The sequence below is a fragment of the Glycine soja genome, chromosome 2 (genome assembly GCF_004193775.1).
Source record: "Glycine soja cultivar W05 chromosome 2, ASM419377v2, whole genome shotgun sequence".
NCBI classification, from domain to species: Eukaryota; Viridiplantae; Streptophyta; class Magnoliopsida; order Fabales; family Fabaceae; genus Glycine; species Glycine soja.
In genome coordinates, this window is record NC_041003.1 from 3,223,526 (window position 1) to 3,295,098 (window position 71,573).

Here is a 71,573-nt window from a genome sequence, read left to right on the forward strand (position 1 = left end):
CATGGACTAGAGGGAGAGCAATCTTCACTATTTTACGAATATTTTAGGATTGTTGAGGCAGTAATGGAAATACAGAGAGATGAGCTTCTGTGAAACAAAAAAAAGTACATCAGTGGATTTTGTTAATTCCCATTTTTGTATGGAACAACTAAAAATTATGTACACATAATAGGAGGAGGAGAATCCAATAGATCCAAGAAATGTAACAAAACATTTGTAATTTCGAATTTATCTTATATTGGTAATGTTTTTATGTTCTTTTTGTCACACCTGGTTTTGCTTATATCCATGTGAACAAGAATTAACTTTTTTTTTTTTTAAGAAAAGGCAAAGGCTTCTTAAACCGAGTGTTCTTATATGCTAACTGATGCGCACACAGGCAGTACCTCATAACAAGGTCAATGAAAAAAATTGCTTAAAAATAAATGTTACAGAACAGAGGCAACCTGGTCATAATTGTGATTAGACTCTTTGATAATCTAAAATAATATTCCTAATACCCTTTTATAGCACTTTATTCGATTACAATAAAGTGAAGTTAGAGCCATGTAATATGTTCTTATTGTTTAAGCCGCAAAGAATGCAATGGCGTAAGGGAGCACAATAGCTAATTTGGAGAAAATCAGGTTAATGGTCATACAATTAGGTAGGAGATAGTTCATCCGAAACAATACAAATTCCATTTCATACTTCTCATTATATTCCCCAATTTCTCTATTTCATCATGATAGTAATAATATGAATGTCATCATCAATAATCAGGTAAAAGTCACTGAGAAAGAGGACATAATAATATCCTTAGATATAGTCGATTTTTGTTATAGAGACAAATTACTTTGAGCTGAACATTAAGAAATTAGGCAGATAAATCACAAAGAAAACAGTGACTTATATCCCGTTCTTTGTAAGTTAAGACAGATGCACCTCAACACTTGCAGTTTTTATCAATTGGCATATAGGACAAACATTGATAAATCCCTCACAATCCTTACACAAGCACAGGTGCCTACAAGGCATCAACAACATCGAAACTGTCTTCACCTTGCATGCTCTACAAGTCAGATTCTCCATATCTTGGTAGCTCTTGTGAGTAGAGTTTATAGGCGCAGCCAGAATGTTCAGGAAGTTATTAGGATCTATATATGAGGCATCATCATCAACTTCACTGTCTCCAAACCCTTCCTTCCCCTGTTCAGCTCCTTGTGAGATTGCCTGCTGAAGGTTGTTCCTTAAAGTATTGACAATTGACTCATTATACTTTGCTCTGTAATGCCAGCTTTGCACTTCAACAGCCACCTGCTTTATTCTTTCAGCCAGCTCCCTATTTTTTCGGTTCATGTTTTCTATCTCCACGTCTTTTTCCTTTAGCTTCGTGCTAATACCTTTCTCAATGGAGGTAAGGAGAGCAGCCATGTGCTTTTGCTTCATGTCTCTCACTCCCTTTGACAGTTGTTCCTTCTATGTAAGAAAATAATTGTAATAACATTTCAGAGAAGTGTGAATCAAGAATTACAAAAATTGATAACTCCGTAATTAAAGTATAAACTTCTAGTTCTTATAGCTTTGTGCAATAGAAAAAACAATCATTTAAAAACTTTTCCATTACAATACCACCATCACCCTTGCTAAATGATTTGAACATTTCAGATGAATTCAAAAGAGCAACTCCTAATGAATTAGGTAATGACTGGACAAACATAACCAGAAAATTCTACCCAGAATGACTGCAGTAATATATTTGAAAAAGCAAGATACTAGGAGCAAATTGATAAAGAAAAACCTAAAAACATCTTACCATAAAAGGAAATAATATTAGTATTTTCCCCCTTTTCCCATTGGATTAAGCCACAGGCCAGTCCTTTATACCTTTCTAATGAACAGAAATATTTTGAACATAAATCATTTGTACCCAGAAGACCTCCCACAAACATCACCACAAAATGAAAAAAACAGATAGCAATCTTCATATATTACCTGAAGTTTAACATACTGGTCCAACTCTTCTTGCTGCCTATCAAGCTCAGTTCTGATATTGTCACCAAGAGACAATATGATAGACGGTGTGGCAGCCATGCTTCCACTTGCAGAAGTAACAGATGAGTTACGCTCATCATCATCATATGAAAGCCTCAATCCTGTTGACACGGGGTTAGGATTTGGAATACTTGCTAATCGTTCAGCATCATCTTGATGAACATTGTAGTTTAAGGAAATCTGAAGCCTTTGTTTTGATATATCTTCCATTTCCTTGCTTCGTTTATTAGGCTGAATCATGGAGCTGATATGCTCATTTCCAAAGTAATTAACTGGGTCAACACTACATCCAGCTTGTACTGCAAGAGATATTGCATGTCTATCATTCAGTGATAAGGTAAAAACTATGGATGAAAATACTAAAGCTATTAAAGGACATACAAATTACTTTATCTGGTTATTTATGGAACTGCATAAAATGATAATTTGAAACAAATATGTAATAACTTCTAAATTTAATAAGAATTTCAGCACTAGCAACAGCAAGTATACACAATCAGTAACTTGTTGCTCAGACACACTACAAGATTCAAGTAAAGAAAATCACCCCTAGTTACAATCAAAACAAATGCCATGTCAAGGACCATTACCACTCTTGTATTTCAAAATCAAAACATGTGAGATACAATGCAGGATAAGTAGGTACACATAAACAATTAGGTGGCACAACAAGCAATGCACACTAACAAAACATGCATACATGCAATAATCAAGACAAGTTCATAACCCATTACTATCATCCCTATTCAAAAAAGGAAAGGAGATGTCATAATCATCCCTATAGCAGTAGGGACTAGAGAATAAAATTGTTGAAAGTACAGCATGGAGGAAAGTAGCTATTGAGTACAAATCTTAAAACAGAAAAAATCCACGTCAAAAGCATAAGTTCAACAAAACAGAGATACCCTGTTTAACAACCACATTCAAATGATACAGTGAAAAGATTGATTGTTACATGAGAAAAGGAAGGAGTAAACTCACAATTTCCAAACAACTGCAATTGATTTGACACATTAGTTTGATGCTGAAATTGAGTTTCGTCCAAGAAAACAGGAAGCAAGCAATTTCCGTTGTTGCCTCCCAACATTATCCCAAGAAATGTGATTGCCTAGCTAAAGTATGTAGTCTTAAAAGATATTAGTGAAGCTGCCAATAATTATCTGCACAAAAAAAGGGAAAAGGAAAAACTCAGCATCAACTTTGAATAATGAAAAGCTAACATCAAACATTACAGCACCAAAAACCACATCTGTACAATACTTTGAACTATTTGGCTTGTAAGGGTTGGGGGGTTGATGGTCTAATGAAGTATACTTATAAGTGAGCTTTGGAAGTGGACTGTGATGGTTCTTGGTAAATATTTCTTTGTCTCCTAGTTGCCAAGTAGTTTAGTTTAAAAAAATAAAAATCAATATACCAATGCATCTGCATGTTCAAACAAAAAGATGAAAATAGACAAATTCCATCTCAAGGTTGAGTTGCAAATATTTATAAACTAATGTTTGGGTAGAAACAAAGGCTAATTGTGCAGCATTTTGTGATAATGAGGTAAAATCAAATATTTGAAGATGAAAAAATTAATATTAACTTTCAGTAATATCTAGATAAAGTATTCTGATAAATACAAAGGAAATTCAGGTAGCACATGGGAGGAAGCATTTTTAAAAACTAACCATATAGTTCTTAAGATTAGAAACTAAAGTTCCAAAGCAATTATTTACAAGTTCAGTAATACCAAAAGACATGATTGATATTAAAGATAAGTATAGTTAACCATATCCTTCTCAAGCTTTTCTTGGGGTTTTCTTCTCCTTGGAGGGAGAAATTTGGCCAAACACAATTTTAAAGTAGCTCAATAAAGTTAGCTTGTTTAATGAAGAAAAGGCCAAACTGAGAAATAAAAGAGCTTCTGCTCTTAAGAAGTTAAAAAAAGCAAGCCAAAACACTCCCCTAGGGAAGTCTTGAGAAGCAATATCGAGGTTAAATGCTGATTATGTATATCTTCACTTATATATGTTTAGTATACATGCTCTCATAAGAATGCAAACAATCCTAGGAAGCAAATGCTGAGTTTCAAATAATAATAAGTTTTAGAGTTAAATAAAATGATAAATTGACTATCAGTATCAACAACAACAATAATAGCCTTATCCCACTAAGTGAGGCCGGCTACATGGATCACATAATATCATTGGGCTTAGTTAAAAACCAAATTATTAAGTATATTATTCACCATGAAATCCCTTTCAATAATTTTGTCCAATGTCCTTTTAGATCTCTCTTTACCACTTCACAAAAGGCTAAAAACCGTGTCATCTACTCTCCTCCCCAATGCCTCGAGTGGACTTCTTTGCACGTGTCCAAATCACATTAATTGAGTTGCGATCTTCTTTTCCTCAATAACTGTCATGTGAATATCTCCTTGATACTATCATTTCGTATCTTATCCTTTCTTTTGTGGACACACATTCATCTTCACTCCACCTACAGTCTCATAGCTAGTCTCAAACCCAAATAAAGGAGAACAGTTATGTTAAGCCCTTGACAGCCAGCATAAAATTTGTTTTAACCCCAAACATGGATCGCTCACAGAGCAGATACATTGAGCTCCAACAACAATATCTCTGAACTGTTTCCTAATATTCACTTTAAACAATCACATAAAGTATCTAGGAAAGTCATTCTTATGCAGAACCATATTTGGGCAAGTGCAGCACAAGTTATATAACTAGTTTTAACAAAGATAAAATAAAACAAAAAAATAGAAGTAATAAAATGGTATAATGATTTCCCCAGAAAAAAAATGATTGAGTTTTGCCTAAATCAGTCGAATAATTTGAAAAGTGACAAAGAAAATGTATAGAATCTCCATAAATGGGTATATATGTTATTTTTTTCCCATTTTTAATTTTTTTTTTGGTAAGCAGTGATGCATGGAAATGGAAATAGAAGCCATAGACTTCCCAAATAAATCTGACGACTGTTCATTAAAATTTTGATCGCATCTGACGAATTACCAAGACAAGATGAGTAATCAAAACTAACATGTATGCAAAATAACAAGATGAATATCTCAATTCTTAAGAGATATATAATATAAATTTATAAATATGAAAGCACTAAAAAAATTTCACTCAGATTAATAAAACTAATTAAATGCTGAGATACAGAACAGAACATGACAACAAAAAAGCTATCTTGATGTTCAGGGACATGCGTTTTGATGGTCGGAAGAGGAGGAAATGGAAAACTGCAACGCAAATCAGACACTACAATCTAAAAATTCAAATACTTTGTGGCATGAAAAGATGGAAGAACAATTCAAACAAGAACCCAGTACATACCTTGCAGATTGAAATGTTTTTACAACAAGGAAAAAAACAAAAAGATCAAGCTGATACAGACACAAAAAACAATCATGGAACAAAAGGGTGGCACAGAGGAAGAAGAAGAAGGTGAGAGATCTGGAATGGAAGATTGAGGAAAGTGGATGGATGATGGAAGATGAATGACGAATGAATGAATGAATGATGAGAGTTATGAATAGAATATAGGAAGAAGGAGTGGGTGTTGCATAAGAAATGGAGAGAGACAGAGAGAGGGACAACTATTATTAATTTGTGGGATTTCCATGGTGGTCAGACTCAACATAAAAATATTTTTCTATTGAAAATACTTTTTTTGACTGTTTTACTAGAAATTATTATTTAAAGAATATAAAAAGCATTTAGTGCTGAAATTTTGAAAGAAATTAAAATATTTATATTTAATATTTTTAAGGTATATTTATGAATATACAATAAAATAAATCTTTATTGTATTACTTTTTATGTTTTCTATTATTATTTATTTATAAATAACACCCATAAATTAAATAATATAATTAATGTTTTTATATTAAAATCAATTTTTAGCTTTTTAACTTTTAGGGCATGTTGACTTCTATTTTTATTTCTTGTTTTTATAGTTATAGTTAGTACTTAGCCATTAAATATTAAACTCTGATATTTATTTCTTTTCTATTTTTATATATAATACTTTATTATTTCATTGTAAAAATAATTAATGACATGCAATTTTTAGACAAAATGTTTGAGTATTATATTTTGACAATACTTTTCTATAATAGTTTATTCAATTCTAAAGACTATAAATTGGGATTTATTTAGTGTAGATAAAAATGTGCAGATAAGACCTCTCAGAACTATTGCACATGATTTTTTTGGGTGGGATTCCATTCCTAGTTTTATCGTAATAAAAAAATATATGATAATAAAAGAATACCATAATTATATAATTAAGATCCATATAATATTTAATTGATTAATTTAATCAAAACATATCTATTAGTTATAAGTGTTTTGTTATTATAACTAAATAAAACATTATATTTTATGAATTAAAAAAGAAAGAAAAAATTGATAAATTTTAGGTGGGAAAAGAATGAATACAATGATGCAACTGTAAAAAATATGTTCCTAGCATTATTCATGGCATGTGTGAAGTACGCTTATATTTGTATTCGCGACAAATTTTATAAAATTGTCACACTCTACTAACGGGCAAAAAATCTAATGCTTATAACTGATGGACTAAATTTTGTGGCTTTTTGAATAAAATAAATTAAACTTGTAACATTTAAGAATTGTTCGCAATCTCTTAATAAAAACAAGAATTGTTTGCAACACATGGTAACAAAAGGACCATGTTAACTAAAGTGATTATTAAATTATTTATATAACAAAAAATTAAACTATCTAATGCATTCCCTAATACACATGCATACACACATAGACACATATATATGTATATAGTGGTTCATAATTCATATATTTAGAATGTGAGCATAATGATTTTTCTTTAAACAATTATACATGCATGATTTAAAAATTAGTTAAGATTGCATAACTACTTAAAACATGTATATTTATATTTACAATTTAACCATTCAGATAAAATATAGAATTTATATATAAATATATTACACTTCTGGCAATAAAATGTTTTGTTTTAAATTTTGTTGGATGGATTTTAAACGTGAGTCTCACTCTCACAAGAACACTACTTTGGATTTTAAACATAAGTCTTACATACTCATAAACAGAAACAAAAAACAAGTCTTACAAAAACAATAGTTAAGCTCGTAAGAAATTAATAAATATATTTTAATTGAAAAATATGTTATATTTATATTAAAAATCATAGTAAATATACTGTTAACATTAAATTATTTATTATTTTTAACTAATATCTATTTTGTACAGTGACAACAGACGAGAACAAAATTTAAAACAAAAAAACCTTTTCTTGACTAATATAGATTACTTAACATTCTCCATTAAAAATTACAATATGAAATTCAGCAAAAAAAAAAACATTACAACATGAAGAGTTAGACCCACACTTTCCAATATGCGCTATTCTCTCTCATTTGTCATGGATGACATAACAAAGTAACAAACACACGTTATTCTTGCCTAGCCTATGTTATTCCGGAATTAGAAGGTGTTTTTTTTTTTAATTAATTTGGTGTTAGTTTGGCCCAAATTTTGCTTAGATAATCTTAAAAAGACATGTTCTAGTTCTACCCCTTGCTCCATCTTTATTTGTAATTAATTTCTTTAAACTGATTTAAAGTTCATAACAGTATAAATAATGTAAAAAAATATTTTGCATGCATTATTAGTATAAAATAATTATATTATCAGTTAATTAGAAATTATTTTAAATAATTAATATAGATTTTAAAATCTTATCATATATAATATATAATAATTTATAATTGGATAACAATGTTACGCAATCAATATATTTTAATTAAATTACTAGATAAAATAAACTCATTGACAATATTAATATTGGATCGAACACGTAAATTTTATATAATCAAACTATTGGGTAATATGGATGGATGAAGGGAAGGGATAAAAGTTGACGGGACGAAAATTTATTTTCATGAGTTAAAAGGAAAGTAGAGCTCTGCCCTCTTGCTTACTTGCTTTAACATTTCATACAGCCACATTCTTAGATGATATATTTTTGCCACTATTCATCATTTGAAATAAACGAATAAACGATTATATACTTATACAGCTTTGTATACAAACATTAAATGAATCACATCATTTGCAATATTATATGTAGTTATTATTTTTTTACATTATATATATATATATATATATATATATATATATATATATATATATATATATATATATAATATCAAACACGTAGATAAATTAATACAGAGTTGTTATAATAAACTAATAGACTTGAATTTATAATGTAAATATTACTTTTTTTCTCAACTCAATAGCGAGTTTCGTCAAGAGAAAAACAAATTTTGTTATTAATTTTCTAACAAGAGTGTCATTCTTATATGCTAACTCTCATATCTTTCATATGCATTTCTCATTGTATTTTTTATGTTGTTTTGAATCAAATGTCTCAAGTTCCTTTCCCAAAAAAAAAAACACTTAAATTTAAGTCTTAAATATACAATTGTATTAAATATTTAAACAATATATTATTATCTCTCATAAGCTACTCTATTTTGGTAAGTTGTTTTTTTTTAGTAAATAGTTTTATTTTTTTAATATTGGCTTGGTAAAACTAAAAAGCCCATGTTAAACAGATGAAATAAGCGAACTGTTATAATCAGAAAAATTGAAGGTGACAAACGTGGGTACAATTATGGTGGTTGTTGACCAAAGCCAAGGCCATCATTATTTGTGCCTTTAACATATGGGACTCTGAATCAATTGCCACCATCTAATCTATTGAGGAGAACGATTTTATTTCTCCCAACACAATTTTTTTTTCCAATTACCTGGCTCACACACATAACAAGTCAACAAGCGTGGTCAAAATTGTTCCCCATTTTGGCTAGAAATAGATTGATTTTGGGTTTGCCTTTGCGTAGAGGCTGATAAATGCATCAACTTAGAGCATCACACTAGTCTTCTAACTTAATCTACGCGTGCATGATTTGTAGGTGTTTGACCTACCCAAACGGGAGTTTGGGAGACTTATTAAACTTGATTTTGATTCATACAAGTTGTTTTATGCTTGAAAGAATGACTCAAACTTTATTTAACGAAAAACAAAAAGCAATTTTTTGATGAAGTAATATATAAGAATGTCTTGCTTTCATACCGAGTGTTGAATGCATCCCAATTTGTTGCGGAACTCAAAATCATCTTTTCCTCTATGTAATGCGATCATGTTATGAGTTTGTGTGTTGCGTTTTATTTTTTATGGACATTTGTTTTGGTATGAGACTATGTACATTTCACAATAGACAATCCTCCAATTCTTATTTAACTTAAAACTTAATTTAAAGAACAATTTTCACAAAATATATATTAAAGTACAATCTTTAATAGAAAACTTTAGAGTTTGTTGTATTTTTTGGCCTTTCTAATTAAATTGGACTCTCTGTGGCTAGTCTGATCCAATCTTTTGAGCCGATCGATTCTCTTTATTTTTAAATTTTCTTCTACCAAATCTTATTAAATTCTATTTCTTTTATTCAAAATCTCTATAAATTTAATCAATCAAATTTTTTTCTATTCAAGATTCACGGACAAAAAATATCAAATTTCATCCAAAATACAACATGTTTACAAATGTCTTTAAAGTTTATCAAATTTCTATTAAATTAATTTTTTATTTCTAGATTTTTAAAGTTATTTTATAAAATAGAAGAAATTTCATAAGGGAACTAAATTTACTTAATTTTAAAATGAAAAACTTATATATGTATTTTTAAAAAAGCAGTGAAAAAGTCATAATTAACTAAAAATACTGAGAAGAAAAAATCAAAAGCAATTTCATATTGTTATAAATTACTCACAGTAAAGTTACATTCCAACTAATACAATGTGTATTGATGATTACTTAATCCAATTTAATGAGTATTCCAAGTTGATGATGAAAGGTGATATATATCAAGATGTGGCCATTGCTTATCCAACATTTTCCTCAAAGACGATTTGAGAATTGGGCATGCATGAGGTAGTCAAGATTCCTTTCTTGACCTTCTTCGAGCATAAGCATCTTCAATTGCGGAAGTGGTTGTGCCACTAACAATCGACTTCTTGTGTGATGTGGTGGTAACCAATAGGGTAGAATTTCGGTAATCTTATTTTGATATTTTTATCTTAAAAAATCAAGATCAGAAAAAAAATCATTCATGTTTAGTGTTTTGATTCCAATAAAAAAAGGTACATAGTTCTAAAACATTGTTCAAGGAATTCTTCTTAGTGTACCTATGATTATGAGTTTAATTTGAGCATAATTTTAACCAATAAGAAGTCATCTAAATTATATATGATTTTTAAATAATTATTATAAAATTTAATAACTTTTAATTACATAACAATCAATAATTAAATCACAATGTAGAAATTTTCATTTCTATATTCATTACGTTGTAAATATATTCAAATTAAATTATTATTACTATTATTATTATATACTATGTTGATTTTTTTTGCAAGATGAAAAATCATCATATTTATAACGATAAAATTGAATTGAGCTCGATGAGACAGCAAGTTTGACATATTACAATAAATTCGGTTCCATGATTCAACTCATCAATTTACTCAATCCTCCCATACAATATGTCAAGTTGTCAATCCAATAGACTAAGGATGAGTTTGCTGTTTTTTTTTTCTTATCATGATATTTTGTGGACTATTAAAAACCTAATAACGAGTTAAATACATGAGTGTTTTTTAAGTTCTTATTCTTCAACTTAACCCCAACTTTTTTATATATTTTCTACAAAAGTACCCTTAACGGAAACTAATGCATATCTCGATAAGATATTTTTTACTATAAGTATTCTTTTTAGAAACAATCTTATTTAAAACATAGTTAGATACAAAATGAAGATACCTCTTTCGGTAGGAATTCCAACCTTAGTTCACAATTTTGAGAAACTAATTTCTTTCACTAGATTTAATCCTATGATTGTAATTTGGTATTGGCTATTGCTTCCTGCACTCTGTTTGGAATGTTTTTTAACTTTTCAAAATGATTATTCCAGAAGCTAAAAAAGAAATACATTCTGGAAAGCAATTTTACATTCGGAATGGATATTACTGAAGGATAAAGGGAAGTGCAGCAAACAATATCCTTTGGTATTGTTGGTTTGACTGTCCCTTTTGAGTGAGCAACCGAGCACTCTTATAGGAGTATTTGTTCTTTCCTTTGGGCCTTTTGTGGCCTGTGTTCCTTTCTAAATGGGCCGAAGAAAAACATAAATGCTAACAGGCCGAAAGATGGTGGATTAACCAATAATTATTTCTGCATACTTAAACAATTCAACCTGTAACAAGTTAATGTCCAATTACTTTTGCTCCTTTAGTTTATTTGACCTCTTATAGTTTTTTTATCAACTTATTAAAAATTGGATTTAATTGTTTGATTTCTACTTTATGGATTTCTTGTGTCTTGTTGTCAATGTATTTAAAACTCCATATTCAAGTTTGTTACCAACTTATAGGGGCTGGGGAAAGTGGTGAAGTGACAAGGTCTGATATTCAACCCATTCCTGGGCAGAGTGGGCACCATTGTAGGGTTTCCTTCTGCTAAGCGCGCTTATGATGTAGTTCCTAAGCTTTACCAAAATATGGTGTGTGTATTGATGAATCGTTTTATGCAGAGTGTAACGAATAGGACTTTTCTGAAACACACACTTGACACTACAATGTTGTAGAGGTAAGCTCATAGTGTAGTAGTTCTTGAGGTCTTGTGTTTGTGTCATTTATACTGTCAACTTGACCAGGACTGATTGGAGTGCTTATTGATGAAAATAAAGTATTTTCTCTTCCATCTTTTTATTCTTGGACGGCTAAGCATTGCTGAAAATGCTCCCATTAGTTGGCTTAGTAGAGACCAGACTCAATTATTTTCAATCACCTTGATGATCCAACTTCATTACATACTTACCCTCAGATAGTTTCTCCCCTGGTTTAAAGCTCTCTTGCAGCCATTGGTATAAGAGAACTTTCTATAGATAACATCTCTAAACAAGAAAAGAATAAGACATATCTGACTAAAAGTACATGCTGAACATAAGTAAAAACAGAAAGCCTGCTTATACATTCCAAATGTGATTGTAACACAGACCAAAAAAAATATTACATGTAGGTACTAGTTTACAAAGCTAATGGCTAAACCACTTCTTTCGTTATTTATTTTATTTGGGAAAGCAAGTAGAATTATTTTTTTCTTTAATTATTCTTCTATTTTTATTTTTTTTTTGTAATTCATTTTACATAAGAAATTATGCTGACCAATTTATTTATTTATTCAGGGGATTGGTAAATTAAAACCATCACCTCCAACCTGGTGCTGCGGATATATAAGAATGGTACTCCATACCTTACCCCTTGGACATTTAATAGGCATATCAGTGTATGTGATGCTTTGTGCATGTACCTGCTTCCTCACCCATAAACTGTTCCAAGATTGCTTCATAGGTGATCCTGCCCTACTGGTTCAGAAAACTTGGCTTGATTACAAATGATTCCAATATTGCTTTATTAGTAGGAAACTTTTTACCATGTTATGTCAATACAAAACTTGTCCTTGTTAATCTTTTTGCTTATTACATTTCTATCTAGTTGTGGCTGTCTGTGGAATTGTGTTTGAGAATTTGAACTCACTCATTCAAAGGGAGTTGTGACTATTTTTAGGTTTCGACCAAGACATGAAATTAGGCTTCTCACATGTATAGTCACTTACAAAGAAACACCCAACTAATTAGACAAAATTCGGTTTCCAATAGCACAAGAGGGCTTTGCACCCAAACTTGCAAATCATTTGCATACTTAGTGATTTCTTTCGTGTGATTCAAGCCGAGTGAAGTTCAACAAATAAAATACCTTCTTTTCAGTATGAAGTTTCAAACTCGCACTACTTTTTGCACCCAATAGCATAAGTATACATGATAATTCAAGCAAATCTGGACACAATAGTTAAGATTCTTCTAAGCCAGACAAACTTGCCACCAGAACCCTGAGTAATATTTTTTTCTCTAAAACATGATTGGTATATCATGGTAGTTGCATTTTTCATTCCCTTTTGCTGAATCTGCAGCATTTTCTATTCTTAATAATTGTTTCTGTCAAACAGACTGATCTTTTGATCTACTGAAGATAAGTAGATACCTGCATGCTAGACATATGGAAATGAATTATTATTTTTTTGTTTTTTTCTCACATTCTATCAGGTTTCCAGCATCTGATGCTGTCTTTAGGCTTTTCTAAGCAGCTGTATAATGTAAAATCAGAGTGAGACCCCACTGCAGTTCTACATAAATTAGTTCTCTTTCATTCTTCCGGTTACGGTTGACAGCATAACGTATAAAATCTTTATCTTTGTCATGCACAAACTTATGGCCCTTTAGGTTTAATTAATCCTTTGTCATTTGTTAAGAAATCCTCTTACTGGTCATATTCTGCAGTCTCATTTATATCTTATGTAAATGTAAATAGCTTAAGCACTCCAAATATTTTTATGTTCTTATAAATAACTAGTAATAAAGTTATAGCACAAATTGGTATGTGTATTGATGATTATTTAATCAAATTCAACGAAAAAAGAAAGGCAATACATAAGAAAATAGCTATGTGGTTATCCAACTTTTTCGTAAATGATACATTTTAAGAATCAGGCATGGTGGTTGTCAAAGTTCCTTTCCGGACTTTCTTCAAGTCTAATAGTGTGTTTAGTTTAACATCGGTGCACTTTCCAAAGCAGTTGAATGTGGAAGCAAGAAATTATCGAGTTTCTGTTCAACGTGCGTTTAAATTGAAAAATAAACATGTTCCCAGAAGTGAGCAATTGCAGAACAACAATGAATTTTCTCTTGCTGGAAATATACACATGTTCTCAGCAATTACATGTATGACAAGAATTAATTTGATAGTTGTTCTCTTATTTTTATCTTACTTAAAATATAATAAAAAAAGACTTACTCGTGAAACAATTTTTGAGAAATTCTAAATCGTATCCATGGTTATATAAAACCATTAAATATTTTTAAATAAAATACTTAAAAAAAGTAAATCTTGAGTGATTTTAGTATTTTCAACATATATAATAAATACTTTTTTATCCATAAATTCTTTATTTTAAATTTTTATTGTAAAAGCCATTTTTCCTTAATTATAGAAAAAGTAAAAGTGCCTTCGGATACCATGTACGCATGATATTAAATATTCATGGCCAGTGGTCCTTTTATTAGAATGATTTCAAAGAAATGCTTTTATAATTCAAGCATCTAATACATTAGAAATTCTTAAAAACAAAACCATGCACAGAGGTTGCTTTTCGTTTTTTTTTTTTTTTTTTACAGAAATGCACAGAGGTTGCTTACTAAACCAAAGTATGATCATGATGATAAAGCAAGTAGCCCAACACCTTTCAAACAACTTAATCAAGGGACTCTTTCATTTTGATTGTCCTCAACAAAGAAAAACACAATAATTTTATTAATAATATCTTAACACACAAATAAAGTTAAATTAAATTAGTTTATGGAGGATTTATATGCATATGACAATAGATTATGATTTCAATGTTTTTTTATTAAGTATATCACTTAGATAATTATTTTAAAAGTCAATAAATTTATTATATGATGTATTGTAATTAAATGATTATGTAAAAATTTTTATCCTACATAATTTTTTTTTTTCATAGTAAAAAACTTCGTATCCCATTGTCGAGAGACTCTTCGCTATGCAAAAGTATGGGGGAGGAATGTTGTACGCAAGCACAACTTTACCGCTGCATATGCACCAAGGCTGTTTCTTCTCATAGTATTCAAGATTTTTTTTTTTCTTTTTCATTTTAACATACAACAACTAGTACAAAATAGTCGAAGGCTTTGCAATTTGTTTGCGTGATTTGGTCCCCTCCGGCCTGCCATACCATAAAATGCAAAACGGATGGATCCTCAAGGGGCTCCCCGGATCATTCCGGCAGTGGTGCTATCTTTAGAGACCATAAGGGTGTCTTCCTTGGTTGTTGTGGATAGAAATTGGAGTAAATTTTGGTTTGAAAGTGACTGGACTGTTGTTGTGGAGGCCTTCAAAAATGCTTCTCTTGTTCCTTGGAAAGTTGCCTTTTTTTTTGTAAAGATATTATTTTGATTACTTCTCACATTTATAGATAATGTAACTCTTGTGCTGAGCAAATTCTCAATCTAGTTTCACTTTGTGGGACAACATCCCTCTTTTTGTTAGTCATGAGTACCTGGATACCTTCCAAATAGACAATCTTTACCTAATTATAGATTTTGCTATCTTGGTTAATGGGTCTTGGCTTAATCCCTTCATTATGTTTGTTCTTCCTTTTGATTATTTTTATTGTTCTCACTAATTTTATTTTTTTTTTAAAAACCTTGTACAAAATATATTTTAGCCTCTAAATCTACCCAATTAAGTAGAAGCTTTATGTGAATAAGATGACTATTTTTTAATATATTCTTTCCGTGAATAAATTAAATTAAAAGTGTAGTAACACTTTCATGGAATAAAAATATTTAATGAGAAATAAGCATAACTGTATATTTTTTGCATACTATATAGTTTTTTTTTTGCATGATAAAAATTTATCATAATCCTGTGAATATTTGGAAAAAAATTATATTAAAATTATTTAGATTATCTTATTAATATTATTAAGCATAGTCACCATGATATCTTATTATCAAGCATTCGAGTAGATATTTGGTTATACTTGTAAAAGTAACTTGTGACTTGCATAATTTCCTTTGAATTTACCTTAAAAAATTTCATGGTGAAATTGAAACACGAAAGCGTATCAAAGTAAGATATAATTATCAACTCATATGTAATATAAAAAAATAGGACATGTTTTAGTTAAATAAATACTAAATTAAATTATATATCTAAATGCGATCGTATAAAATAAAATTAAATATTTATAATATAAACAGTTTATCAATATAAGATGTTGTTTATGCAGTGAAATATTACTTTGACTCTTTTGAAATAAGTGAAAAAAGTAAATTTTTCCGTCAAAAAGTGCCTATTCATTTAACGTATATAAATTGAATTTTAAGTTATCAGCAAAAAAAAAAAAAGAATTTTAAGTGAAATATCCACCCAGAAGCTTTTTCTTTTTTCCTTTTTTTTTTTTAAAGTATCTCTTATTTCCTTTCTTACATGTTAAAAACCAATATAAATACGGTGAAGAAGGACTCAGGCGTGGTTTGAGACTGTGAGCACTTAGCAGAGAGGAAGAAAGATGATCATCCCTGTTCGTTGTTTCACCTGCGGAAAGGTCTCTTCGCATCCCAAATACTCTGATTCTTCCTCTTTTCACTTTATTTCGTAAATTAAAAACAAAAAATGTCTGGACTTTATGTGTGATTAGGGTTTAGGGTTTAGGGTTTTGGTTAATTAATGATCAATGTGTCTTCTTTTCTCCGATTTAGGTCATTGGAAACAAATGGGATACCTATTTAGACCTTCTGCAGTCAGATTACAGTGAAGGGTCGGTACCCAAATTCCTCTCTCCCTCTCTCTCTTTCCTATTTAAGATTAATTGAAGGGTTTATTGTTTTTACTTGTTTTTTTTTTTTTCGAATATGGGGTTGCAGAGACAGAACAATTGAACTTTTTTTAGTTGTTTATATATGAGTAACTTTTTATTTGTAAGGATTATTATGCTACTTGGAAATTGTTCTGTCTAGGGTTTTGTTGAAGGGAGCCAGTGGTGCTAAGACCATGAGCTTACTTGTGAAGTTGTTGTTGTTGTTGTTAAGTGTGCTGTTTTTCTCAAAATCCGTGTGTTTGTGTATGTGTTTGTCATTATCTTGTGTTTTGAATTAAATTGTGGCTTGTTCTTGCTTTGACCCGCTGACTTTTGGGTAAAATTGCCTGCATAGTGACATGATTAGTTAGTCTCTGTATATAATCTGTATTGTTGGTATTTTGCATTAAATTTACAGTTTGTGTAATAAATATTGTGGCTGATCATGGTGCTCTGTAAAAAACTGTAGTTTTATCACTTGTTTGTGTAAACAATTGTCTCCTTGGAGAGAAAATGAATTTGTTTGTGCCTTATCTATTCGAATGTTATTTGCTTGTCATAGTTGTGTTGTATCTGTAGGTTGTTACTCTTTGGTCATAAGTAATAACTTTAATTGCTGGGTAGTATATATATCATTTGGGTGGTGGAGTTCATATTCACTTCCTTTTCTATCTTATTGTCAGTTTAACATGCATTTTATATACAATGTAGCATGTCTGGCTTAGCTGCAAATAAACTTGTTGAAACTAGTCACCCCAAAAATAAATAAATAAAAGGAACAATTAAGAATTTTAAGCGGTAAGCTAAGCACAGATGTAGACCAAGTTCATTGCACTATTTTCCAGACAAGAAAAGATCATAGATTAAGATTGTATTTGCATTTGGCATAACTAGTCAAAAAGTATTAGTTCTTCATATAATATTTCTCTTCCTCAACCGCATCCTTTGAGGGATATAGGGTACCATTGTGTATATTTTGAAATACTTGATTCCTTAATGGAATTTTAGTGTCTACCTCATGGAAAAGATTAATTTTAATATTTGAATATTAACATAATGATGGAATGCAGAGATGCCCTGGATGCTTTGGGACTGGTTCGATATTGCTGTAGGCGCATGCTTATGACCCATGTCGATCTCATTGAGAAGTTATTGAATTACAACAGTAATTCCTGTTACCTCTATTATTCCTTGTGTATTTTAATTTTCAAATGTCATTCGGTTTGTACTGATCATAAATTTGGTTGCAGCTCTGGACAAGTCTGATCCCAGTTAAGAAGGCCTTAGGGAGCAAAGGATGACCAAGATGTTTCAGTTGAATTCCATGCTATCTGGCCAATGAACAATCTTTTTTCCTTTTCTGAATTGTTTTGCTACAAGCTGGTCATGGTTGTGTGCTGGTTCATGCGAATTATGGTTATCCGTTCGTTAAAGGGGCTATGACAAGGCCCAACTTATGTTAATTACTCTTTTTTTAGTCTTTCTGATGCAAAGTTGTCTTTTGATATTAATATCTCATACACAATTATATGTCTGACCAAACATTAGGAGACTGACTCGAAGATCTGATTATTTAAGAATGTCCAAATTGATACAAATGCATGTCCTAAATTTATATGCTTACGAATATTGCTACCTGACTTACTCTGCATGTTGCATTTTAACATGTATATATAATGCGTGTAGTGTTAATTTGGGGATGAGTTTATGAAAAAAATTTGACCTTGAAAATTTCATCCCAATTGTTAATAGAGTATCAGACTGACTCTTAACAGCACGATCACTAACACCGTTGATAATATATAATTTCTTAAGCGTAAAATGTGATGAAAACAAGTTAACAATTTTATATTCTGTGTAATTGGCACATAAAAAAGATCACGGTTATTATCCACTTTTGGCTGTCTTTGCACGAGTCTTATTATTAATTTTATTTGAAAGAATTAAATACGATATCAAGATATTTACGATATTTATATATCTTGCTTAATCAAGAATTAAATTTTCTTAGTCATGAGTCTTATTATATGTGGGTTTTATTTTTATTTGATGGGTTTCATTTTCTAGTTAATAGGGCTTTTGAATTTCAATTAAGGAAGAAATGTATGTTGAAAAGAGTGTTTTGTTTGCACTCTTTTATTTTCTTTTATTTTTTATTGGCTTAATTATCAATTTAATTTCTAAGTTATTTGAAATAGTTTAATTTGGTTTTTAAAATTTTAAAAGGTTTAATTTAGTTCTTAAATTTTTTAAAATGAATCAATTTGACTTTCAAATTATTTTAAATGGTTTAATTTTGTTCTCAACTTCTTAGAAATTTTTTTTTAAGAATTTTTGTTTTTGTTAATTTGAAATTTCAGAATTGTGATCATTTTATAAAAGTCTAAATATATTTTTAGTCCTTGTAATTTAATATTTTTTTATTTTTCTCTCTGTAAAAAAATCATTTTAATTTTTGTAAAATGTATTTATTTTATTTTTCATCCTAAAATGTTTTAAATAACACTTTGAACAATAAAAAAATGTTTTGAATAATAAAATATTAAAATAAAACAAATACAAGAATTAAAAAAAAAAAGAACTCCAAATTACAGAGATAAAAAATTGATTTAAGACTTTTGTAAATAACATAAAATTTCAGTATTCATACATTGACGCTGGTTGCGCATGATCGAGTCATTGTGTAAATAACGTAAAATTCTATTACTCCCTCTATCCAGTGATTATTTGAAATTTCAGTATTCAGTATTCAGTATTCACACATTGACCCTGATACCCACCCGCCGGTTTCTCTTCCTTGTTGCATTTCTTCTGTAACACACCCTCTATACTGAGACCAAGAATTCCATTAGCTGGAAAAGGGCTTTGAGTTTGTAATTTTATCGTTCCTTAGTTTTCTTAAAGGCTCTTTCTGTATCTTATATATTGACATCACTCATAATATGTAAAAAGAGAACTTGGGGTTGGGGGAGGTCTTTCTTTCGATCTTCAACTTGATTCCATCCATTGCTTGGTTGAAAGTTTTCTTTTATTTGCAGTGGATATGGAATAGCTGCGCTAGCACTAACTGCTGTAGTAGGAGCGCATGATGGTCGTAGTCCAAGTACAATGCTTACATGTAGTACTATTTTACAAAAGCTTGGTCTTTTCTTCCGCAGAAGAACTAATCGGGTACGTATAATTATTCTTTTCATATATATTAGTGAAGTAACCTTTAAATCGTTTTCTATCGTCTCACTGCATTTTTTTAGAAAAAAATTGTTATCTGTTTTACTGAGTTTTTCTTTTAGACCAAAACTGTTTAAGAAGTAACAACAAAAAAAACCATCCTGGTATCAAAGCCTTTATGACCAAGAAATTTAGAGTTTGATCCTTGCCATGCACCCTCATTCTTATAATAACAACTTAAATTGAAAATTCATAGCTATTGAAAGTGAAAGTACAAGGGCTCGGATGTGGTCTCATACAAGTCATGATAGTGAAAGTGAGAGTATAAGTTCACATACAAGTCATGATAGTGAAAGTACTAAAACCCAAAGAAAACAGAGAGATAGACCAGAATGAAGTCTCGGATGAGGGCTGAGGATAACAAATCTGTACCTACTGATGAGGATAAGGGCTCCACTTTTTTTCACTGAAGTGGAATATTTGATGAATTGTGTATTTTTGTTTTTTGATAATTTTTAGGGTGATTTCATGGCGGCTGGAAAGAACCTCCACTCTGTTGGCTGGAGGTGGTGGAGGTTTGTGTGGCGGCAGTGGAAGAGTGCATAAAATGAAGTGTGCAAATTCTAGGATATTTTTGGAAAAATAATTATAGAAGCTAGTGTATTAGCAATAAAGTGGAGTGAGAATAGTAACTTTTTTTTTGAAATAATAAAGACTAATACAGAGTTTGGGCCGAGTCCAGCAAATGTTGGGCCATCATGGAAACCCTAACCCAATAGCCTCACCCCCACCACATGAGTATATAAACCCTCCTAAGCATCACTAACCACTTCTCACCCCCAAACCCTGCTGCATAGGAAGAAACCCTAGCCTCTCACCCTCCCTGCGACACGATGCAGATCTTCGTGAAAACCCTAACGGGTAAGACGATCACCCTTGAGGTGGAGTCTTCTGACACCATCGACAACGTGAAGGCCAAGATCCAGGACAAGGAAGGCATCCCTCCGGACCAGCAGCGCCTCATCTTCGCCGGAAAGCAGCTGGAGGACGGCCGCACCCTCGCCGACTACAACATCCAGAAGGAGTCCACCCTCCACCTCGTCCTCCGTCTCCGCGGTGGCGCCAAGAAGCGCAAGAAGAAGACCTACACCAAGCCCAAGAAGATCAAACACAAGCACAAGAAGGTCAAGCTCGGCATTCTCCAGTTCTACAAGGTCGACGATTCTGGAAAAGTGCAGAGGCTCCGCAAGGAGTGCCCCAACGCCGAGTGTGGTGCCGGGACTTTCATGGCCAATCACTTCGACCGCCACTATTGCGGCAAGTGTGGCTTGACCTATGTCTACCAGAAGGCCGATGCTTAAATTCGTTGGAAGTGAATTCTCTGTGGTTCTATTTTAATTTTAGTTATTTAAAAGTTTTGGTTAATGTTTTTGTTCAATTAGTGTTATGACTGTTTGGGCTTTGATTAAACCTTTATGAATACTGTTTCGCTTTGGATTACTTATTATTTTTCGCTTTAAATATATTGTTAGTTTGGTTTATATAATATGTAGCCGCCTATGCATGTTTTTTTATTGGTTTTGTGTTGTGTTTTGTTGCTCGCTTTATGATCAAATTGTATGATGGGAATTGGTTTTGTGGACTAAAGCTATAATGTTTGATTGCTTTTATGGGATGCTCGTTATGCAAATAAAATAAGTGTAGATTTTTGGCACTGCTAATCGATTGCCCTAAAGATGTTTGATAAATTTATGGTCAATTGATATGCTGGTGGGTTGTGACGGTGACTGTTTGGGTTTCAATTAAACATTCATTAATACTGTTTCGTTTTGGATTATCTTGTCTATGATTCTCTGCTTCAATAAATTGTTAGTTTGGTTTAAATTTAACTCTTCTTTGTCGGTTTTGTGTTGTGTTTGCTTTCTTTATGATAGAATTTAATTAGTGTATGATGGAATTGGTTTTGTGGTGCATAGTCAGTCATAGTACATGTTTTCTTGTTTGTGATGCTTGTAATGCAAAGGCTGTTGTGTGTGGTTGTATATTAATGATATAGGGTTGTTTAAAAGAGTGTGGATTAGGAAATGGAACCTGTATATTTTTGGATTGTTGATCGATTGCATTAAAGATGTTTGATAAATTTATGGTCGATATTATATGCTGAGAGGGCTTGTGAGTTGTGATGTTTTTTGCTCATGATTTTGTATTTGTTAATGAGATATTCCGATCCTCACTATTGTGATTTCGATGGTGTAGTATTTGTTTTGTTTCTTTAAGTTTTGGGTTGATTGACAATGTTGTAAGTTTGGTTTGTTCTAGTGAAAAATCAGAACAAATAGTAACGATTTTTTTCCCTTTAAACACTTCTGATGGGGTATATGCTTATTTGCTTTTCCAATTAATTTTTTATACATGTAAAAAACTAGTTTGCTAGACAACTACCTGACAATCTTTGTGTGTTCCGGTGGTTGTGCTTTTGTAGTTGGTACCTTTTGAGTGTAATTTTGCAAACTTGTTGGAGAATGGAGGAATTACTGGTTGCTTTTAGTGACAATCAAGATAGAGTGCATGTTTTGAACCCTTTTTGATTGTGTTTGGGTCTATAACAAGGACTGATAGCGGATTACGCGATTAACATCTTAGAATTGGATTTGAGATGTCCTAACTCAACACAACAACACCAACTTTGTAAGGTTAAAATTGTCAATACTTATATTTTGACCATATATATCAATAGTGGACGAAGTAGCATTTGCAATATTTTGTCATAACTTTTTTAGTTTTGTTTATTCACCATCCGTTTGGCACTAAATATGTAACATTACGAAATGTTAAAACTTCAAAAACGCTTACGGGGACGTGTTTAGTTTGGCTGTAGTTTTATGTCTAGTTTGGTATATTTAGCAAAACTTTAGGCATGAAATATTTGCATTTGGTTTTAGAAATTCAATTGGTCGATCGATCATTTTGTGATACATCTATGCTATTATGCCTAGGTTTCACATACGACAAAATGAATTTGTTCTTCTTTAGAGTTTTATATATATATATATATATATATATATATATATATATATATATATCCTGAGCTAGATCCTTGGTTGTTCTTCTTTAGAGTGATTTAGAAAAATGTATTTTAGAGAATTATATTATATTCTTATTCTGTTGCACGTTAATTGATAAAATTATTAATTGATATTACATATTAAAATATTAATTGTTTATTTTTTATCATCTATTAAAATCACTTATGGAGTGTGGCATGACCGAATCATCCAATCTTATATAAACTATCATAAAAATTAATAAATTTATAAATTTATCAAACATGATAAATTATGATTGAATTGAATAACGATATAAATGTTATTATTACATTCAAAAGTATTTCATATTTTTTAATTAAATTATTATTAAATTAATATATTGAGAACAATTTTTTGGTTATTATTCATTCATCTTTCAAGTAAGGATTAACTATTAAGTGTATATTTGGATGAATATTATTAAAATTAATTTTGAATTAAATTAATTTTATAAAATTAATTTTTTGGTTTTATATTGAAAAATTGGTTTTAAAGTGATTTAATTTTTGTTTAAATATTTTTATGATAAAATTAAGTTAAAGGTAAAATTAAAATTTTAATATAGAAGTTATTCAAGTTACTTGAACTCATAATTAATTTTAAATTTAATTAAATTTAAATTATTCTTTAATATGAAATCAAACATATAAAAATATATTTAAAATTATTTAAACTTAGTTTGATTTGTACGAAACAGTGGAGGAGGAGGGAAGTGCAAGGAATAAGAGGAAAGAGACGATGACAAGGTGATTTGGTTGATTTGAACAACAAAGAGATTTTTAAAAAAATTATGAGACCCACGTATAAAAAGATCTTTTTATTAGAAATAATTTAAATATTACATTGACTAAAAGTAATTCTTAAATATATAAATGAGGGACCCTTCCCTATTTGAACTAACTTTTGGAAATTAAGTTACGTATCTTACACAGATTATTTATGAGAGAGTTTGCAGTTAAAGGAAGTGGATTCAAATTCTCTCTCCTGTAAGGTGCCTTAGTATCCAACAAGGCCGAATTAGTATTTTTATTTCAATCAACATCTTTGATTTAAATTATTTTTTTTATTTCTCATGTTTTTTTAATTATTTTTTCTTTTTCATTCGTCACAATTAAACACTACCTCGTGGACTTACAATCAGTTTTCAAACCTGAAACCAAACACCAATGGGAAGTAGGAAGAGAATTTGGACTTTTCCAGTAGTATTTGTTTAATATTCATGTCAAGAAGTCCCCAGAACTACGCGCTTCGCTGGCTAGTCCTGGTTCTATAGAAAAAATTTCTGGTGTGAAATCTCTTTTGATAAAATGGCTTAACTTAGGACATCAATCTTTTATATTCATTAATAATAATACATTCATAAATTTTTCTTTTTGTTGTACATAAGTACATTCATAAATTATACTCCTACTTTAATAAATTACTAAAAATTTATTGTGCATAAAAGACAACGAAAAAAACCAACAACAGTTCACTAAATATGAACTTATATTTTTTAATTAAGTGATTTGAGTTAAAATCCTAATTAATTCGAATGTTGATTGAATTTTAGATAAGAAATAAATCGTATCAATACCATTTTTTTTAAAAAAAAAACAGCAAAAGAGAATTTTGTTTTTGATAAAATTAAATATGATAATTTAATTTTTATCCTTAGAGACGTGGGCTTTGGGAATACATGGTAACGGAGCAGAGGAAAAGCGTGTGGCGTCTTCTTCTCCGGTGAATCCCCAAGGATGTAATTTGGGATCAGCCACTCATGAATGAAAATCAATCGAATTAAACCAAAATACCTTTCTCACTGTTAATTCATTAATAATAATAATACCAAATTTGTTGGTTCTTTGATTCACACTTGACACATATTGGCTTTCTCTTCTTCCTACATATAAAAAGGAAGAAGCAAAGCATCTTTTTTTCAGCTTTCACGCCTCTGTCCTCTTATTTTCACTTGTCAACTCTCTCTGTGAGTGCTTCTACTTTTATTTTTATTTCTCGTTTGTTTTGTTTATTTATTTTTCTGAATTAGGAATCAGTAATCATCTTCTTTATATATATAGATATATATCCTCTTCTTGACAAAGTATGGAACTTTTTGGAATTTTCGTGAAACCCATTTAAAGTAAGGAATCTGGGTTCGATTGAGCATCGGAGATTGGAGGGGTTCTCAGTTTGCTCCTTGTCTTGTTCACTTGTTTTTCTAAATATTCCTGAGAAGAATAATCGTGGCAAAATACTGTTTTGCTTTGTTATTCTTTCATCTAACTCTGTCTTTTTGTTTGAATGTTCTGAATGCAAGAATTCTGTTCCTGCTGGACTTTGGTGATTCTAGTGTTGTTTCTTCAGACTGTTCAAGTTTTCATTCTTTTTCCCCTGTTGTGAGGAACTGAATCAGTTGAGAAATTTGAAATGGTTTTGACTAAATTCCCATTATTTTACAAAAAATTATGTGGATTACTAGCTTTCTGTATTCCTTCCCCTATAATTCAAATGTACTCAGGTACCAAAATTAATTCTTATGTTTTTTGTTTTTTTTCTGGTGGAAGGGAGTGGTTCCATTGTCTTTGTTGCTGTTAATAAGGGTCCTAATTGGATAAACTTTGCCATAAGCAGGTAATATGAATTGAATTTCTACGATAAGCTAAAATCAACTTAAGCACCTCAAATTTTGGAGAAGTTCAATGAGAGCTCTTCTGCATAAGTTGAGTACATAAGTTGATTTTAGTTTATGGGAGAAGCTCAATTTATCTTTCTATTTCTTTTTTTCAAATGCTTATGGAGAAGTTTATCCAAACAGGATTTCAATATGTCTTTCTTTCCCTCTCCCTAACTCTGTGCACCAATGGTATTATCTGTTAACATTTTCTTCATCTGAACCTTTCCTGTTTAAATTTGTCACCTCATAACTCATGCATGCATGCTTGGGAATTATACAGTCTTAACTGAGTGCATAGAACTTTTTAGCAGGAACACATATTTACCAAAGTAAGTATAAGTAACTCATCAGTTTCTTGATATTAACAGATTCTCCAAGCCATAATTGGCGACCCACCATGGCACCAGATACTACTGCCTTAAGTTATTGGTTGAATTGGAGGTTCTTCCTCTGTGCACTATTTATTTTATTAACTATGGGCCTGGCATCATTTTTGATATGGAAGTATGAAGAATTCAATAAATCGAGGAATGAGAGAAGAGAAAGGCAGCGAGAAACGGCTGGGTCACTTTATGAGTATGAAGCATGGAGTACATGTCTTAACGGAATTCATCCTGCTTGGCTGCTTACTTACAGGATAATTTCTTTTCTTCTGCTTTTTTCTTTGCTCACTGCCAATGTGGTTGCTGATGGAGGTGGCATATTTTATTTCTACACTCAGTAAGCTACATTGCACATATCTTGTCTATTCTAGTCTTCATGCAGTTATTTATTGATGAGATAGATTAAACAAGTTATAGACAAGCTTGCTTGAAGTAACAAAAACTGCCCAAGGCTCCTAGACTTGTATGCATGCTTTCTTTATTGAAAAAGAAATTAGAAAACTAATTCTTTTTGCTTCATATATTTTATGTTCCTATTTCATTGCTACCTCAATAACAAGCTAGAGACTTTGGTTATACATTTATTTATTTTTTAGTTATTTCAGATCCAGTGTTAGGATTGTTGAAGAACATTTTCTTTGTAGTTTGTACTTGTACTTATTACTATAGGGCTGAATTCAAGTTTTCTGTTCCTTCTCTGTATCCTCAATCATGTCTCCCCTTTAAAATGCTGGCGCCAACTAAGTGAAAAATGTCACTTCTCTCTTAAATGTATTCCTACTCTCTTAGCTCATAGTAAACTTTTTTTTTTTTGTGGATAATTGGAAGTATTTTTGTTGGAGGATAGCATTGGGGACAGAAGATCTGTTCACATATGTCAACAGTGAAGAGTGTTGGTTAAAGTGGAAGCACATATATATTGCATGTATTGGAGTATTAAGGACTCATGTGATAAAAGAGTGTATGTTGGAAGAAAATGATTGACTGTATGATAAAACATCACTTTATGCTAATTTTTTCTTTCTTTCTTTCTTGCTGAACAGGTGGACATTTACTTTGGTCACTATTTACTTTGGGGTAACACTTCTCATGTCTAATTCATATTCTGAAATTATAATAATAAAATTGCATTTTCTTTTATCTTTTTGGGGTTAGGGTGGAATTCTAGTTGGGTTATAAGACATTCGGTAACATACAGTTTCATATGTTCCTTCAGAAAAACAATTGAACCTATCAGTCAACTTTCCTTTTCTCTGTTTTCATTTTATATTTTCTCCAAGTGACTTGTGCTCTCAATTGCACTTTCAGCTTGGATCTTGTGTCTCAATATATGGATGTCGCTATAAACACAATAAAATTGATAGCAGCACAGTCAATCGTGCTGATTTAGATACTGAAGAAGGCACTTATGTGGCTCCTACACTTGATGGGACTCCAGAATTACCTAACCTGTACAAGAATTCCAATGCCAATCAGGAGCTTTACACTCGAAATATTGCTGGTGTATGGGGTTATATTTTTCAAATAACTTTTCAGGTAATTTTTGTTTCAAGATTTTATTAGAGTATATATTTTTTATACATTAAATTTATTTTAATTAATCTAGTGACTAATTTTAACAATTGCAAATTGACCTTTAACCATAAATTTTGTATAGTAAGGACATGCAACTGATATTTTTCAATTAAAATTGGTTTTGTGAAAGAAAGTGGGTATGATTGAAGACGAAGCCGTAAAAAGATATGTGAATTGAAAAGTTATTAGGGAACTTCGTCGTTGTCAAATGTTTAGCTTGAAAAAGTTTGTCTATTTGAGATGGAGAAAGCACGGGTTGCCAAATAACATATTTAACTGGCTTTTCCAAGGAGCCTATGAGAATTTATCCACAATTATCAGGATACCTGCAAACATTTTATCATAGTCAGGAGGTAATTTGAGAAACTTGTTTTATTGGCATTTTAGATAATCAACATCCTCTATTTGTATGTATTGTCACTACCTAACATTTTTTACGGTATTTCACTGACTCAAACTTATTATGGGACAGAATGGTTTCTACACCCTCTTTGGTAGTTTGTTTGTTTTATTAATTTTGTTTAGACATCGAGGAGCTTTACGCAATTACATTTTTTCTTGTCCTTTTAGCTTTGCTTTCCTTCTTTTCTTTCGAATAAATTTTTGCTTAAAAAAGAACACAATTAGGTTCTAAAGTTCCTTCTGTAATAGCATTTGATCCATCATGGCTGAAAAGGATTTCTGCTATATGCTCATAATTGTAGCAAATACTAAATTAGTAATCATGCTATCCTTACGAAGATTGCTACTTAATCATTTAAATTCTAGTTTGAAAGTCCCAGTTAACTATTTGATTGAAGAGAAAAGTGTTCAAACCAAAATCATTATGTATTAAAATATAGATTTGCAAGTTTGTGTGGGATTCAGTCTCTGTTAAAGTCGTGTTTTTTATAATGTTGTCTTCTTATTCATCTTGTTCCTTTTTCTGCTTGTCAATCAAACACTAATGCATTTTGAATTTCATTGTGTTATTAACTGATTAAACCTAGGAGGCAATCTACTGATTTGTTTAAATTTTCTTTTAAATATTCAGACTTGTGCAGGTGCTGTAGTGCTCACTGACGTTGTATTCTGGCTTGTCCTTTATCCAACATATCTGAATACTAAAGATTTCCATCTGCATTTTGTGAGTTTTATTGATCTTGTCCCTGGTCTTCCATTTATCTTTTTGGTTAAGAAAGTTATACTTAATATACTAATAAAAAGTTTTGGAGAATGTTTGGCCTTTCCTTTCTAGTTTAATTTTTGTTTAAAAAATTAAACACTTTTGGAAATTCCCATTGAATATCAATGTTACTAATGAGTCTGTTCTGTTGCAATTCATCATGTCCTTGAACCTAGCTGTATCATATTTTCCTTAAATGTGAGGGAACAATTTTTCTAAATTTTTTTATTAAAATTTTATAATATACATCTGAAACATGTTGCATGTAATCACCATCAAAGCATTTGTGTTTTCCAGCATATGCTGAACACTGATTACCTAGAATATATGTAATTAATAGGTGTCGTTGTTTGAAATACCTTAACTATTATGAAGCCAATGAAGCCATAGAAAGGTGAATGGGGTTTATGAATGTAAACATCTTGTTTAGTTTTGGTTCTAATAGAAGGTCTTTTGCTACTCAACCCTTAATGTTTGCACTTTCCAACTTGCAGATGGATGTTTGTTTGCACTCCCTTAACGCCATATTCCTCCTCGGTGATGCATCATTGAATTGCATGGTGATTTTTTTTTTGGTTTTATTTTTGCTTATATTATTTCTCCTTACATACCTACTTCAAACTTACATCTACTTCTTAACACATGCAGAGATTTCCAGTGTTTCGATTTGCATATTTTATTTTGTGGACAGCTATATTTGTGATTTTTCAGTGGATCATTCATGCTTGTGTTTCATTATGGTAAAAGCGAGTAACCCATTTTCTGATTGTTGCTTTCCACTTGACACAATTCTGTTCGTAAATTTTCTATCCGTTGTTTCAGGTGGCCTTATCCTTTCCTTGATCTGTCATCCCCATATGCACCCTTATGGTACGTTCTTAAATTCAATGCATCACCACCACTCAAATAGTACCCATAAAATTAAAAATTAACTTTACCACTGATGGACATAAGATTATCCTTTCATATGTAATACTGTTTCTTATATGGGGATACGGACAAAGAAACTAGAACCTTTTGCCATGAAATTTTGGTCAATGTCTTCAACTTTGACAAACTTAAAAATAAACTTGCAAGCGAGGAGCAGTTTATCAAGTAGCATTGCATGTTCATCTTATATTCCACTGAATGCAACAATTGATAATCAAATTAATTTAGGTGAAGAAAAATGTTAGCAACACACTCCAATACACTTTAATTAGAATTTGTTGGAAATCACAAAATTATGTGGGTCTCACTTATTTAAAAAACTTCACTGATAGTTTTGTAATTTTTAATAAATTTTAATCAATAATTAAATTTTTTAAAAGAGTGTATTGCTAATACTCCTCTCTAGATAAATTAAAGTGTGCAAATTCAGATAATGACATATATCCTTTGGCCTCTTGTTGGACTCTTAGGTACTTTGGTGTGGGTGTAATGCACATTCCATGCTATGGCTTCTTTGCTTTGATAATGAAGTTGAAGCACTTGTGGTTGTCAAAATTGTTTCCTGGCTCTTGTCAGTTTATACGGTGATAATACATTGAAGATTAGTCATCGGAGTAAGGCTATCTTCATCGTGGCTAAAGCAGATTTTAACTTTGAAGATCAATTTGTAACCCCATCCCTCCCCCCAAAGTGTTTAGAGGACTATCATTTTTGTGCGGGGGTAATTGTGATATGTATTTGTATTTGCAACTTCAGATGGAATTCATAAAAGTTCTCTGGTCTAACCATGTATATCTTCCATAAAAGTTAAATCTTCCATAATATCCTCATACATTGATTAAATCATCCCAAAGTAAAATCAAATATATGTTTCAAATGTGTTGTTTTAATTTGTATTCAGTATGGATATTAATATCATCTGCGTAACAATGTCAACAAATTTCTATGCACGGATGATATACAATATTTTACTAAGAAATTATTATATGGTTAGAATATCAATAATTGATTTTCTCATTAAAAATCAACTCCTCTAACTTTAAGGGGGTCTAACTCATTTGTTGTAAATTCTCTAATACTTGAGTTTGATTTCTATGAGAGAAAAGTAATCTTAGTTGGTAATGAGAAAATCGATGATCAAAATTACGTGCATATGCATAATAAATTATAAATTTGCTGAAATATTAACAATTGATTTATTTTTTCATCGATGATAGAAATTACTGTTTTGCATCTTTTTTTAAAGGGGTCAAATCCGCTTTGTTAATGTACAACGTTTTTACATGCAAGATACTGAACTGTATGCAGCAATGCTGCAATGATTGTATGATAAACACTAAACAGCCACAGCCGGGTGAGAAGTCATCTCAAGAGGATGTGCATATGCATAATAAACTCTTGGTATTATTCGGAGTTATCATATGACCGAAGAAATATAATTCAAATTCCAACTTCCAAGCATTTTCCAGATGCCTCCAAGAATTTTCTATTGGGGTTACTGACTTTCTGGTTATTACAAGCCATGTTGCCACTGTAATTTACATTTACAAACCATGCATTCTTGAGCTCGAATTGGGATTTTGGCACTACCACATAAGGGAGAAACGGCATTTACAGCTTTAAGTTCTTGCTAGGAAGTAGGAACAGCGGTTCGCAGAATTTGCCAAATTGGTCTTTAAGATTACTCATTTTATCCTTTAAAACTGCTCTTGATAATTAAAAGAATCGGATCCTGTCCGACCATGGAACTAGATACCAATCATTACATGAGCGGCAGTTAGATGATTTGCATCATTGCGCAAATGACATGTCTTAGTTGCATTTTTCCGGTAAAAAACCCTAGCAACTTTCTTGGTTATGTCACCCAACGTAAAAGTTAAAACTTAAAAGTGACCAAAAAGATCTGAAAATAAAGTTGAGGACATGGAGCTAAAAAGCCTCTGGAGCAGCAGTAGAGAACAAGGTAAAAGTAAATGAAGTATGGATACAATTTGATAAATCATTATAGTCCAATCAATATACCAGGACTTAAAATGAAGTAAATCCTCATTGATCCCAACATAGTGATTCCTACTCCGAACACCCCAACCCCACCCCCAAAACCCCATTTTCTCTTTTTTGCCTCTTCTTATCCAGACAGTTCTTTGAAATCAAAGAAATAACAACCAAGAAGAGCAACGCTACATATTCATTCAGTTCAACAAAAATCCGCAAGTTTAAACACAATATCCAGCTATCGCTTTACATGTTCTCTGATAAACTCTTCCAGCTGAGATATTTCCCCAGTTAAACCAGAAGCGTCTGCAGTTGTCACTTTGTTAGAGCACTGGGTAAAAGAAAACGGCTCACCGGGTACCCCCAGGGTGAACTCATTTGCGATGTCAGCTGCTGATATTGCACTTCTTGATGCCCGTAATTTGTCTCTGAAAAAGGATATCAAGAGTCAATAATAGATTTGGCAGTGAAATCATGAAAAGAATCAGGCTATCATATATTAAATAATAAATAACTATGCACATTTTCAAGATCAAAACAAACCAATCAGTTGATTGAGAGCATAAAGACAAGTAACTAAGTGAATGAAGCTAAAAAAAATTACAGTATTCAATAGAAAATAGAAGGATACTTCCTTCAATATGAACCAATCAACAATAACAGCATTGACACATGAATGTGCACATGTCCCATCCATCACAGAGAGAGCACAACTATTATCAATTATCAACAGGACAATAAAATGAAATCATAAAACAGTTGCTGATTGATAAAGTGAGTAGAGATAAAAGATCTGGGACTTGAAGACATACATTTCCTTCTCCATCTGTTTTCGGATAAACTCTTTAGTATGAGCAGTGACTTTGTCTGTTTTGTTGCAGAGAATAAGCATTGGAATCTTCTTCCTCACAACACTTCCTTTAGTCAATAGATCATAAAGGTACCTAATAAAATAAAAGAAAATGTTAGTATCCTTGTATCTGCCGGCATCCCTTCTTCCTCAGGAGTAGTGGGAAATGGTCAGTTATGTAATGTTATAATGCTAAAATATCTAGATATTACGCTGATATTTCCCATCATGGCTTACTAGTGGCTCCCTGCTAATATTGACTAAAAGTGCTACTTCGTATAAAGATGGTAATCTAGCAACTGAATTTGGAGGAAGGAATTACTCTGAAGCAGCACGGCAGTTTGGTAAAAAGTCCAAAGCATCTACTACAAAAACTACCCCAGCTGCTTGAGGCAAGTACTCATCCAGTTTGGGTCGAAGCCGAGAATGCCCAGGAACATCAACAACATGAACAGGCTTTATCTTGCCCTTCTGTTAAAATCAAAGAAATATAAGACAACATTTAGTCAATTCTATTGTCTGATTCCACAATCAACAAACAAACATATGAAATAAGATTGATATAATTCAGCTACTATGATATCCCAAACAAGGAAAAATGTGCTTATCACCTCTTTTTCTAGAGGTGGGAGGCACAATTTTTTGCATCTTAAAGTAGAAGAAAAATGCTTAGAACTATACATTCAGGCAAGTATATGAGAGTGGCAGGCTAAAATATTACCCTGGTTTTCTCATTGTGAAGAATAAAAGTGCCTTCATTAGGCTCCATCGATGTAACTGTACCCTGATGAGTTGAGCCATCCCTAAGCTGCAGCAGGCATGAAAAGTGCATCAAGAACATTATGTTATCACCAAAAATGTCACTACAAGGAAAGTCACCTAGTAATACTTTCCAAGGAGTTGATTATATCCCAACATGTAAATTGTAACAACACCTGCTAATGTTATAAGATGTTTTCATTTTTAAACAATTATTGCATGAAAACAATGCATATAAGCACGGCCAATAAAAAACACAAGATGCATTACAATAATACTGAAAAGCACAAAAAGTGATTGAAGTCTATGTAGAAAACTTTTTACATGTTATCCTGATCTTAATGGTTGTGACTATAGACAATGGCCTCAATCCTCGTACAAGCTCCATTTGGTCATAACTAACCACAATCGCTTCCTTTGTTGCATTATTATTATTACAACTAACAATCAAGGCAGTAGGCCATGCATTTCAAAAACTTGTCCTAACCTAACCCTCAGTCCCTCCTCACCAAGGGCAAAACCTAAAAAAGTAATTTACTTCTAGTTTTCAGATTAACCAAACCACACTAACCTAAATTGAATTGAGGATTAACAACAGAACCAATGAACTCGATAATAGCGATTTAGAGCCAATACCTGATAGAAGAGAACAGTTTTTCCACTCCCACTGAGCCCGGTCAAAACAATGGTGTTGGACTTCGCGCGCTTGAACAACCGTACTGCAAACACAAATCATCAATAAACACTGATAAGTGATAATCGATTAAAAGAAGCGTTAGAATTCGACAATGACGCGAACAGCGAACTCACTTGAGAGAAGAAGCAGAGTTGTGAAAATCGCGATTGCAGCAGCAGCGTAGAGCTGATTCGGGGGAACCTCGCGAAGACGATCCAAAGCTAGGTTAGCGAAGTGCGAAAGTTGTTCCTTCCACTGCTCCAACTCTTCCATCGTGAATTTGAGTTTTTGGCGATGTGAGAAGAGTGAGGAACCGAGAGAGGCTTCGGGTTCGAAGACGAGAGGATGCGAAGGCGAGTTTCACCGCCGTGGACGGCGGTTTCCGACGGCGCTCTGATTCTTCCGATTTGTGGATCTGGCTGGCGTGTCGACCAGGAATTCTGAGCCTCCTTTGAAATATGATGCCAAACGACAGACAAGGTATGCCGTTTCCTTTTTATTTCTTAAAACGGTTTAATCTATACCAATAGATTATACTTGCTTAAGTTTTTTCTCCCACAATTATATCTTTATTTATTTATTATAGACTTAGAAAATCAAAAATTTATATGACATAATGCATTTTTTCTGGCCGTTTTTATCAGTTTCTTTGTATTTGATACTATTTTATTGTATTTTATGAAAAAATGCAATTTATTTTTTATCTTTTTATATAAAAAAAAACACTACATTTTGGTGGATGTTTAATTTAATTTATTTTGAAGAAATAATAATTTAGTTTTATCAATTTAAAACTGTTGTAACTTTAGGAAATTGGATTGGTTCATAAACTTTTTATATAAAGAGCAAGATAAAAGATTTTTTCATGTAAGGATCATAACAAAGGATTATAACTTAACCTTTCATTTTGAGTGTGGCCAGGGTAATTTAACCTTTCTTGAATCATTACATAATTCATAAAAATAATAAAATAGAATGACCCTTTTGGTATATAAAATATTTGGAGGAGGAAGAGCTTTACAATCATTTAGTAATTTTTTAGTATATTTTAAAATTGTTAAATTATGAATCTCTATAACATTTCATACAGTTTAACAAGTTGCAATTTCTCAATAGACTTATTTTTATCTATTCATGCGTCCTTATAATTTTAAAAGAAATACGAATTTAATTCTTAGTTTACGATAAAAAATAAAAAATAAAAGAAGTTGTGATCAATAATTATTATAACTCTTTACTGTAATTTCTCAGACAAATTCCTTATACACCTTAGAATATCCATTGCTAAGTGAAAGATAAAAAGCAATAAAAATATATTCAGATCCTCCGTAGTTGTTTTTCAAACTGCATGGATCTTTTTTATTATTATTATTATTATTATTACAAACTGCATGGATCTTTACTCTTAACATAACTCTCGGGTAATTATAGAAACAATTCAATCCAAATTGCACTGGGTAAAATTTATATTTGAACTCCAAGGATCCAAAAATATGGTAGTAATTGGTAATTCTTCGCTAAACCCAAGGTTGCCATTGTTGATCAACAACTATAATTTGATTCTACGTTGAGTTAACTTTTGCTTCGTATGGTAGAGGTAGGTGACTCATTTTCCAAATTCAAATCTGGGCAAATAATAACTCGTGCGTGCCTTTATAGTTTAATTATACTCTAATGTATTGACTTCAAAAGAGGAGGGCTAGCTGCTTCAATTCTTATCACTTTGTCTTCTTCATATATCAATTGAAACTTCTCATATCCAAGGCGTGATGATAATTGGTACTACTATTTATTTATTTATTGTCATCATAAATTGGTCACAATCAAAACTGTTTATGTCACGTGGGTTTTTCGTTTACGAATCGTGTTCAAATTGATTGTGATATTTCCATATTAACTAGCATAGTAGCAGCATCGAACTCAACGGGTACCTTTTATTTTCTTGCTGAGTTTACAAGTTGATAAATAGCTATGACAAAAAAATAAACAAAATAGAGAAATACTCAGTATACAGAAGCCATCATCATCAAGCAAACCAACGGAAAAATAACTTTACTGAGTGTGCAACATATCAATGGATAACCATAATTCACTACACAACCATGTAGAAAAACTATTTCAAAAAAGTAAAACAGATTGATCATTAATTGGCTGCAACTTGGTCCTTCTTTATTCCTTGACCCTTCTTTGTCCAGTGGTAGCTGCAACCAAATATATGATCAGTCATTGTAATTAACTAGTGAATGAAATTGAATTGGAGACCCATAATATTCTTATTGATAATGGACAATACTCTGGTTTCATGGAGTGCATGAAGCATGACTGTAACTATGCAGTTTTCAACTCACTATTCAGGTTTTATAGAGGGGGGGAAAAATCAACCAGCTCAAAATAGGTAATTCTTTATTTATTCCTTTGAGTTAGAATTTATTCTGCTGCATTTTCACGTATTTTAGCTTCAAACAAAAGTGCATCACAAACTATTTCGTTCTTCTTATTTCAGTTGAAATATGTGTATTGTTTTGCGCTTGTGTAGTGAAAACGTATGCATTGCAAATAATATGAAGTTTGAAGTTAATATTACAATTTTCTGCATTAAACACAAAATGACATAATTTTAGAACCAAATTGACATAAATCTAAACCAAATTGGCAAAAATATTCTTGGTCTTACCCTTTCATTGTAATTGTGGGATTTTAATTTCTCTCCTCTTTAATTTTCAACATTGATAATTATCTTTCCGAGGTTACAAAGGGGGGTAACCCTAATTGTTATTGTGAGTAGTTGACCTAGGAACTAGAAAAGTTAGTCAGCTTGCATAGTACATTTCCCCCCCCTTTTATGGAGCTGTATATTCTTCCTTTTTGATAATACTCACAAATACTACGTAGTCTCATTACTTGTTGCTTTGGAATGTTATGACATATCCCCATTGTTTATTTTTTAAAAGGTAAATTAGGAAATATACAAAAATAACAAATAAAATATAGAAAAACTTTTACCTCAAATCATAATTATCAAACTCTTAAATTAACTCATTAACTCTTATAAGTTTACAAGTTTACTTAGTGAGTTAACTCATGTGTAAACTTTCACTCTCTTTTTAGTAAACTCTTGATACATTCAATAAATTCTAAATAAATTCGATAAACTCTAAAGTTTACCATCGAGTTAACGAGTTAGTAAGTTAAAAAAATTAAACCAAAATGTAAGTTATTTTGAATTGTTTTTTGTTTGTTTAGTGTTCAACATACATTCATTTAATGTGTTCTTCCCGAATAAAAAAAAATCACGTTTAATAACATAAAACTCTTGTTCTCTAATAACATTAAATCCTCCATGAGAATGATTTATCATTATTATAACATTTATAAGTTATCATTTAGTAATGATGCATTATAGATATTTAAGTATTATGAAATTTATAATTTACTATTTTACTTTATTATATTATAGAAATGTTTAATTGATATGTTATTTATAAATATTTTATTAATATTTTTATATGAAGTGAACTATTATCAGTTAAGTGTATAAAATTCGCGTAAATTCTCGAATTTTATAACCTTACTTAAATCTAAAAATCCACTTTAAAAAATTGTTTCAAAAAATGTTAATTAGGGATTGTTAAAATAAGTTACCTTACTCGACAACAAGTATATTGCTTTGAAGATCCAACCGAGTAAGAATAAACTTACAATTAATCAATCATGCAAACAAGTGCAGTGAAAATTGTATATGCTTATAGTTATATGCATATTGGGTTATTTTATATTTTCATAATATAATTAATTATGCATGCAATCGGTCATGCTTGTAGCACCAAAGCATAATCGGTTTTGAATCCTATCTAAGTACGAACTTTGACAGAGACATTGAAACATAAGTTAAAAACAAAAGGTACAAGAACATGTTTTATATTCATATATAATTTGCTGCAATCCGCACTCTTGCTTAGTTGCTTTCCTTTTCTATCTCGTTCAAAACTATTTTAGTATTTTTTTTTTTTAAGTACCAAATAGTATATTATGGATTGGAGACATAGTGGAGCAAGATTAGTATAACAATGGACGTCCAATAAATCATGTTAGTACAAGTGAAAAATTGCATTAATTTTACCTTTATGAACATAACTTTATTAATTATTTCTAATTTTTAATTAATTAATCATTGTAATGTTACGTCACATCCTACATCAATCAGTTACTAGTAGTAAAAAATAATTAAATAAAAGTTTAATATTTATATATTAATAATATAAAATTATTTTATACTGGTATTTTATTTGAATTATTTTAAAATAATTATTTTAAAAATTAATAAATTTATTATATATAATAGGTTTGATTGAATTATTGTATAAAACTGTAAATTATAATTTTTTTCTCATTAAATAAACCATAGGGGACAAAATAATGACTTATACTATACTTATGCTATGCTCGACCCCTAAAATAGGAAATAGAAAATAGAAAAAAATTAAATTTTAATCATCACTTAAAGATACTTTGCTGTAAAGAAATGTACTTTTTTATTTGTAAAAAATTAAAGGATATCAAAGTTTCATTCGGTAAACACAAATTTATTGGTTCTTTATACATTTTTCCTTACATTTCTTTTATATGTACTTTCTTTCTTGTATTTCTTTTCTTTTTTTTAATTACAGTTTTTATTCTCTTTATTCTTGTTTATAAGATTTAAATTTAAAATGATGTTTATTATTTTTATAACATTCAATCTATAATATTTCTTACATTAAATATTTTTAGACTAAAAATAGACATCATTAAAAGAAAAAAGAAAAACTATTAACAAACCATTAAAAGAAAAAAATATATTAATTTTCTTAAGAAAAATAAAAAAAATTATTAATGACAATAATAATTTTTAAAAATAAATTTAAGATAAATTTGTTACTATCAAGATTCAGATAGGAGAGTATTATATTTCTTTTCCTTTCCCATTTAAAAAAACAAACAAACAAAGATCCAAATATATTACATGTCAATATTAACAAAAACTAACCGATAAAAAAACTTAAAAATATCTTTTTAATTTTTGTAATTTAACTTTTTTTTCTTTTCATTCTTATAATTATTTTATTGTATTTAGTTCTTATAGATGTTTTATTTTTAATTCTTAAAACATTTTAAAAAAAAAAACATGTCCAAGTATGTGTATCCATTCTGTTGAATGAAAGCACAAACTTAGACGTTGGTTCAAAGGAAAGAGTAGTAGGTGGGTAAGCCGTCATGTGTATCTGTTCTTTTCCTAATTCATTTCCTCTTTCAATCTCCCTCTTACACTTCACCAACCCAACAACCCCATCATTTTCTTTTCACCTTTTTCCTTCTCCAAACAAATTAAATTAAAATTAAAATAATCAAAGCCTTCACCTATATATACAGCCATCACACACTTTAACCATTCGTCCACCCGTTCGTTAGATCTAACAACCACTTATCCCCTTTCTCCTTCTAACGGTAATTCCTTGCATTTCTTCTCCTTGTTCCTCTTTGTTTCTTGTTTCTGCGTGTTCCGTACAATATTCTGAGCCATAAAGCTTCGATTTTGATCTGAATTTTGAGCCTCCCTGAAGCGAATTTGAGATGGGGTCTTTCTATTTTTATTTATTGTAAATGGGATTTGGTGTTTGAGTTTGTTGTGGTTCAGATCTGTTACGATGAATAATTGATTGTTGAGTTGTTTTGTTGATGAAATAGAGTGAGGAAAAATGGCGCGTAAGAAGATCAGAGAGTATGACTCAAAGAGGTTGTTGAAGGAGCACTTTAAGAGACTCTCTGGCAAGGAGTTGCCGATCAAGTCTGCACAAGTGAGTACTACTCTTATCATGAGTTGATTGGTATAAACATTAATGTGTGCATAATGCAGAAGATCTTATGATCTGTCAGCTAAAGTTAGTTTAACACTCAGATAAGTTCAGCTTCACTTCTATGAGAAACTTTAACTTATTCATTTAAGCTATGTTACTTACTTTATGGAGTTTAATTGGTCATTTAAGGCATTACTCTGCATGATGGTTTGCGATTGAATGTAGTGTAAAAGACATTTTATACTGTGAGTGCATGTATTGTTTATTCTACTTTATAATGGGAATGCAAATGAAAAAAAATCTAGTTTTTAGAAATCAATAATCTTTGAATTTAATTTTCATGTATTGTCAATGTAATCAACTAAGTGTGACTTTCAAAGTAGTTATTGTAAAAGTCAACAAACTTACCATACTTCACAATCTGTGATTGGAAGATAGTGTAAAAAAAATCTTTACAATGTTAGTACGTTTTAACTAAAATTCACAATCTTTTACCACTCTACGCGTGGCTCATGTAGCATGGTGCATATCAAACTCGAGTAATGATTAATGAATTTGTTTCTGTTTGTGTTTCAAGATTACCGCATCAACTGATTTCACTGAGCTACAAGAGAAGGAACCCTGGCTTTCATCTTCTAAATTGGTTGTTAAACCTGACATGTTATTTGGAAAGCGTGGCAAAAGTGGTTTGGTTGCCTTGAATTTGGATTTTGCACAAGTTGTTTCATTTGTGAAGGAGCGTCTTGGAAAAGAGGTGCTTTATCCTCGTGGTTTTCCCTCTTTATTTTTTTAGTTGTTCGGGGTGTTTCCCTTTCCACCCTTGATGTATTTAGTTATGTCTTTCTCTAATATATAGGTTGAGATGAGTGGATGCAAAGGACCCATAACAACTTTCATTGTTGAACCTTTCATCCCACACAATGAAGAGTTTTACCTTAACATTGTCTCCGAGAGACTTGGGAACAGTATAAGCTTTTCAGAATGTGGAGGAATTGAAATTGAAGACAACTGGGATAAGGTACTAAAATACATATTTTTCACCTTTCAGATTAAATAATTTATATATTTTGCACATGTGAAATTTCCCCTTATATATGTTACAATGTGGTTTGTTCATATTTCAGGTTAAGACTGCATTTGTTCCAACTGGAATGTCTCTTACGTCAGAAATCGTTGCCCCACTTGTTGCAACCCTTCCCTTGGAGGTCAATTCAGTTTAATTGCTAATTTGTTATTTTATGAACAGATTAAGTTTGAAGTTTTTACCATACTCGTGTTTATGCATATTACTTTGATTCGTGATGTAAATGAATTGGACCATGTGATTGAATCCTGTACTTTTTCTACAGATCAAGGGAGAAATTGAGGAATTTCTCAAAGTGGTTTTCACTCTGTTTCAAGGTATACAAAATATATATATCAAGTTATCAAAACACTACTAGATGGGCTTCTACAATCAACTTTATTAACAGTTAACATTTAAATTGTCATTTTCCTTTATTATATGCATTTATTTATTTATTTATGTTTCTTTTGTGTTAGACCTGGATTTTACTTTCTTAGAGATGAATCCTTTCACATTGGTTGATGGAAAGCCTTATCCTTTGGATATGAGAGGCGAGCTAGATGACACTGCTGCTTTCAAGAACTTCAAGAAGTGGGTTTTTTCCCTCTAGTAAATGCCAAGTGTTATTTTCAAGGATAGAATATTATCTTTCTATTTCATTATGTAAAACTGGTGGATATTTTGCGGTTAATATTTAACATGTGGTTGAATTTGTTGTAGGTGGGGAGACATTGAATTTCCGCTGCCATTTGGAAGGGTTATGAGTGCCACCGAGTCTTTCATTCATGGATTAGATGAAAAGGTGCACAAATATAACTTTGCCCTCCATTTACAATCTTATTCGATAAAACTATGTCCATAAGATGTGTGTCTGTGTTTTGTTTGACTGTGCCTGTGCCTGTTTGTGTACTATACATAGCACATACATTTTTTTCTCCTTACTGAGGGTAAAAACTATAATTGAGTTAAACCTGCTATTATTCTGAAACTGCATGGAGGAATCTTGGGAAGTAAAAATGATTTAGGTCTTAGGGGGTGTTTGAGAGAGCTTATAGGTAATAAGAAGCTTATTTCGTATTAGCTCTTCTTAGCTTATTTCAACAAGTATTGTGGCAAATTTATGATATAAGCTCTCATGTAATTAAAGCTTATTAAATAAGAGCTTAATTGAATGTACCCTAATCCTTTTAGGTTCTCAGTATCACCTGCTGTTAATGCTCATGCTTCTCTAACAGCAGTCATCAGTAATGTATTGAAGAACGCAATAATACTATTGCTTATAGTTGTAATTTTGATACTTAATTTGTTTGTTTATTTACTATTTGCAGACAAGTGCATCCTTAAAATTCACAGTGTTGAACCCTAAGGGCCGAATTTGGACAATGGTAGCTGGGGGAGGTGCTAGTGTTATCTATGCTGATACGGTGTGTTTCTCTTATTTTAACACCAAATTCATAGCTAAAACATTTGTAACATTAAGTGACAACTTATGTAGTACAATATTAAAACAGGTAGGAGATCTTGGCTTTGCATCTGAGCTTGGAAACTATGCTGAATACAGCGGTGCACCCAAAGAAGAGGAGGTCTTGCAGTATGCCAGAGTTGTAATTGATGTAATTAACCTATATCTCTGCGTTGCTTTTGGTCTAAATATCAATTTAGAGATTTAGCATTCATGCTTACATGATCAGAATGTCCTTGTCCGAATTGTCCCAATATAGCTCTTATGATATGCATGCTAACTTTGCACCTGATACCATTGGTATTTTGTATCTATTATAACCTCCTTTTTTCTTTCCAGTGTGCAACTGCAAACCCTGATGGCCAGAAGAGAGCTCTTGTGATAGGAGGAGGCATAGCCAACTTTACTGATGTTGCTGCCACATTTAGTGGTATAATTCGGGCATTGAAGGAGAAGGTAAGTCTATGATCAATAGAGCTTAGTTCAGATGTATGATGAGAATCTTCTTGTAGTAGTTAATTGAGTGTTGAGCTATTGCAATTCAGGAGTCGAAATTGAAAGCAGCAAGGATGCACATCTTTGTGAGGAGAGGGGGTCCCAACTACCAGAAGGGTCTAGCTTTGATGCGAGCACTTGGAGAGGAGATTGGCATCCCCATTGAGGTAACCTAATTCATGCCTTTATTATTGATTGTATTGAAGTATTGAACGACCAATTTATGCTGTTTGGAATATTTGCCTTGAGGAACAATCTTTAATCTTTTTGGTTATCTATCTTTTTTATAGGTTTATGGACCCGAAGCCACAATGACTGGTATATGCAAAGAGGCAATACAGTTCATTACAGCCGCTGCTTAAGGTCAACAACACCTTCATTTATAGTATTTTCATGGTGAGTCTGAAGTGAACGTTGATTCTTAATTTCCTTTTCCATTCCTGGAATTTGGAAATTTAGTTAGAGTATATGTTTATGAAATCAAGCCATCCAAGAAAGAGTGGCCAGGATTGTTGTCACATTGTTTTTGTAGAATTCTGATGGCGCTGTCTTGACACAATAAAGAGTGTTTTTCATTTGACTGTTACTACTTTTAACTGCGTTTTGATCTATTTTCTTAGGCTTTCCTGCCCCTCTAAACAATGTTCTTCGTACATATTTTAATATACAAAATACAACATCTCACATTTGCACAATTTCCAATATTTGATTATGCTAAAACTTTTTAAATATTCTTCTACGTTCATATTCTACAACCTAACCTTAATGTGAAAGAAGTGAAGGGTAAGAAATATGAGTTTTGGATCTTCTGAGGCTTCAAATGAACTATAGTAGATGTAAGTTTTTCCTTCTAAGTTCCACACCAAGGAAACTTGGGAAGTGTGGGATTCATGTTTGTGTTCAACAGAAACATACCAACTTTAATTGTCGAAAATTCCGACCCCAACTAATTTTCATATGATACACTATTTTTTATTTTCGTAAATTAAAATATATGGTTAGAAATTGACTGGGACTATATAGTCTCAGTTCCAGATCATGTTATAATTTCTCCATCATAGGAGGCTGCTCTAGGGTGAGTAACTAACTACCTATCGGGGTTCCAAGTTCCAACTTCCTACCAATCTTCGTCTGCGCACAATTCAGATTCCAATTAGTTTTAATTATATTTTTAGTCTCTCAAATGAATGGTTTGCAATTTGCCGTAGTTAGATATTGGTTGGGTTTCGTTCTTAATGAAAACATCGACTAACTCTAAGAATAGTTTGTGGTAATAAAAGGGATGGGACTTGGCCTTAGAATAATCCTATCTCAAGTCAAGTGAAGATAAGATATTGGTTGGCTCTTTCGGTCTTAATGAAGATATCAACTAAGTCTCTAACCATATTTTATGGTAATAAATAAATTGGATGGGACTCAAGAGTCTAAGAATCTGAGAATTGGAGCTTCGTGTCTAATTTAAGAAATCATTTTCATGAATTTATACATTCTTCTGCGGATGAGCACAAGACGTCAAGACAAGCTTGAGAAACACAATTCAAAAGGTTAAGGATGAATTTGCTATACAAAATGGTTTAAAAGGTTTAGAAGTTAAAAAATTTATCAAATTTTAAGATTTTACGGTGTGAAGTTAAGGTTTTAAAAAAAACTTTTAACTTTAGTAAAATATGATTTTTTTTCATTGGTAGATTTTGAATAAATGAGTTCAGTTCACGTATTTGAGAACAAATATGTAAATTAGCAAATTTTAGAAGAGAAAGGTTAGGAGAATAACTTGATTATACTCCCTCTGCCTCTAAATATAAATTTTTTTATTTGAAAGCTAAAATCAATACAACCCAATCTTTCAATTAATCTAATTTTCTAACCTAATACATTATACATATAATCGATTAGTAAAATAATCTAATTTTTTCGACTAACTCAAACACATCGTGATCTCAAAATTAAGTCGTATGTATTTATGTTAAATATTTGAAATTTTTTTTATCATTTATAGTCACAGTGATCTCATCTCCTTTAAACATGATTATTTTTCATAAAAGATACATAGTCTTAAACAAAATAAATAAATAGATTAAAATATTGGACTGATTGGGTTATAAATTAAAAAGAGTGTTAATAAAATATTATTCACACTATTTTTTCTTTTTGAAAAAAAGGAAAAAAAAACTATTTGGAGTGGGAAAACAAAGAAAGAAGAGCATACTTACACCAATGAGTAATGACCATCAAGCTGACGGTTCATGGCATATTTGTATCATGATAATGTTTTCATTCTATGGTGTGTGTAATTTGAAATGAATTTTGGTACTCTAATACAGGTTAGAAAATAGTTTCCATAATATGGAGGAAAAAGCTTATATTATAAATTACGGGGGAGGGAGTATTAATAAGAAAAATGAAAGATTGGACTGTAATAATATAAAAATATAAATACAAGTACAAATTATCAAAAATTTAAGTTGAAATTTATTAAAAATAAAAATACACAATAGCTGTAATAAAAAGATAATAACGTGATAAATACAAGTATAAATTATCAAAATTTTAAGTTGAAATTTATTAAAAATAAAAATACACATTAACTGTAATAAAAAGATAATAACATAATAAAGTCAAAAGAAGTGAGAACTATAACACTATGGGCTTTGTGTGCCCAATGGACTGGAAGATTTAAACTGATCCGGTGGCTCAATACTCAAGAGGCAACTTTTTGATGCACCCCATATTTTGTTTGGTGCACCCAATAATTAAAAATTAAGACTCCAAATGGACGTAAATGTCCTTCATTCCCTATATTGCACCCCTTCCTCTCTCACCCAACTCTAGCACCCGATTGCCTTCTTTTCTCTGTTGTGTTGTCGTCTCCATCCCTTTTCAAGGCAATTGTCGCACCTTGTGGAACCCTTGTGCCTATCCAAGCTCCTACTCATCCTTTGATTAGTTTTCCCTTGCATCGTCCAAGGTTGAGTGTCCAAGCTCATGCCCATTCTACCATTGATAGTGACCTAAGTATTGCTGGAGAAGGAACTAGTGAGGGTGCAAAAAAAAATACAATGGAATAACAAATATGTTATATATTGCACAATAGAATTGAAATTTTAATGTACAACATTTTTTGCACCTCACTAGTTTAGTAGAAGGCACCACACATACAATAATGGAACCATTGATTGGTACTTCTTCTAATATAATTATGAATTGAATAATTCATAATGTATATTATGGTTTAGATTGTTCTATCCATAATTACATTAGATGACCTACAACTTACCCATTCTGTAATTCTTCAAATACAATTATTGATTAAGCAATCTAAAACAAAATATCCATTATAAATTGTTCAATCCGTAATTAAATTAAAAGAAATATGAATCAATCATTTCATAATTATCCTTGTGAAATTATGAATTGAGCAATCCTTAATGTATATTTGTTTAGGACTTCTTAATCCATAACTTTGTAACGTGAATTTCATAACACTTTATGAACCACGATACCTTAATGGGGTCACAATGAAGAAGAATGGGGTGCAGGGGAGTTGTCGAATTGGAAGAAATAAGGTGACATGGTATGAAGTTATAATAAATATGAATATTGTAAGAATATTTAAAATTATGGGATGCATCAAACGAAAATAATATGAATAATCTACCCCAAACAATGTCTCTTTCCAAGGATTTTTTATTTTTATTGTTGCAAACACCAATTGCAATCAATCCAAACTGATCAATTATGCGGAAAAACAATAATCCCAAACAAAACTAAAGTAAATCGATTTCTATCAATTTTATTTATTTATTTATTTTATCAATTTACATTTTTTTAATGGATTGAATATAAACACCCTAATTGGAAAGGAAATCTCTACTAAAGAAAGCCAAACACACTTTTCAACAAAAAATAGTTATGGACGAAGATAAATGCTGGTAACATGGTAAAAAAAATAGCTTTAATGTAAAAAATATTTTTATAATTTAAAAAAGTCAAACTATATAGTCCCATCATGAATAGACCTTATTAGACTAGAAATGACTTATCCCTTTTCTTATTTCCTGTGTTGGTCCCTTATCCATCTAATGAATTTATTGAATTGTGAGTTGTGATCCACACCACACGGCAATGGGCAGCCTATAAATTCAACGACAATTATATTACTGGTTGTTCAATAATTGATGGATATTGTTGTAATTATAATAATATTTTTTATGTTCTAAAAAACCAAAACAGAACTAATAACATTTTTAGGATAAAATATCATTTTGATCTATTAATTGATGGCTATTCTAATTTGTCAAAAAAAATTGTTTATCTAAAGCATTTAATAGATACAACATACTAAATCATTTATGCCGGTTAAACATTATCAAAAATTAATATTTCCCAAATTTAATTAAATTTTTTTATTTATAAGAATAAAAAATAAATATTAAGAAATTTACAACGATATATCTGTCATATTCAATAATCTCAACTGGATTCTATTGATATTAAATTATTTAATACCCACTAAATGTTTCATATAAGTAATTTTTGATAGTTTTGAACCATAAGAAAATAAAGTGCCAAAAACCATAATAAAATTAAGCTACATCATTATTTAAGAAATGATTACTCACAAACATAAGAAATTCAATGAAATTTAAAAAAAAAATGACTAAAAAAACCATAATGGACAAAAATGATATTTTAGCTTCTTTTTTTTACATTAATTAATCTTCATTTGATAAGCATGAAAAAGCAAGGAAATTTCTATGGGATTAGGAACCATTTGAAGAACCTCTACGCTAAAAGTCTTTTCGACGAGTTAGTCAGCAAATTAATTCATTTTGCACTATTAGACTGAGTCTGTTTGTAATGTTAATGTAGTTAAGAAGAGGTGACAGTTTTCAACCAAAATCTAACAAATGAAATAAATTTTGCATAGTTTCTCAACTACGTTGAATAGATCTAGAAGTGATCATTTTCGTCAAATGTATTTTCCCATATACAAACGGTTAGGTTTAATTTACTAAAATATTATCATATAATTTGATAGTATATATTAAATTGGATTAACATATATATAAATTACTATCCTATAGATAAATGTGAGTTATTTTGGTCTAATTAGTCACTTGAAATCACTTTTCAACAAATTTATCAAACAAAAATTATTTCGATTATAATCAATTATATATATAATTAATTATTGAAATAATTTATTTTTTTTAATTATCTCAAATATACTGTGATCTCTGAATTAAATCTTAAGTATATAATTATGTTAAATATTTAAATATTTTTATTATTATTTATAGTCGTTTTGATTTTATTTGATTTCAACATGATTATTTTCATAAAAGATACATAGTTTAAACAAAATAAATAAATAAATTAAATTGATTGGGTTATAAATTAAAAAGAGTTTTAATAACATATTACTGATACTATTTTTTTCTTTTTGAAGAAAATAAAAGAAAACTATTTGGAGTTAGAAAACAAAGAAAGAAAAAGCATACTTAAACTAATGAGTTTTTTAAAACTTCTTAATATATATACAAAAATATAAAATAACTTATATATATATATAGTGGTGGACCTATGTTGTTTTGAGGGGTGCACTTGCATCCCCTCATTTTTTAAAATTCATCAAATTCGTAAATAAAATTTTATATTTTTATATTTTATTTTATCTATATTTATATAATTGAACTTACTGATTTTATTTTTTATAATTTACTCCTACTAACTTAGCATCTTAAATCCGTCACTATATATATATATATATACACACAGCAGTGCATTAACACTTAACAATTATTGGATACAAAAATCAATACTCCTCCACTTGAAGTGATTTGTATTAAGGTTATTTAAGTAATTTAATTATTAATTTTAAAATAAAAACAAAAAACCCTATTCTCTCTCCTGCCCCCTCTCAGTCTCACGTCACACTTCACTTGCGAACATTGTCAATTTATTTTCTCTTCTGAATTTCTGAACTGTTGGTGCATCTTTTTTCTGAGTTGCATTTCACATAATCGATTATTAGTTTTCCTTTCTCTCCTTCGTTAGTGTTGGTGCATTTCACATAAGTTCTCCGTGACAGTTCTTTGTTCAGCTCCTTTTGCTGCTATTCACGTATCATTCTCAGTTTCATCATATATGTACCAATGACATTCTCAAATTCAAGTAAATAACATGTGTTAATTTTTTCTTGAATTTAGATGATTACTAAATTTGTCACGTTCTCAAATTCTCAATTTTCTCGGTGTAAGTCCTTTTTTTTTCATTCACATATCATTCTCTCGTTGTTCTTGCTGCCTTTCTCGTTAGCATTTTTGATTAAGTGTTGTTTCAAGAGTCGAAGCGGATCTTCAAGCAATGTAATTGTGTTTAGTCTAAGATAATGAGAATGTATTTTGCATCTTCTATTATTTTAACCATGAAAAGGTTTGGCACGATATTGTCTTGAATATTTTTTCATTTTAATGTCAGTATATTTCCTCTCTGACTTATTTTCATTGAGTCAAAAATAATTTTCATTGAATGTCTTTTTGATTAATAGTATTTATTGATGTAAGGATTGGTCTTGGCTTATTTATTAAGGAAAAAATAGATCAGGAATTTGTTTCACCAATTGTTGCAAACTACACTATATATTTGTTGTCGACTTCTTCACTTCGGACACCCTTTCTATCAATATTCTATAACAATGATGTATTAAAGCTTATAGTCCTTGCAAGGTAGTGTACTTGCATGTCTTATGCTCTACACTAGCTATATCCAATAAATCTTTTGTTCATAAAAATATACTTGTAAAAAAAAGTAGCAATAAATTGGTATCAACATTATGCCACTAAAGAATTTGATGCTAATGTTAAGCTTTTTTTAATAGTCATGAACATGAATAAATATTATTAAAATAAAATTGTTTTCTATTACAACAAACAGTCTAAGATCTCTAGGAAGTAAAACTTAAAATCAAGAGATATATTTACTAAACTCTAACATTTTATATATACTTAAGTACAAAAGATTGGAATATTGTTACAAATTTTGACAATAATAGACAAAATCATTAAAAAATCTTATAAGATCGACAAACAAATAGCCTAAAAGCACATATACATCTATTTGTGCACATGGTAGATGTTTATATATATGTCTCCAACTACAAGTCACTAAAGCAAATTCCATTGTTTTCTATTTTCTCCAAGAGCCTTTATTGTATCACCTCCTTGAGCACATGTCACAACCATACACTATTTTGTTAGTGTGGCAATAAATGATCACATTGGGCACCAACTTGACAGCATCAAAGGGTACTCCTCTTTATAGCAATCTTACATGACATCACTTTGGCACCGATATCAATATTATGCTTCTCTATTGCATCAACTACACAAATACAATTGTATACTTAACGAACATGTTAGAAGGAAAAAAGAAATCATTCACAAAACACACACGAAAAAGATAAATTAATGATAAAACTAGTACTAGAATATATTGACTTCCAAAAAATACAAACAAAAAATTCAGAAAACTATAAATTAAAAATTTTGCTCATGTAAAACTAGGAGCAACTAATAGCTATTATGGCCAAGAAAGTGATGTTGAATGTGCTTATTTTTTCAGGGAACGACAAGTCGTGAATTTTTCTCACTAGCTAGTTTGTTTGGATCAAATCGCTTTGTTTGGATTAATCGATGGTTTGCGAAGGTCTCGTCTTTGCTAGTTTGTGAAGTCGTGTGACCGTGCTGCTTCAATTTTGTGCCACTACGAAGCTCGTCGTTGATCCCTCTGTATCTTTAAATAACTTAATTATTCATGAATCAATTATTGGGACATATCTTCAACCCTATGTCACTTTCAAAACTTGATTCTTTAAACTCAATAATCGATTCTTTATATTCAATAATTGGGTTTCACTTTTCGTAAAAAATAAAAATAAAAATGGGTTTCACTAAATCAAATATATACTTCCTTTATTCCCAATTATAATTTTTTTTCAAAAATTTGATTGTCTATTTTTATAAAATTATTTTCTAATTTTAAATACATTAATTATTTTTTTTCTACTTACCATCCCTTAATTATTTCTTTTTCAAATATTAATGTGAAACGAGTAACTGGATAAAAAAATAAAAAGATAATTTTAGAATAATGATACAAATAATTAATAAATTTAATACGATAATTACTTTTTTAAAAGAACATAAATTAGCTGAAAAAATCTTATAATTATCAATAAAAGAAGGGAGTATATTCAAATTTTAATCAATTATTCACAATAACTAATAGATTAACTTGTGTAAAATCCAAGTGTCTACATTATAGTCGATTATTTGTAATCTATAATCAATTTAATCATTATGTATTCATTTTACTCGATTAAATATGGTCATGGCACACTTATGGTAAGAGTATAACATTAGTTTACAATTTTATTTAATTATTAAATTAGAACACAAATAAATTTAATTTCTTAAACATATTTTTATTTCATTTTATTTGTCCTCAAAATTTTTTAAGGGAAAATAGTAGCATAATCTTTTTTAGAGTTTATTAAAATATTTATCATGTAAAAATATGATAATACAATTAATAAATATTTTGTAGTGAAAATTTAATTTTTTAAAAATAATTCCAAATTTAGTGATGCAATCGGCTCAAAGAGGATTGTCTTTTATAACAAAACCAGTTATTTTGAATAATTTTTTTAGTCGTTATTTGCCTTAAAAGTTTAAGTCACTGTGAGTTGTCACCGACAAAAGTGCCTTATGATATTTGTGAGGCTCCGCCCATGCTTTGCAATGATCTAGGCATAAAGCTCGTTTTTAGTGGTGGAATTTCAGGCTTTTTTTTCATTATTACTTTTTGTTAAAATAATTAAAAATATTAAAGTATTAATATTTACAGACTAAAGTATTAGTCTAAATTCTTAACTTTTTATTAATTTGGTGTACTAACTTGTAACTCCAGCTCCACTAACTTAAAATAGACATGTTTTTAGGTGAATTCTGAGTATTATTTGATCAGAATCAAGAATTAATATCTTAAAGTATTGAAATTTATTTAATGATTGATGTTTCTCGATAAATATTTTTTTTTTCAAATACGAATTGAGATTGAACCTTTAATTATACTGATTTAAGGAATAAAATTATTTGTCAATGTTTCACCGTATAAATAATTTGAACAGATTTGCAATCAAGAAATAAGACTAATGTTTTTGTTATCCCACTAATTTGAACCGGTTCAAACTTAATTTAGACAGATTTGCAATTGAGAATTAGTAGTCTTAGGCTCTTAACTAATGAATTTTGGTTTCTTAAAAAAACTCATGAATTTTTATATAATTAAAGATTCAATCCTGGACTAATTTTATCCTATATAAGCAGAAACTAAAATACTAATTTTATAAAGAGGATTAATACTACTATTATAATATATTGGATGAGTTAGCCCTAAAGTTTGGGGTCAAATTAAAACTTCTAGTATATAACAATAGTTTGTGAGTAGATAATATTGTAAAACACCTTTTATACTGTAAATGTATTCATTTTTTTATATTTAATACGTAGAAGGATTGTTAGGGAAAAAACAAAAAATATATTATGATAAATTTAAAATAATGGGTGTATTTAATTAAGATTTCAAAGGATTTTAAAAGTTTTTTAATAAAAAAATTTGAAATATTCAATCAAGATTTCTAAATAATAGAAATATCTTTTGTGAATCAACACTGTTAGGATTTTTAAAAAATTCAATAAAATCTGTTGGTATTCAATTAAGATTTTTTACAACTTAAAAAAAAGTTTTATAATATTTAAAAGTATACAAATTTTGATGGATTTTAATGAATTTTATGAGACTTTTTATGAGAATATACATATTAAAGAATCTCATCAAAACCCTTGAGATTTTATGAGACTTTCTTTCTTTCTTTTCTTACAAATTGACATATTTTTTCTCTCATCACACATAATCTATTGTCTCTTTGTTTAAAACCGTAGACATTCATAACTTTTTTTATTATTTTGACTCATGATCAACATGTCCTAAAACGTGTGATATGAAAGGTTTTCTCAATTTTTTGAATGTGGGGACATCTTGACTCCATGTTTATACATATAAATAAAGGAATATATGAATATAAAAAATATATAGTTTTAATCACTGTGAAAAGTTGATTATGTATAGGTGAATAAATATATAAATGAGGTTTGAAATAATGGTTAGACATGCATGTCTTTTGTTTGGTGAGATCGTTATTGTGGGAATAACTATAAGTATTTATATGACCGGTAGACATTATTGTATATAATTTTTATACAATTAACATGATTGATTATTAAAATAGAATGAACCTATTGTGCTTATAAATATGCTAGGAAAAATTGATTTGTTATGTAACAAATTTAAAACTCTTTGTATAAGATGTGTTTTATTTAAAGTGATAGGTAGACAAAATTCATGAAATTTTATCAATAACTTTAAATACTTTTTTTAAAAAATTTACGAAATCCTTTAAAATCTTAAAAATTCATCATGTTATTTCAAATTTTATGAATTCATGTTTTATCAATCCATTAAAATCTAAATTATAAAAGTCTTTTAAAAAATCTTAAAAATCATTACTTTTTTATAAGATCTTTTAAAATTCATAAAAAAAAATTATATCAAAATAGTCTTTTAAAATCTTAATTCAATACACTCCTAAGTAAAAAACAGAGGAAGACCCATTGAGGCAAACAATATATTTGTGCAGAGACGAAACAATATGACGGGTGAATATATGAAAAATGATTTGTGACTCAGAAAAAAAATTGAATTTTTACTCAAATTTTTCAGACACTGTAAAAAAAAAAAAAAAAACTAATTTTTCAAGTAAATGAATACACGTATTGCGTGCATGTTGAAAGAGAAAATCAGACTCCTCCTTCAGCGATTCCGGTTGAGAAGGAAGCAAAAATTGTCTTTTATTGTGGAGGAGCATTGAAGGGGAAGCAAAAAAACTATTGTGAACAACATACATAAAATTGGCATAGAAACCAAATTTGTGGGAATGAGAAAAGTTATAACATGTACATAAAGAACATTAAGTAAGTAAAAATGAGGGTATATGTGTGTTTTAAATATTATAGATTATTGCAAAAATGAAATATATTTGAGATTAATTATTTTATAACATTGTAATAAATAAGAGATAAAACTTTCCCTTTTATATTTCCTGTATTAATAAATTTACCCGTGAAACAAGCTTGTCCAGAGTATTTAGAATCATTTCCTGAATGTCTAACTCTTACCTACCATTCGGTATCTATTGGGATTTGGGAAAATCCATTACTTTTTTTAACACTATATCTATATATAATTACTATATATGTAAGAATGTAAGATTTTTCTTTTTTAGAACGAGGAATGTTGGATGTTACTCTCACCTGCTGGAATGGATATTTTACAGAGACATGAAATCTTAATCTTTTAGTAAATTTTATTAATACAATATTTCCATTTCAAAGTTGAGATTAAATGAAATATTAACATTATCACTCAAATCACGTAATTTTTAAATTTTGAACTAAATGAAAGATAAATTATACCTTTAGAGATCCATTTTAAATTTTATTACTTTTGAAACTAAATGAGTTAATTTACCAATAAATATTCATGTTTTTTATCAGCCAAAAGAATTCAATATATTAATGGTAGCAGAAATAGAAGAGGAGCAAACTTAAAAATTTGCTGCAAGTACACAAATAAAGGCCACTGCATGGCAATTGTAGACTTCCATAAAAGAGAGTACTGATAATCTCAAAAGTTAAAGAAAGAAAACTATTACATAAAACTATACCGCTTCCAATAAATATTTCATAAAAAAACATTCCATTCCAACAAAAAAGCTTTTAGAATGAGAGAATTTACCCAATGCCAAAATGAATGGGAAACTGATACATTCAAATTAGACACGTAACTGAAAAAACGTGTCTCAAAGCAAATAAAAGTAAGTCGTACGTCAATCAAAATAATTGAAATTTGAAAGACTGGTCTCCACTATTTTACCCACTTAATCAGCTTTAAGTCCTCCATTGAACTATGTTTTTTTAGGATTAATTAAAATTTTAATTTCTTAATTTTTTTTAATTTTAAATTTTAGTCATTTTTAACCAATTTTAAGTATCGGTTAATTTTTATCAGTTTTTTTAGTCTCGCGTTTTTTTTATTCATTTTCAATCCTTTATTTATTTTTATTATTCAATGTTAGTCTTTGTACATTTTTAGTCCCTTATTTTTATATATTTTAAACTAACTTTAAGTAATAAAAATAAATGAAAGATTAAAAAAAGATAAAAAAATTAGAACTAAAAATGCTGAGAGAAAATTAATAAAAAAAACTAAAACTTGTCAAAAATTAGAATAAAAAAAAATTAAAGAACTAAAAATGATGTCATTATAAAATATCATTATTTTAATTATGGTTTTCTATGGTTTTATGTTGTTATAAACAAATTGGGGAAAGTTTTTCCTCCTTTTCTAGAATCCGAACTGTGACTTTTTGTCCCATATTTCACGCCGTTGACAAACAGAGCGTGCGAAAACCGCGACTTTGTGTGACAAGTTAAGGCAGTTGGCCCTTGCCGTCTACTCTGTTTCTATCTAGGTCAAAAACGTGCATCTAAACCTTCTATAAAAGAAATCATCTTAGAAAATGATGAGGTTACTTATTTTTATTTTTTATTTGAATCCTCACTAAATATAAATACAAGTTAAAAAATTATAGACAGCTTTGTTTTGTCGTGGCACAAATCCTCGCTTTAAATTAATAAGATAACTTGGATAATATAATTAAAGTGTTTTTTTATTTTATTTTTCAGTAATTATAAACAAGTATTGTAATAGGAATTGTGTTTGCTCCCGAACATATGACGGTCCCATAAGGGGAATGACTACTTTATTAGGGTATGGTTGGCACCGTCTTCCTAACAAAATGACATCAACATAATTAACATAGTAGCAAAAGCACCATATTAGGGGTATTAGGGTGGGTGATGGATAGGTTATCAGTGATTTCTAGGTCATCATATTTGTCTTCCACTACTAATTAATGACTCATACACACACGAATAGTTGCTTTGTTGATAATGAATTAATGATATATGTTTTGTTTATGGGTGGTGTTTATTTTTTGGGTACATATTTTCTATGTGTGGTTTGTTCCAACCATAAAACCTACACCGCGAAATACATTACACATCCATGATCCATCTATTTTTTTTTCAACTCCCTCATATTGTGCCTGGACTCTGAGAGTTTAACACATTTCTGGTGAAGATTTCCTGCAAGACTCCGATGTTTGAATTTTGTCATAAGGTCAAAAAGGAAATTTCATGTGTCTAGCTTTTTAGTTGACGTAACAACTATCAAGTTTAGGTAAGAATTAATTTTCAAACGAACTGTCAAAAAGGTTCCCCTTCTAGATTCAACTATACTATCCAAATTCCTAATAAGAATTATAATTAATATAAATACAGTTATCAGTTCATTTTAATTATCAATATGAGTAATTCTCAATTATTACAATTTTTTATGATTCTAGATGAGAATCCTATTACCATGCCTACTGATATGAACTTTAATTGTGTGCTTGTTGAGGATTTTTTAAATTTCTGAAATATAAAAATTTCCATTAAAATGAATTATTTAAAATGCACACTACATACTGGAATTCAATCATTTGTTTCCTTTATATCACCTCCTTTCCTCTCAAGAAAAAAAATATTTTTATTTTCTTAATTGTTGTCAATTCAATAGCTAATACTACAGTATATTGTACTCATCGATGTTACAGTTGCATTTGTTTCCAAGTCTGGTGAGAATAGAAAAGAAATGAGTCATCTAATTAGATTTTATCTTGAATTGTCAAATTTAAGTTCTATTAACCTATTCACTTGAGAAATACCCATTTTTAAGACTTAACTTTATTCTGTATGTTTGTCTAAAAAATATTTTACAATAATTTTTTAAACACAAATTAACATATATGTCACTGAATAATTTAATAAACTTAAAATGAATTAAACGACTTAAATTATTAAATAAATTAACAAATATATGATTTTAAGATTCTGTGAAAATATTAATATAATAACAATAAATTAAAAATTATAATATCATACATAATTACATATCACCCAAACTCCCACCACTAAATAGTTTATATATTTATAGTTTTAAAATATCTTTTACTTTTAAAATTCCTATTTATGAAAAATTTATTGATTTTTATAATAATTATTTTTAAAATTATATCAATATGTTGGTGTGAAATATTATCTTGCCATTGTGCCGGCTAACACCAATCGATTCACAGTTAACTGATTGACTCAAGTAAAGAAACTATATTTCTTGATCATGATTTACTCCAAAAAGTTGTAAATTCAATGTTTCTATGTTAAGCTACTCATGTAAAATTGCAGTAAAAGAACATTGTAAACAACTAATGTAAATTATGTGAAAGTAAATGAAAGCGATTAAAAAGTGGTAAAAACAAGAAAGTAATGAGCGAAAGTAAGAAATCTAAGAGATAATTTTGATTGATGATGGTCATCCCCATAATTACATATGATTTTTTCCAATTTGTAAGACAAGACAATTACAAGCCATTAGTCATTCTTGATAATCTGATACACCACCAAAAGTACTAACCACTATTCTAAATTTTAGGGTGACCATGAATTACATGATCTTAATGTCTTACCTGATTTATCTTTTGTGAAAGCAATGTGCCTATATTCCATAAAACAATTGCATTTCAGATCATGGGCCTCATCCTGTTTTTTATACCAAAATTACCCTTCCTATCCTTTGTCGGCTAAAAAAATTGTTTTGCAATCAAATATCTATCAGTCATCTAGTGTTGACTGAAATACTAATATCGACAAACAATTGTAGTTCCAATACAATGATAGTTTTTTTATTTATTAATTAATCATGTAAATATAGACAATGCACAAAGAATAAATCTTTATGTACTACCCATATAAAAAGAATTACATTATCAACATTTTTCATTAAAAAATATAATTATTATAACCATAAAAATAATCATTATAAAACTTTTAAAAAAATATAATCTCTATAATTTATAATTAAATAATAATATAAAATTATTTAATTTTTCTCTGCAAATTAAATTCATAATATTAATATTTTTACATTTAATTTAAGGATTAAGAATTAATATGTCACATCTCTCATTATTATAAAAAAAAATCAGTTAATTAATTAAATAATTTGCATGAATTGTTATAAAACTTTTAATAGTGATATTCTTATTACTAAGTATAAAAAAACAAAAAAAATCTCCCATTAATATCATCATTCATCCTCACGGTGAGAACTATAATCAATAAATTTTTGTTACTATATAGTCCGTACAACTATAACACATTGACACCACAGTTGGTTCGAAATAATTATTGCGCTATCACCATGATTCAACTATCAGTCATCGGCTTACCTAAAAAAAAAAAACTATCGGTACGTCAGCGGGCTCAACTACAAATGAGTGTAATCTAAATTATAAAAGTTACTGCAAATTATTCTAGCACTTCTTATGCTTTCTTAAAATTTTTACCTGCATCATAATTTTGTATTGGACCCCTGTTTATAGGAATATACGGTATAACTTATTTTTTTTAGTGTAACATGAATGGTTCAAATAATTAAGGAGTATTAACATTTACGTTAAGAAATATTGGTATAATTTTCACCAAATTATAGAGAATGTCAACGAATTTTATCCTAAAAGTTAACATAGATACGAGTTAAATTAAAATTTAAGGTATAACTTGTAATGACAATTATTGATATATAAAATATTAGAAATATAAAAAAAATGTCAATTGATTAATTCATATTATTACCTAATATTGTTTTGACAATTTCGAGTTTATTAATTTCAAGAATATTATTGGCCATTGATGTAAGCGCAATGCTACCGAAGCAACATTAAACATGTGTGCTGCTTTTTTTCAAAATAATTAGATAGTTGGCTACTATGGGCAATATATATAAATAATTTTCAACTTTTTTTAGGATACAATAATGTTGTTAGAACTAAATTGAGTTGGTCGGTCGGTCAGTTGAATTAGGAATCAGTCATTAAATGGCTTTTACAAAGAACTGCTGTAAAATCAGTTAAATTGATCTAAATTTGGACTCACTAATCCAAATCAACCAAAATTAGTTTGAACCAGCTTGCTGGAATTTTTTATTTTTTAATTAAAAAACTCAATATTGTGATTATTTTTTTTGCTGAATATATTATGATTATGCATACTTATATCATTTACATTTATTTATTTATTTCATAATTTTAATCACTGATAAATATTATTATGTGTTACAAAAATTTAATATATACTTTAATTCCTACATTTTCACAAAAATATGTGTTTTTAATCCCTAATGAAAGACTAAAATTATATCATTTTATAAATATAAAACTAAAAATGTATTGCATTTTTATAAAGGGTAAAATCAATTTTTTAAATATTGCGAGGGAAAAGAAAGCATTTTTTAACCCAAAATTGGAGCACTCATCATCATCCCCCATCTTCATCGTCACGACAACTTACCAGTACATAATCACAAACTAACGCTTTGCTATATTGAGTATTGATACCAGTGTCCACCACAACTAGTGCGAAACATTTGTCATAATATTACGTTATTAACAAAATTCTAGTATCATCACCATAGCGTGACCATAGTTGAGTGCGATCTTGATATGATAAAAAATTAACATATTTTTTATAAGTCATAGAAATATAACATCAATAAGAGTAAAACTAAAGTTTAAGTTAAACTAGCAACTCTTTTAATTCTTTTTAACTGTCAAGAATTGCTATTTTTGTTTTTACAATTTCATGTTTATTTCAGAATTATAGACTAATTATATAAGTACAATGTTGTCGATGCAACACTGAACATCTGGCCCTCTTTTATGAAAGACATGGGTAATAGTTGAGTTTTAACGTTGTACGTCTAGGATACGGCTAGGAATATCCCAAAAAAGATTTTTTTGTTGTCGGGATAGTTGTATTTAAATTTGTTTTAATATTTTTGAAAATTTACAAATACACAAAAATTTAGTTTCAATTCTATCTTATCAATCTTTTAATAGATTCTTTATTAATATATAATTTTAAAATCACTTAATTAAGTTTTTCATATGCAAGATATTGATTGTTGTCAAATTACTTTTTAACATCCATTTTTTTTCAATCAAATACTTGAAAATGTTTTTAATTTTATTTTACTATGTGTCGTTAGTTATATTTTGTTAAATAATAATCTAATAAATGAAGTGTAATATCATCGCACCTTGTCATGACACACATCATCAAATGTAATTACGTGACAATGAAGTATCTATGACAAGACATGATGACCTGATATTTCGTTTATCATATAATCACTTAACGGGTAATAGTAAGTTGAAACATAAAGAAATGTTCAGGTAGATTTGACAAAAAAAATAGGTTATAATTTAAAAATGACATATTTTCAAGTATGAAAAATTTATTTAAACTATATATAATTGGTGTTTTTATTATTTATGATCAATGTACACATGTTATATCTTCTCTCACTTTCTCTTTTTTATTATTCCCTGTATCCAAAATATATATCTCACATTTTGATTTGTTGATTATCTTTTAGTTTTGTGACACTTTATCTATTACATTATCACTTAATGTAAGACGAGATGAAAGATAATAAAATCAAATTGAATTTTTTTTCAAATACTTGATTAGAAAAAAAATGTTAAATAATAATATAAAAATAACCTATGATGAAAGAGATTCACTAATAAGTTGCAAACCGGTTAACATGTTTTATTTTGAATTCAACTAGTGCATGAATTTTTAAACTAAATCTAATGATCCGTCACAAATTAAACATAAAAGGAAGGGTAAAAATACTTGTACAAATTTGATTGTGCTACCAACAGTATTTCAAATATACACTAACCGACACGAAATTGTTGGTGAGGATTCAGGGTTGAGGTCCCCATCTGTGACCAAATTCACATTCTGACACTAATGAGGTGGCACACAACCATTGGATAACATGGGATCTGTTTGTTCATTATCCTTTTTCACCTTCTATATAACCCCTTCATTCCCGTTCCCCTCTCACTCTACTATCCCAAAAAACACTTAGTAACAGAAACACAAAGACATTCATTCTTGTACCAATGGCAACAGAAGAAGCACCCATCCACGGCGATATCTTAGAGGCCATATTCTCGCACGTGCCACTCATCCACCTTGTGCCCGCCTCTCACGTGTCGAATTCCTGGAAGCGTGCGGTGTCCTCCTCCCTCGCCCACGTCAGACCCATCAAGCCGTGGTTAATTGTCCTCACCCAGAGCCTCCGCGCCTCGCACGTGACAACCCTCCACGCCTACGACCCCCGCTCGCACGTGTGGCTCCAAATCAATAACTCAAAATACTGTCACACCTCCCCCGTGCGATCCTCACACTCGACGCTCTTCTACACACTCACCCCATCCGAGTTCGCCTTCTCCCTCGACGCGCTGCACCTCAACTGGCACCACGCGCCTTCCCCGCGCGTGTGGCGCACCGACCCCGTGGTGGCGCGCGTGGGGACGTGCGTGGTGGTGGCCGGCGGTGCGTGCGAGTTCGAGGACGATCCGCTCGCGGTGGAGATGTACGACTTAAAGAGCCAATCCTGGGAGGCGTGTCCCTCCATGCCGGCGCTGCTGAAAGGTTCGACGGCGTCGTCGTGGCTGTCGGTGGCGATCGCCGGAGAAATCATGCACGTGACCGAGAAACACTCCGGCGTGACGTACTCGTTCGACACTGTTTCGAAAACGTGGAAAGGACCGTTTAATTTGAGGCCTCATGAGAGTGTTTTTCACTGCGTCACCGGAACCCTAGGAGAGAGGTTGATGGTGGCGGGGGTGGTGTGGGAAGTTGGGAACGTGAAAGGCGTGAAGCTGTGGGAGGTTCGGGTGGGTTCGGGGATGGAGGAAGTGGGTGAGATGCCGAAGGAGATGGTTCGGAAGTTATTCAGTGGTTCGGAGTTAGATTCGGTGGAGGTGACGTGGATTGGGGATTTTGTTTACGTAAGGAACACTTTCGAACCGGAGGAGCTGGTGTTGTGCGAAGTGTTGAATCATTTGAATGGAGTTGGGTGCGAGTGGCGGAGTGTACGGAACGCCGCCGTTAGATGTGGCGCGAGGATGCTGTTTTGCGGTGGCGATGTGTGCCTGGAGGATCTGCAGCGGGCGGTGATGTCGGAGAATCCCACATTTTCCATAGAACAAGTGTGAATTGGACATAATAATAATAATGAAAAAAAAAGTGTGATCAATGGGTTGCAATAAATAATCCTTGTGATACTTTTTTTTTTAATAAATAAAAATGCTTTAGGATTTTGGGATTGGGATTCCAAGTGTATGGAATGATTGGGATCATTTTCGTTAAATTGGCAGATAAGTTTTTCAATTTTTTAATAATTTTTTTGTTTGATTATTTTAAAGGCAAAAAAATTATAAGAAAATATTATATTTTTTTAACCAACTATTAATTATTAATTTTTATTAAAATCTTAATAAAAGGAATTTCAATCGTGATTTTTTTTTCCTTTTAACCACCATACAAATCTTATATAAATCTTATATATCGGATGAATTACAAAAATGAGTATTTTTTTTTAAATTATCATTTAATATACGATTTCACAATAAATAAATCCTATGTTTTACTTATTAGAAAAAATTATGTGAAAACTGAAATCATATAAAAAATACGATTTTAGTTCTTTTTAATAAAAAAAAATAAACATGTTGGAATACAATTTCAACATTTAATTTAAAAAAAAACTGAAATGATATGATGGTATATAATTTTAGCGTAAAACTTTTCAGAGAAGTAAAATCCTGATTTGAAATACAATTTATTGAAAATCGTATTTCAAAACATGATTTATCTATTTTCCTCGTTATGGCACAAGAGGCCTTGTATATCCTAATAAGAAAATGTGGTGTGGTGGTGAATGAGAAAGTGAATGGGATATTAATTTGGCATAGATAAAAATAGTGGTGACTAAAAGAAGGAGGGAAAGAAAAAAAAGAAAAAAGTGCTGTGGGAGAATCGTGATGAGGAAAATCTGACGTGGAGTGGATATGTTTGTCTGCAACTAGAGGTTGTAAATTTGTAATGATAATGAAAGTGGGTCTATTGAAGCCAGACAAGTGCACGGGTAGGGTCTTAGTGTCTTACTTCATTTGAGAGGTCTTCTTCTCCAATATAAGAAGTTTCTCTTGCTTCACTATTATTTATTAATTGTTGAGTTGTTTAACTCTTTGTTTTTACATAAAGGCAAAATAAATTGTTTAACCTTTTGTTTTTACATAAAAAGCCGATCCTAAGCTTTGTTTAGAGGGGCAACGATCCAAATCTAAGGTTAAAAGAGACTAAAAAATATTTATAAAATTCTATATAGTTGTGTAGTATTTGTTTATAATATTTTTTATTTTCATAAATCAATTAAAATTAATATCTTTCATGCATGTCTCTTTTTATTCAAATGAATTTCTGGCACATGATAAAAAAATATTACTCTTGACTGTTAATTCATTTGTTGATATATTACATTTATAAATTCATGTTAAATGAATTATCAAGTGAAAAATTGATGTTGAAATATGACTAGCTCTTCTAATGGAAACTTCATGTTGCAATCAACTTACAATCACCTTTCTACACTAGTAAAAACCAACCAATTCTAAAAAGGAAAAAGAAAAGAAGAAAAGAAGAAAAAACCAACCTTTCTACAACCCTTTTTTTTTATCATGTGTCAAACCCATTTTTTCCCATAAAATTTGGACTTTGCATGAACCACGGGTTAAAACTTTTATTTGGAAACTCACCCATTCTAAGTTTACTTGCAAATGAGGAAAGAGTAATCATGGAATGACAACTAAGACATGGTTTGATACATAAGAAAGAAAGGGAGACGAGGGAAGAGATAATCGTCCAGTGATTTTGTTGGGCAAATTTCCCCATTTGGGATAGTTTTAAAAACTTTTTCTCCAGATGGGGTGGTTTTAAAACTATTTACCCAAGGGGACACTTTTGGACGTAACCCCATGCATGGTGCAAGCAAACCGCCAATGGAATTGGCGGGTTTGTTGCTGCTGACTGGACTCGCCATTGACAGGGGCGATATGCACATGCACAGGAGCAAATCGCCAGTGAGACTGGCGATATAGGTGGAAGGTGGGAACCGTCAGTCAAACTAACGAGTTCTAGGCTGTTTCGTAAGCCAGCTTTTTGCAGGTGGCAGAGGTGTTGTTTAGCTTTTTCAGGCCAAAAGGCAAGTTGCAACTGTCATTGGCGAGTTCATGGCAAATGTCATTGGCAACTTAGGGCCAAGAAAATAGTCATTCCAAATGGCGATTCAGTGCCTTTATAAACTCGAAAAAAAAAAACCTCAATCATGCTATGTGTTCAAAACTGCATTTTAGTTGTGTGTTGAAAACTCAGTGGTGGTGTTTTTTCCCAAAGCGAGTTCGTTGTGTATTCAAAACTGCAAATTGTTAGTGTTGGTGCTGTGCTTTGAAAGTTACATTTCAGTTTTCAAAAATTGTAAGCTTTTCTTGAGATTTAAATTTGTGCGTATAAGGTTTGAAATTTATTTGTTGAGGCATAAATTTCTGAATCAGGTTAGTAATTTTGAGTGAAATAATTTGTATTATAAAATATTTGTTAAGTAATTTTTTAGAGCATTTTGAATGTTTTGTTTTTAATAATTTTTTAATTAAATTAGTCTTATATTTGATATGCTTCTTTGTGTGTGTAAAATAGAAATTTTTTTGATGATATTTATCTAAAGAAAATATTTGAGTCCCGAAAAAAATTGGTAAATATGAAAATTTTAGTATATTTTTAATTAGATTAGGTTGGTATTAATACTTTGTTAGTGTTAAAAATTGATCGAGCGTGTATTGTGAAAAGTGTCTGAAAATAAAAAAATTTGTAACATCATAATTATTCGAAATAAGTATTTTTAGTGTGGAAATTTATTTTAATATAAAGTTATAGTAAATTTATTTTATGAGCATTTAACTTGAACGGTATTTAAAATTAATTTTTTTTCCATTATATTTTTTTGTAGTACGTAAGTTGAAGTTATTATTATGAGAATGAATTATTTATAAATAATACTAACTTTATTTATGGTTTATTTGGGCTTTAAAATTAGTACCTAGGAATCGTTTATTTTTTTAAGTTTTTACCATGAAAAATATTTAAAGTAAATAAATTTTTTATAGAATAATGTTTAATGTAAAATTGTGTTAAAGAGACTTTTTGTGATTATATTTGACTATTTTGAATTTATTATGATTAATTAATTAAAATATTTTTTTTGTAGGTACACAATGATGGTGTAATATTTGAAGGCAGTAAAAAAACGATTTAGATTAAACGTGGAATTAGTTTTAGTGCTTTGAAGAAAAAAATTGGAGACAAGGTAAAGTTACAAAATAATAAAATTATTTATGCTATCAGTTGTAGATTTTACACAATAAAACTTAAAATACTACCTAAAATACTCTACAAATAACATAATTAAAAATTAACATAGCAACATAAATTGAAATAAATGACAAAATTAAAATACGTACTTAATAAAATTATAAAATAAAACACGTACATAAATTGAAATAAATTTTACACAATAAAACTTAAAATACTACCTAAAATACTCTACAAATAACATAATTAAAAATTAACATAGCAACATAAATTAAAATAAATGACAAAATTAAAATACGTACTTAATAAAATTATAAAATAAAACACGTACATAAATTTAACACAACAAAACTTAATTTACTAAGTAAAATACTCTATACATAACAAAATTAAATAATAAAATACCTACATTAAATTAATTAAATGACCATATTTTTTCCAATTATTAAAATTTAAATTATATAACAAATATTATACACAAAAAATGGTATTAAATCAAAAAAATTTCATGGAATAAAAAATTTAAAGAACGTATATATAAAATTAATAAAGTATCATATATTTCAATAAAAACTATAATTCAATAAACTAAATAATATTCACATTCTAACTAAACCTAAAATATCATATATATAATACAAATAATATTATACAAGCCTAATAAATCTAAACCAAATAATAATAACATAACAACTAAAATTAACGTATAAATAATTTTATCATAAATAATAACATACAAATTTTAAAAATCTTAACAAAATTATATTAATAAATCAACTATAACTAACATACAAATAATAATATACCAACTAAATCATATTTAAACATACTACTTAAAATTTAAAAGTTTCACCTAACATCAACAAACTTAGCATATCTATATATAAAACAATTAATACTATACTAATTTACAAAATTTTAAAAAAATTATATTATCAAAATAACTAAAACTAACCTAACAAAATATATATATATATATATATATATATATATATATATATATAACACAACTAATAATATATAATTTAGAAAATCTAACTTAAATAATATTGACATATTTACTAAAATTACGAAACCAAGTTAACAAATACTTACCAATTAGAAAAACCACGTAATAGCTCGGAGTAGCTCGTAGGGGAAGAAACCACGTAACAAGAACAATCACAGCACAGTCCTACAACAGCAGGAACAATCACGTAAATAATTTTCACTAAAATTATGTTTCAATATATATATATATATATATATATATATATATATATATATATATATATATATATATATAATGCAACATATATTTACCAGTATAAAATACTTACCAGAAATAAAACAAGAAGAACAGCAATGTAGTGCAATAATATGAAGAAGAAGAGTAATATGAAGAAGAACAAGAAAGCGTACCAAGCGTAATCCGGTGAAGCGCATCCCGCCATCCTGATTGGCGAGTCCACTGCTGCAGCTGCAACCTCTGCATGGCCTGTGCCACTGACGCTTAGCCCTGAGGCCTACGTGCTGGGAACTCGCCAGTCAAACTGGCGGTTCCCCTTGTTGTCGCATGTCGCCACTTCCAATGGCGATTTGGGTCAAACTTGTGCATATCGCCCCTGTCAATGGCGAGTCCAGTCAGCAACAACAAACCCTTGCACCATGCATGGGGTTACGTCCAAAAGTGCCCCCTTTAGTAAATAGTTTTAAAACCACTCCATCTGGGGAAAAAGTTTTTAAAACTACCCCAAATGGGGAAATTTGCCGTTTTTGTTGACCATAAGAGAGGAAATTTTTTAAGAAGGTGGTGGGACTCACTGCTGCAGATTTCTATTCATATGAGTAGATTTGTGCAGAAATTTAACATTTTATTTTATTGACTTTGTTCTATTTCTTACATCAATTGTGCAACAAAAAAAAATACTAATCTTAAAAGGGTAAAAGGATATTTTTATAAATTCTATCATTTTATTTTTACTCTATTTCTTTTGTATTTCTCTTCAACCAAATTACTTTGATTTTTGCCTTATTTCTTATTTATTTCTTTTCTTTTCTCTTCTCACTTATTCTGTCATTTTCTCTCCCTACAACTAAACATACCCTAACTCTCTTTATCATTGTTGCCAAAACCACCTTGAAACCCTCATACATGTTTTTCTTGATTATGAACCTACGTAAGACTAAAATATTAAATATGCGATGTTACAAACAATACGATGAAACACATGTCATTAACAAATGTGAAAAACATAATCAGAATATATCTTCAACTATTTGTATTATGTATTCACTCCTGCACACCTTTCACCCTAATGAGCTGGAGAAAGGAGAACTTCATCAGAGTGCTTGCTAAAGCCTTATCTGAAGTGATAAATTGGTCATCAATAGCCTTAAGCAAGTTTCAGACCTTTTCATGTTGGTCAACAGAACCACGCATTTCAGTCGAGATTTTGGTATTAATGAACATCACGCTGAGTCGGTTGGATTGATCCCACCGCTCATATAGCGCAACAACAGTTGGACTACTTTTATCAGTGATTGTAGGTGATTCGTCTTTTTTTATAGCATAATCCATGTCCATCCACCCCAATTGAAGAAAAATTCTCTACTTACATATCTTATAGTTATCTCCTTCGAGTTTGAAAACATGACATTGAATATCAGAAAGCTAACTGTTTGAGAAGCTGCAAAAATCCAAAGACTTATATCAAAATTTGAGTCATATTAATCTTAATTGTATGTTTTAACAATGTAAACATACTAGAAAATTGAATCTTGTGACATAAAAATTGTTTGAGTTAAATTTTTAATTCAACAAGATACAATTAAACTTTATGATAAAATAATCAAATTATATATTCAAATTCATGCTTTACGGGTACAACATGAAAATAATTTGATTTTTCATCACAAATATTTACTTTATGATAAAATTGTCAAATTATACATCACCTCATGATCCGTGTGGGTAAACCATTAAAAATAATATGACATTTTATCCTAATTAATTATAGAAATATAATAAAAAATTCATGTGGGATAAAATTCATTATATAAAGTATAATTAATCATAATATTATACCTAATTTCCTATATCATCTTTAAACAATTTAATATAAATAATTTTAATAAAATTATAGATATTGTGGCTAATCCTTAATAATGAATTAAAAGATAAAGAAAATGAATCACAACCATTTTTTGAACTCTATAAATGGGAAATCTATTTCTATAACTTGTTATGGAAAAATGAAAATTAAAATAGGGAGACAAATCTCAACTACTTTTTTAACTCTTTAAATGGCAAATGTGCTTGGTTTCATAATGTAAGTAATGATAACTAATTCTGATGGTCGCCAAACTTGATTTTATAAAATTATAAATATTTAATTATCGTTAGATAAAATTGATTTTGCCTCAAATTTGTGTTTGATTAGAAATGATAGAAATAAAGTATCTTTTGAGTTGTGTTGGATTAAAATATTTACACTAAGTTTTGAAATAAATTTTCTTTTATAACAAAAACAGTCAAACATAAATTACTTCACTCAAACATTTATTTGAATCAACATTAAATTCATTTAAAATCAATTTTACAGATATTCATTCAAATACACACTTCTATGAATTATAACATGTCATGGCCGATTAAAAGAAAAAGGAAAACAATCCTAACCAAATTTTGAACTCTATAAATAATGACAAATATTTTTTTGTCACACAAATAGATTTACACAACTTGTAAAAGTTAGACTTTAATTTTTTTTTCATTTGATGAATTATACATTTTTAATATTTTCTCTCCTCTTCACTTGCATTTGCATTTCACATATTACTCCTGTAATTAGCCAGGAAAAAAAATTAATCTCTTGCATTTTGAACTATTATATTTTTATTTTGTCTATATATTTAATCTTATTAATTATATATATTTGTTTTTTTATTTATCATATTTTATCTATCTCTAAATTTAATTTTAATAATTATAATAACTTTATATTACAATCTAAATTATTTATAATAAATCAAAAAATAATATATTTATTCAATTTTATTTATTTATTCTGAGTTTTAATATTTTTTTTGAAAGGATTGAGTTTTAAACTAGTATAACGTATATATTAAAAAATTATTTATCGTGAATTTTCGTGATATAAAATAAATAATTATCTTAAACTAAAATACTAATACACCCAGAATCTATTACTCTTAGGCCCAATTTGAAACCCAACGTGTGTTCGCTCGTGAGCGATAGCAATTGCTTTGGGTACTAGTGAAATTGTTGGTACATTCAACATAAGATGGACAATTCTATTATCTTTATGTAAAATTGATACAGATTCATAATTTATAAGAGTATGTTTACGGATTTGTAATCTATAAACTTATGGATTCCAATAAAATTTTGGTCTTATTATAATTAATTTTGATCTAATAATGTATTTTTTACATATATAAATTTTAAATAAAAATTATAAGTTTCATAAAAATTTATATATGTAAACAAATTAATTATTAGATCAAAATTAATTATGTAAATTTACATGTGCATTAAATATATATTAAAAATTTTAGTATTATATATAGTGATATTAATTATTTCATTATATAATTGACCTATTAACTCACTTGGTCTATTACCAATCCATATACAAATTATGTGTTATGGATTTGTTTACGAATTAGGTAAACTTATAGATTAAGAATCCATAAGCTTATTCTTACCGATTATGAATCTGTATAGTTTTACAGAAGAGTAATAGTGAAATTGCTCATCTTATGCTGGGTGTACCAGCAAATTGACTCGGGCATAAAGAAATTTCTGTGAGTGATTCAGTTAAAGGCCTTTTCTGTAAGCCTTAGGGTCTTCAAACTTAACAAATGGCCACTTTGAAGGAAAGTTTAGTACATCATCTAAAGTCTTGGGGACATACAACGTTATCTCCAAAAAATAGAAGACGGATTCATTTCTTCATGAGGCATTTGGATGGGAGCTACTATTTGCACTACCAAAAGTGCTATTTAAACTACCCATGTGGAGATTTTCATGTTATTCCAAAATTATCTTTCCCACAGAAAAAAAAATAATTGTAGACTTATACAATGAAATTGTATTTTTGGTGCACACATGAGAGATAACAAAATAAAACAATGAAAATAAGATTCAATTCTGTTTGTATAGTGTACAATGAATTGTACAACAAAATCATTTCGTTGTTTGTCAGATGGGTGAAAATTAATAAAATAATAAAAATATGATTTTATTGTAAGATGTCTCTCCTAAGTATCCCTCACGGCCACAATCTCAAACTAGCAAAAATGATAGTGAGAATAGTAGCTCTCCATTTGAATCCCATTCTCTATTTTCTATGCCCACATTTGACAAAAAGAAAATTAAAACTATGATTTGCAAAAGGTTTTGAATTAATTTAAGGATAAAATAAGTTTTTAGTTTTTGTCAAATTTCAGATTTTGAGTTTTAGTTTCTTTAAATTTCTCGTACATTTTTTATTTTTCATTTATTTTTTTGTTTATAAATTAGTCCTTGGAAAGACAAAGAAAATGAGAACAAAAGAAATTTTTTTATCTCATCATGACAACTAATTATGAGGAATAAAACTGAATGAGGATTAAAAATTTTCAAAAAAATTATAGATTAAAACGCAAAATCTAAAACTCGATACGAACAAAAAAACTTATTTAAATAACTTTTTTAAAGTCATTGGGTCATGAATGTTGCTGATTGAACTTAAAAATGATCTCTTTCTATTTTTATTACTTATACTATAATTTGAGAGTCAAATTTGATTTTCTAAAGAGAAATATAGCTACATCTATAGGAAGTGTGGAACCCCTTTCAAATCATGACAGAGTATAGCAGTTTAAACTTTGAACACAACTCGAACCTATTCTGGTAGATCAGTAGATGACAAAATCCTGCTACAGAGCATGTGCTTCTTCTGCCAGGCTGCCAATACATCATTTGTAATTTTCTAAAGTGAATGGAATCCCCACATTAAACTATCTATATTTCTCAAAAGCTGTCACATTCCTTTCATTCAATGTTAATATTTATTGTTTTGAATGTCTTCTAACTCTTTTTTTCCCTCATCAATCATCCTTCCCTATTATCATTTCAAAGTTATTTTTATTAAAAAGTATTTAAAGCTGGCTCAAATTTATATAGAAATTCTTCCAATTCTCTAACCATTTTAATTTGTAAATAAAATATAATTTTAATTGTGCAAGTATAATTGAAGTAAGTTTTAGTATTGTAATGATTTTTTTTTATTGATTTTGGTC

At 29.8% G+C, this 71,573-nt stretch overlaps 8 protein-coding genes across 15 annotated transcripts in view; 6 read left to right on the forward strand and 2 right to left on the reverse strand.

Annotated features, from left to right (window-relative positions):
• Positions 1-267, forward strand: part of LOC114380361 (DNA (cytosine-5)-methyltransferase DRM2-like) — a 5,162-nt gene extending 4,895 nt beyond the window's left edge. For both annotated transcript variants that reach the window (XM_028339372.1, XM_028339364.1), the window contains one exon: positions 1-267. This exon is cut by the window's left edge and continues 345 nt beyond it. In XM_028339372.1, the coding sequence (XP_028195173.1) occupies positions 1-93 (93 nt within the window). In that variant the 3' untranslated portion in view covers positions 94-267.
• A 394-nt stretch (positions 268-661) lies between these two features.
• LOC114380370 (E3 ubiquitin-protein ligase BOI-like) lies at positions 662-5,606 on the reverse strand. 6 transcript variants are annotated; one of them, XM_028339408.1, is made up of 5 exons: positions 5,379-5,605; positions 4,268-4,532; positions 3,016-3,194; positions 1,975-2,333; positions 662-1,458 (listed from the first exon to the last, which is right to left on the reverse strand). In XM_028339408.1, the coding sequence occupies exons 3-5, from the start codon at positions 3,119-3,121 to the stop codon at positions 910-912; spliced, it is 1,014 nt and encodes a 337-aa protein (XP_028195209.1). In that variant the 5' UTR covers positions 3,122-3,194; positions 4,268-4,532; positions 5,379-5,605; the 3' UTR covers positions 662-909. The 6 variants fall into 6 exon arrangements, with proteins under 6 accessions (XP_028195209.1, XP_028195202.1, XP_028195194.1 ...); XM_028339401.1 differs by having other exon boundaries at positions 4,268-4,663; XM_028339393.1 differs by having other exon boundaries at positions 4,268-4,670.
• Positions 5,607-16,230: 10,624 nt separating this feature from the next.
• On the forward strand, positions 16,231-18,232 carry LOC114380402 (DNA-directed RNA polymerase subunit 10-like protein). The gene is made up of 4 exons (XM_028339439.1): positions 16,231-16,362; positions 16,517-16,575; positions 17,685-17,779; positions 17,865-18,232. Exons 1-4 carry the CDS (start codon positions 16,327-16,329, stop codon positions 17,888-17,890), a joined length of 216 nt encoding a protein of 71 aa, XP_028195240.1. The 5' UTR covers positions 16,231-16,326; the 3' UTR covers positions 17,891-18,232.
• Positions 18,233-20,594: 2,362 nt separating this feature from the next.
• LOC114380409 (ubiquitin-40S ribosomal protein S27a-like) lies at positions 20,595-21,328 on the forward strand. Its single transcript, XM_028339451.1, has one exon. The coding sequence runs from the start codon at positions 20,676-20,678 to the stop codon at positions 21,141-21,143; it is 468 nt and encodes a 155-aa protein (XP_028195252.1). The 5' UTR covers positions 20,595-20,675; the 3' UTR covers positions 21,144-21,328.
• Positions 21,329-24,515: 3,187 nt separating this feature from the next.
• Positions 24,516-30,454, forward strand: LOC114380416. 2 transcript variants are annotated; one of them, XM_028339469.1, is made up of 9 exons: positions 24,516-24,834; positions 25,893-26,244; positions 26,951-26,984; positions 27,216-27,443; positions 28,516-28,608; positions 29,142-29,207; positions 29,296-29,387; positions 29,470-29,517; positions 30,048-30,454. In XM_028339469.1, exons 2-9 carry the CDS (start codon positions 25,922-25,924, stop codon positions 30,163-30,165), a joined length of 1,002 nt encoding a protein of 333 aa, XP_028195270.1. In that variant the 5' UTR covers positions 24,516-24,834; positions 25,893-25,921; the 3' UTR covers positions 30,166-30,454. The 2 variants fall into 2 exon arrangements, with proteins under 2 accessions (XP_028195270.1, XP_028195262.1); XM_028339461.1 differs by lacking the exon at positions 24,516-24,834 and adding an exon at positions 24,869-25,368.
• Positions 30,455-31,501: 1,047 nt separating this feature from the next.
• LOC114380428 (signal recognition particle receptor subunit beta-like) lies at positions 31,502-34,336 on the reverse strand. Its single transcript, XM_028339482.1, has 6 exons — positions 33,992-34,336; positions 33,818-33,900; positions 33,144-33,230; positions 32,745-32,893; positions 32,385-32,516; positions 31,502-32,000 (listed from the first exon to the last, which is right to left on the reverse strand). Exons 1-6 carry the CDS (start codon positions 34,128-34,130, stop codon positions 31,811-31,813), a joined length of 780 nt encoding a protein of 259 aa, XP_028195283.1. The 5' UTR covers positions 34,131-34,336; the 3' UTR covers positions 31,502-31,810.
• Positions 34,337-39,087: 4,751 nt separating this feature from the next.
• On the forward strand, positions 39,088-43,325 carry LOC114380432 (ATP-citrate synthase alpha chain protein 1). Its single transcript, XM_028339497.1, has 13 exons — positions 39,088-39,341; positions 39,582-39,691; positions 40,269-40,445; positions 40,548-40,709; positions 40,816-40,896; positions 41,041-41,092; positions 41,234-41,348; positions 41,478-41,559; positions 42,086-42,181; positions 42,269-42,370; positions 42,559-42,675; positions 42,765-42,881; positions 43,005-43,325. Exons 2-13 carry the CDS (start codon positions 39,593-39,595, stop codon positions 43,074-43,076), a joined length of 1,272 nt encoding a protein of 423 aa, XP_028195298.1. The 5' UTR covers positions 39,088-39,341; positions 39,582-39,592; the 3' UTR covers positions 43,077-43,325.
• A 17,522-nt stretch (positions 43,326-60,847) lies between these two features.
• On the forward strand, positions 60,848-62,249 carry LOC114380439 (F-box/kelch-repeat protein At1g23390-like). Its single transcript, XM_028339506.1, has one exon. It carries the CDS (start codon positions 60,974-60,976, stop codon positions 62,072-62,074), a length of 1,101 nt encoding a protein of 366 aa, XP_028195307.1. The 5' UTR covers positions 60,848-60,973; the 3' UTR covers positions 62,075-62,249.
• Positions 62,250-71,573: the final 9,324 nt, after the last annotated feature.

What these genes read in the sequence shown, in the direction of transcription:
- LOC114380370 (XM_028339426.1), bottom strand. Translation starts at nt 3,121, where the DNA reads ATGTTGGGAGGCAACAACGGAAATTGCTTGCTTCCTGTTTTCTTGGAC. An exon ending in ATTGCAGTTGTTTGGAAATT is followed by an intron (nt 2,334 to 3,015) that starts GTGAGTTTACTC and finishes TATCTCTTGCAG; the next exon opens with TACAAGCTGGATGTAGTGTT. An exon ending in ACCAGTATGTTAAACTTCAG is followed by an intron (nt 1,459 to 1,974) that starts GTAATATATGAA and finishes TTTCTTACATAG; the next exon opens with AAGGAACAACTGTCAAAGGG.
- LOC114380402 (XM_028339439.1), top strand. Translation starts at nt 16,327, where the DNA reads ATGATCATCCCTGTTCGTTGTTTCACCTGCGGAAAG. An exon ending in GTTGTTTCACCTGCGGAAAG is followed by an intron (nt 16,363 to 16,516) that starts GTCTCTTCGCAT and finishes TCTCCGATTTAG; the next exon opens with GTCATTGGAAACAAATGGGA. An exon ending in CAGTCAGATTACAGTGAAGG is followed by an intron (nt 16,576 to 17,684) that starts GTCGGTACCCAA and finishes GATGGAATGCAG; the next exon opens with AGATGCCCTGGATGCTTTGG.
- LOC114380409 (XM_028339451.1), top strand. Translation starts at nt 20,676, where the DNA reads ATGCAGATCTTCGTGAAAACCCTAACGGGTAAGACGATCACCCTTGAG.
- LOC114380416 (XM_028339461.1), top strand. Translation starts at nt 25,278, where the DNA reads ATGGTTTTGACTAAATTCCCATTATTTTACAAAAAATTATGTGGATTA. An exon ending in ATATTTTATTTCTACACTCA is followed by an intron (nt 26,245 to 26,950) that starts GTAAGCTACATT and finishes CTTGCTGAACAG; the next exon opens with GTGGACATTTACTTTGGTCA. An exon ending in ATGCATCATTGAATTGCATG is followed by an intron (nt 29,208 to 29,295) that starts GTGATTTTTTTT and finishes TAACACATGCAG; the next exon opens with AGATTTCCAGTGTTTCGATT.
- LOC114380428 (XM_028339482.1), bottom strand. Translation starts at nt 34,130, where the DNA reads ATGGAAGAGTTGGAGCAGTGGAAGGAACAACTTTCGCACTTCGCTAAC. An exon ending in AACTCTGCTTCTTCTCTCAA is followed by an intron (nt 33,901 to 33,991) that starts GTGAGTTCGCTG and finishes TTGTGTTTGCAG; the next exon opens with TACGGTTGTTCAAGCGCGCG. An exon ending in AAACAGATGGAGAAGGAAAT is followed by an intron (nt 32,001 to 32,384) that starts GTATGTCTTCAA and finishes ATCCTTTTTCAG; the next exon opens with AGACAAATTACGGGCATCAA.
- LOC114380432 (XM_028339497.1), top strand. Translation starts at nt 39,593, where the DNA reads ATGGCGCGTAAGAAGATCAGAGAGTATGACTCAAAGAGGTTGTTGAAG. An exon ending in GCTTTCAAGAACTTCAAGAA is followed by an intron (nt 41,349 to 41,477) that starts GTGGGTTTTTTC and finishes AATTTGTTGTAG; the next exon opens with GTGGGGAGACATTGAATTTC. An exon ending in TTCATGGATTAGATGAAAAG is followed by an intron (nt 41,560 to 42,085) that starts GTGCACAAATAT and finishes TACTATTTGCAG; the next exon opens with ACAAGTGCATCCTTAAAATT.
- LOC114380439 (XM_028339506.1), top strand. Translation starts at nt 60,974, where the DNA reads ATGGCAACAGAAGAAGCACCCATCCACGGCGATATCTTAGAGGCCATA.